The following is a 68,981-nucleotide window of genomic DNA, read 5'->3' as shown; positions in this document are numbered from 1 at the left end:
GTATCAGCTCTGAATAGATTTATTGCGGATCGTTATTCTTTGAGCCATTCTGTGTCAGAGTACCATGTCTACGAGTTCTTCAAGGTATTCCCTAAATCTATATCTGTCTGATCTATGCACGAAAGAACATGAGAAACTAAAGGCCATTAGTGCTCAATTTTTAATAGACTATGCTTTGATGTTGCTTGGGTTTTCGTTTCTAATGCTGGCCTCTATTTGTGTTACAGATATGGAATTGTTCTCGCGATGAAGGTTCTTAGTTCCACTGCTTTGGCTCATTTTGTTCAATAGGATAATTGTTTTCATGAACCCATATCTCAATTGACTTACAAGTAAAAGCTTTCCAATTACTGATTGACTGTTTAACATTTATTTTGTTGTTACAGCTGATATCCGCGTCCACGAATTCTTCAAAACCTCGTATTTTAAATCTGGGATCCACCCTATACCCGGCGCACATAAAGCTCTTCATAAACTGTCTAAATTTTGTAACCTCTCTGTTGTGACGTATGTACCTATCCGGGAATTCATACAGAAATTAGAAATGACAGAAATTGCAGTAATTAATTTGGGTCTTTCGGATGTGTTGTATAGGTCCCGCCAGAATGCCATCAAAGACCATACAATTGAATGGATTGAAAAATATTATCCTGGATTGTTTACGGAGATTCACTTTGGGAATCATTTTGCTCTCAACGGAGAATCACGGCCGAAGTCTGACATTTGCAGGTATGCTTAAGACCTGCTTTTTCAGTTTAGGTGTCTCATGGGTATTAAATAGTTATAACTTAGATCCTATGAATGAATTGAAAAGCTGCTGAAACGTTCAGTGACAAGTAATGATCAAGGAATTAGCTTCAGTGTCAGATCGCCTCTGACATGTTGGTCTTAACTACCTGCATCTCTCAGGTCTTTAGGAGCAAAAGTTTTGATTGATGATAACCCGAGATACGCGATCGAATGCGCAGACGCTGGAATGAGGGTTTTGCTGTTCGACTACGAGAATTCTTATCCGTGGTGCAAAACGGATTCTATCGATCAACACCCACTTGTGACTAAAGTCCATAACTGGGAAGAAGTGGAGCAACAATTGAACACATGGGTTTTGAATTAGTCTCTTCGGGCATTTACCATTTCCCTGCTCACTGCCCAGAAGCCTCTAATAGAAGATGTCGGATCAAGCTGAGCCTTTTTTATTGGCAACGACGCAACAAGGACAAGAACAGTATCGGCATTGGGACCTAGGTTTAAGAGAAGTTGTGAGAGCAAACTTGGTAATTGATATTTTTTTTTCCCGTACCGAAGATGAAATTTGACTCTATAAAGTTTGTTTAATTTGTTGCTTATGTTTCTTTGCTGCCGCTGATTCAATAAGCGGGGGTTTTGATTAAAGATACAATGTTGTTAAAGCTATCACAAGCTATTCATTAATAATTCCTAAATCCTGTAGCTCCGTTTTGTACATCATCCGAATTTTTTCATCAAAAGCTACGATTTAAACTGGTGTACATAAAATACAAAATCCAAACAGAAAACAAATTAGCATCTAGCAGCCACCTTCCAAGTTATGCCAAGTAGTGCGAGAAATGTTGCAATATAGTTTGGCAAATCGAAATAAATAAAAGTTATCGTAGTTTGTTACAAAGAGTAAGTAATTAAATTTAGAGAAGTAAAATTAATAAGTCTGTTGTCGCATATTTGTTGGCTTTTAGTGGGCAAAATAAATTATAAATATAACAGGTTGTAAAGGGCTTATTGGACATTTTTTTTAGGAAACTGTTTGAGACAACATGTGAGACGATTCCAACTAGGGGCCAACTAATAACATCTAATTCTATTCAAAGTTTGGACCTAGAGCTATATAAGGTGTCGAGATCTTAAAAGCTCATGCACGCATTTTTTTGTTGACAATTTTTTTTTTCATTGTTGCGAGTAAAGAATGGTTTATGTTGTTTACTATGTTGAGTGTGTATTGCTAGAAGAATTTTTGTTTTCTATACGTATGTTAGCGCGTATAAAAAGCGCATGGAATTTCTGATCTTTATGTGAGAATGAAACACATTTGTTATTAGAAGCAGGGTTTCTTCTATGAAATTTCTGATCTTGCTACAAATTAATTTAGATCAGATAATCAGTGAATAAATAATTTACTTACATTTATTAATTATTTTTCAGCGTCAGAGCATGGGATGCGTTAAGAAATTACACATAACAAAACACGAACACTTACTTACATATGCGTCTATAACTCTATATACATACAATATAACTATACAATATACGTGATTCGAACCATCCAGCCTCCAATAATTAGATTACTCCATCTTTTCCATCAACTTGAAACCGTATGCTTTCAAGATGTCTAGAGCTGCGAAACCAAACAAAGACACAAAAATAATTTGATAAATATCGATGTCATTTATTTAAAAATAGAAGACAAAAGCATCTAATAAGATAAACATAAAGAACTGACATGAGAGATTTTTTTAGTATTCAAATATATATTTCTTCGTTAGAAAAGCAAAACAAACAAAGCACATATATGTATTGAACTTACCATTAACATAGACTTCGGGTTCAATAGGCCTCAACACGCCTCTAGTCTTTATCTTGTTTTCAAGGATGAGCTGCAATAAGAAAAAAAAATGATCTCATTACTCAGCGCGCTGTGATTTTTTTTTTCTCTCTCAGATATAATGCACTTATTTAGCCTTCTACAATTTTATCATATTGTTATGTATTTGTTGCAACTTGATATAAAGATAATACTCCAAGCAAGATAATAAAAAAAATATTACTTTATATATTTAAAGTTTTCGATTACAGAAAGTACCAGAGCTCCAACGGCTACAGGGATTCCAACAGTGAGAGCCATGGCAGTTGTGGTCTTTCCGTTCTCAATCCTCCCGAATTCCAACAGAGTTCCCGTGTGTCTCTCTTTGCGTTGCTCATCGGGAAACTCCACCTCCAATTCATGATGCAAAAGAACCATATCCTACACATATATACAGTTGCATAATCTGTTTCACAACTTTGATAATGTATCAATGAAAATATACACACAGAAGAATTAACCTCATACGATGACAAGCTTTTCGGATTTCCTACTCTCACCAAAGGAAATACTCTCACCTCATGGGTCAGAGCCGGGCTTTTATTCTCAACTAACTAATTATTATAAATAGGGTTATTAAGTTATATAGCCACACGGATATAGTGGATTGAGATATAACCCATCTTTGATTAATTTTTTGTAAATAGCCAAGTAAACTTATTAACAAATTAATAAAAGCCTTATTTAACACAACCAAACATATATTTTAGGTAGTTAATAGGCTGCCACATATGCAAGTTGGCTATTTACAAATTATTTACCAAAGGTTGGCTAATTTACAACTCCTATAGTTTAGGTGGCTTACGTAGTCAATTTTTTGTTATAAATACCCCCGCCCCTAAAACAAAGTAAAAGCTTAAGATTGTTAAAGTGTTCAGGGATTCGCAGATGATGTTGGGATTCACCTGTTCTTCAGCGGAGTAAGCCAACCTCTCGATCATGCGGAGGCAAGAGACATCGAACGCGCTTCGGCACGAGACGGGAATTTCCGTGTTCTCATCAAGTCCCAAGAATCTGATCCAAAAATAAATAAATTAGGCGTTGCTTATTTTATATGCGAATTTTTTTAATACGCGGATCTTGAACATAGAGCACAAAGCAAGAGAAGAGACTCTACATGATAGTCTTGGCCGTCTTTAGTGCTGTTCCTCGGTCCTTACAATATCCAAGGTTCACAATCCCTTCGGCAATCTCTTCCTCTCTTTTCCGAGGAGGACCATCAATCTTGAGAAGTTCCATCAGGAGCTCTCTGAACGTGGGCCTCTTTTCATTCTCGAGAGCCGAATGAGCTTCCGAGTTGAAAAAACCAATCCTCGCAAGTGTCCCCATAATCTCACCGAACCCTGAGCAAAATAACCGTGACATGTCACATGAATGATCACAACAATAGTTTGAAAAAGAAGCAAATCTTGCCTCTGTATCTGAGGGTTCCACGGAAAATGGTCGATGCTTCGTGAGATATTCCATACAAATCTCCGTAAACTAAAGAGTCGCGATTCGGAAGGCATTCCAAGGCAAAAGCTGGAAGGTCGGGTATTTGCAGTCTAGCAGCCGAATCATAAAGATCATCCCCTGCAAATTACAAGAAGTAAAAAAATAACATTTATTTATTTCTGAATGTAGTACTAGTGCATCGATTTATAATTTTGTTTGGATTCAAAAGCTTACCGTTGACATGAACAGTCTCTCCGCTTAATCGATAGACGGCGGGGTTGCGTCCTGCTCTAATGGCCCCAGCCGGACTCCAACTGTAATTTTGAGCCCAAAACCATATTTTTATAGCTCAAATTAACTTCACTCGAATTTCCGACAAAGAAACCAAAGCTGATCATCAAAAGTACCTGAATTTGTACGCCAACGGATTGTTGGCAGCCTGGGGAGATGGGAGTCCGCCGCAGTATGAGTTAAAAGACGTTATTATTCCCTTTCGAGCTCGAGCGTCGTTTATCATTTTCATTGCCATCATGTGATCTACAACACCCGATATATACTTATTTTCCTTTAATTTTTATTAATATTATTTTATTTTAATGCCTAATAGTAGTAAGGATGGATATATATATATATATATATATATATATATATATATATATATATATATATATCATTGAGTGATTACCTATCCCAGGGTCCAAGCCCATCTCACCGAGAATAGTAATACCGGCATTCTTCGCCTTTTCGTGTAGCAGCGACATGGATTGATCGACATAGCTTGCAGTTACTAGATGTTTTTTTAGCTGCGTGAGATCAGAGAAAATCGCGTGCTTATCAAATTTTTTTTATACAACGAAATTCTCAAATTGTAAAGCTCCCAGAATATCTAGAACATTACCTCAATACATGCATTTGCTACGATGATGTGGCAACTCGGAGGCAACAGACTAATGACAACCTCAACCTGTAAAACACGAAGAACATGTTGCAGAGATCAGATCATTTTGAGATAAACATTCTCGATCATAGAAGGATAAGCTTTTTCTTACCTGTGATATATATTTACATAGACAAGCATAATCCTGCACATCAATCTGAACCGCCGTAGCATTAGGAACACCTTCGATGATCTGCGCTAATGATCAACCTCTTCGGTATCAGTGAATCACATTTCTTGTGCATATTAATTAATATGTGGGTTTGTGTGTGTGTATGTATACCTCTTCAGCGTCCTTTAGATAAAGAGATGCGACGATCACGTGAACATCGTTCAGCTCTTCGGAAGGCGATTCACGCCATTGGCGAGACGAGAAGCTTCCGATCGAGGCTAACAACTCAGCGGCCGGTCGACAGACCCGACCTGCACCGAGAATGAGAGCTCCGGTTTTCCCTTTTACATCGATCTTCTTCTCAACTGTGCCAACACTCACATCGAATTTGTTCGTTTCTATGTTTAGGATTGATCTCTTCGAGTCCGATTTAGCAATAGACATCAATGAATCTATGATCTGGTCCAGAACTGCTTTATCATCTGCACCAACCTGTTCAAAGGCACAAAAAGATTGTCAATTCCAAAAGCTGTATATACATAAATAAATTAATAATAAAAAAAAAGGCACCAGATTGTGAAGCGATTTCTTACTTCAAGTTCTGAGAATGAAATGGAACTTGAACTCTGACCAACATGACACGTGGCCAAGTGAAACGAGCCTCCCGCGGCTTCAATTATATCTAAGGCCTCGTTGATCAGAAACTGATCGAAGAGGTGACCACTCAGAGAGACCTATCCATGTAAATTTCCGAGTTCATTAATTTTTACCAGAGATAATATAATCCCAAGTATTGAAAATGATATCACACAGAAGTTTTATGAAATCGAAATTTACCAGTGTGTTGTACTTCTTCTTCTTATTGGACTGGCTACTCGCAGAATTTTCAACTATTTCTCTGGATTAAACAGAATCAAGGAAATAAAAATCTTATCTTGGTGTATAGAAGCTAATTTTATGGGCAAAATGGTACTTAAACTTCTAATTTTGAAATGATTTTCTATTATTTTAGTAATTTTCCACCAGATAAAAAGGAAATATAACTTATCTTATGATATCAACTACCCAAACAACATAAAAAAAAAAAAAAAAAAAAAAATTTTTTTTTTATTTTTATTTAGTACAATATGGATATTTCTGTCTTTTTCTAAAATTAACAAGGTATTTGGTGTGGCAAACATGTTTTAAACTTTTTAGGTGATACATTTTCAATGTAAAATTTATATTTTATTAAAGATGAGTCAAATAGAACAAAATCAATTTCGCCCAAAATTTTGTTGAAAGACAAAAATATCACCGACGCTTTATTTTAGAGCTATTTCTACTAAAAAAGAGTCTAGTAATAGTTTGAAGAAAAAAAGAAAAGAAAATAATCAATGGAAAGAGGATTTAAATAAATGCTTACTCGGACTCAGCATTTCTCATCCGCGGAATATATCCATACAAGGAGGTAATTGACCCTCCATGAGCTATGCAAGCTCTCCTCAAATGAGCTGGTAATCTTGTTATGTCTATTGTAGAAGCTAGATGTCCCACAAAATCAGATAATATGTCTCCGAAATGTTGAGAAGCCTTCCAAAAAAGTAAAATTCACATTAGATGAAAATCAAGGACATTGTCTCATCACGTAAATAGCCGAGAAAAAAACTACTTTGTCTACCTCTTTCGCGAATTCCGTGGGAAGTATGTCAATGGCAGAACATATCAAGCCATTTCCATCCATGTCATGATGATAAGAATTCTTTAAGGGATCGAATCTGCAAGACAATATATCGTCGTTAATTCAGAGTCATATTCACACACTAGATGAGTGAGATGTTAGAAGATTGATCACCTGAAGAAAGGCGAGTCGATAGAAGTTGTTTGATTGACAAACTCTAGCGAACCGCCGATATCGCACGTGATGTCGCAGAGTCCGACGATCGGGCTTGCTTTTTTCGTCAAGTCTCGAAGCTGCTCGTTGCTCAGGAGCCGAGGAAATCTTTGCTCCCAGTACATGCAATTCACTGCCCAAAGATATCAAATTATCTAACAATCTAAAACCGAGAGAGTTGAGGATGTATTGTCACCAACCGATAACTGAAGCATAGGGCGCGATTTTTTCGTGGAAAACAGGGTTGTAGTGCTCGGGGTGAGCGTAATAGTCGGCCTGAAATATGAATTAGTATCCAAAGAGTTTACACCGTTTGAAACAAGAAAATATTATAATAGGAACCCAAGAGTATACAAAATTATTAGGCGTACTTTGTCGAATGTTTTCGTCGGGTCTTTGTTTTCGACCATATCACGGGAAGTGACAACGCAGCCGTATACTTGAAAGCCCCTCTTTGATTTCCGAGCAGGTTGAGATTCGTTCTTGGCCTAAAAAACCAAATATTAGTTGTAGTGAAGCTTTCCAAATATTAGTGTGAGGAAAATATAACGAGGTTGAGATCTTGCCTTGTCATGGAGCTCGGAAAGTCTACTCGGATCGACAAAACAGTGAGGAAGAAGCTTGAATATCTCTTGCGCGCCAAGAGAAACTACATGAAGACGAAAAGGAAGAAGAATACACAAAGATTCAAATTGTTGTATGAAAGAAAAGCCTGCTCGAATTTCACGTGGGAGACTTGGTTTGCAAGAGCTTGAATTACCATTTCCTGAGCCGGTAAAAACAAATACAAGAGGGCAAATTCCTGCTGGCAAACCCTGAGTTGCTATCTCTTCGCCAACGGATATCACCGCAGATTTGGCAGCAGCCAAAGATGGGTACATATATGAAGCCCCCAAGGAAAGAAATGGTGTTGAATATCCAAGACTCAGATATCCTGATCAAACCAATAAAAAAAAAAAAAAAATCAGCCATATATGATCATCTAATCAGACGTGAAAATCTCCATTGAGACTTTTGAAAGAGAAAAAAAAAAACAAAAAAGCCTACTTAGTCCCAGGCCATGCAAGAAGTCAATTAGGCCAGCTCTGCCAGCAAACTTCCCAAACGCAAGTAATCTTTTTCCATGGTCACCAACTATGAGTTCATAATCATATAACGAAACCCTTTCTGCTAAAATCTTCATTTCCACACAAAAAAAAAAAAAAAAAAATCAGACAAGAACTTGAGAGGCAATATACACATCAAAGAATATACTAATGAATTTTACCTTGTCCAATAAAGGCATGTTTTCTTTCTGGGCCTTGTGAGTGTGCGAGAAAAAAGCATATGCTCTGTCAGGAAGAATCATCTCTAACTGTACGAATAAAATAAATTAAACATTTAGCTGATCGGTCAAACAAACCCAAATAAATAAGATTTGAATTGATTGTATGAATTATGACCTTGGGTTGCTTGATACCCAAAATGAGTCCGCATTGTGACAAGTCATCGGATAATTCACAGCCAACATCTTCGTACAGAGCATCGTGATGAACACGCTTGTTCGATGGCTGAACGACGATGCGCGAAATTCCCGTTCTGTCCTTGCCTCCGTGTAGCAATCTAGCGCAATGCGATGGGCTCAGAGGAGCTCTTCTTTCCCACTTGTTTGCGGTCTCGGAAAGAATCCCAACAATCCCATTTCCCAGCATCGCTGATCTTCTTCTTCTTCTTCTTCTTCTTCTTCCTTTCTTTAAACACTTTGTTGGCGATCGAAAACAAATGAAAAGAAAAAGAAAATAACTAAGACATGATATAAATTTCGGAGATCGTCGAACGCGATGTTTACCTGTATGTTTTGTCGCTATATATAGTATTACGACGTGTTGTAACTTGTAAGCTTTGTGTTGTCTGTAAGCGCTTCTTTGTCCTTTCGTCAATTGATTATGGTCATGAAGAACTAAATATTAATAGGAACGATAGAGTTTATTAGAATTCGCATGGGCTTGCGTATCGGATAATAATATCAAAGGCAACGAAAGTACACAGTCATCAAACCAATCACCATGTTTGGCATAAAATGGTTATTTATTTCGGTCACGACTCGTCACAAGCGTGGCATGCAAATCCGGACACTAAGCTCGTTATTATTATTATTATTATTATTATTTGATTTTTTTTTTTCACATTACGCATAAAAAGTAGACTTTTAAAGAAACTCAGCTTTCCGAGACATTTGTGTGGATTGTGATCGAAATATATATATATATATATATATATATATATATATATATATAAATAAAAGTCTGTAATTTTTTTCTTTTTAATTACTAGAGATGATTATATCTATTTAATTTAATTTAATTTAATTAATGAAAATGATGAAACATAGCATTTATTGATTATTAAACTTTCTTCCAAAATAATTTGACTATGCACACGTGTAGTAGTTATCGCTTATCACACTTTGGATTTCATTTAATAATGTGAAGAGTTCTAAAATTTGTGATTGTCACAACTGTGTAACAATATATATATATATATATATATATTATATTAGTTACGATTGAATGTGTTCATTATTAGGACGGTGTTAGGTTTTTTTTATTTTATTTATTATTGAAACCCGTTAGGTATTAGCAAAACTGAAAACGATAGTTTTGGACTTCATGGACAGATGTCAATCGTACAACGTCCACGAGTCGCCTTAAATTTGTTTATTTTATATGTTACTTTATGTCAGATGCTACACCATGTCATTGTATTTGTATAATTTTTATTTTTTATATAAAAAAAGCCCCACAGCTACATTCAAATAAAAAATGATAATCATCAGCGTACTAATAGCGATAGCGATGACGCTCTCATATAAGATGGGCTACATTTGTCATGTGGGTTCCAGAAGTGTGAGTACGGTGATTCCATCAGCACACTCACGCCCAGCAATACTCCATTCAAATAGTACGATTGCATCGGCTCGATTCGATTTTTTTGCAAAACTTTGAATCGAAATAAAATATTTTGTTTTTCAAAATTTGAAATTGAAAATTGTCCAATTTAAACAAAGATCGAATTTTGATTTAACAGTTTATCCGGTTCAATTTTTGTTTGAATCAGTTTAGTTTGATTATTGTCCAATTATTTGAAGTCCGCATAAGCTTATCAATAGAAAGATAGGGGAGGGATTCTCTAAGCTAAAAAATATTGTATTCATCCTCATTCTAGCACCACGTTCTCAATTTATCAATGTCCTACACTTTTCGAGTTTCGACCACCAATCATGAGCGAAGCTACCATCGCATTTTCATCGCGCCACTATTATTTTGTTGACCAGCTTGATTTAGAAAAAAACTAATGATCATCAAACACCCTCACTGAATCTTTACCCCAATCAAAAGCTCCAATGATTAATTTATCTGTATCCATGATATTCTTTTAACCTCTAGAGACACTCGAACTTTTGGTTGAACCTCGAGGAAATCTCACTTGAGCTTGGCCATTAAATCAACATTGACGTTTCAAATCTAATAAATTCCAAATCCTCTATAATTCTCGATTCCACTTGAGCCAAATGATTCACACTTCACTTTTACCAATCCACCTAAATTTCTAGGTAGTTCAACTACGTTTATGGGATCATTGGGTGTAGATTCTTACCGGTATGAGGAAACTTTGCAAAGACAGTGAAAAATAGAAAGAAGAAGAGATCATAGAGAATTTTTATTGATCGGAAAGTTATACACTCACTAGGACAAATTCGGTCATTAGCTTCGGACGAGCATTAGATGCGACTAGTCGCATCCTAAGGAGTCATCAAGAGTCACCAGAACTTAGGTCATTAGAGTTAGATTATTGAGCATTGTATGCGATTAGTCGCATCCAATAAGAGACCATGAGTTTTAAATGTGACTTAGTCTCATCCAATACTTATAATTTAAAGCGGGATAAAATTTATCCCTTTTATTTTTGTTCAATTAATGACGTGACATTTTTTTCCCAATTTATTTTTTATCACCTTCGGATGCGACAAGTCGTATCCATATGGCTTTCGGGTGCAACTGTGTCGCATCTAATTTCTAAGTTAATTCTATTTAAAATTCTTCCATGCCTCTTCCTCATTCCAAACCAGCAGACCACATACCCAATCTATCAAAATCTATGCCGCGCTACAAGACCACATGCTTCTTTTCCTCTGGGCTACTCAGACCTTGCTCTTTCACTCTTTTCAACCAAGGTCGCCGCTGCTTTCTCCGACCCTGCTCGCCGCTGCTCTCTCCGACCCTGCTCGCCGCTGCTTTCTCCGACCAAGGTTGCTGGTCCTCCAACGAAGCTCGTTGCTCCTCCCATGAAGCTCGTTGCTCCTCCGCGCTCAGACCACCACCACGAGACCACCACCATCGTCGCTCCTCCTCTCATACATTGCGAGACCGCCACCACCGGTGCGAGACCGCTCTCTGTCTCTCTAAGTATCTATCTATATGTCTCACTCCAATTTTCTCTCTATCTCATGTTCTCACTGACTCTACTCCATTGCTCGTCCACCACCATCCCTTCACTCCCTTTCTCTCCGGTCCTCTCTCCACCGACTTCTTAACGCGACCACCACCACAACCTCGTCGTGCTCTTAAGTACTCTCTCTCTCTCTCTGTATGTCTCTCTCCTCTAACTCTCTAACCTAACTCCGAATCGAAGAGACACCGCTGATCTGACTCCGAGGAGGCTGCTTTGTTGAAGGCCTCGCTAACCGCTGTCTTGCTCGCCGTCGTTGACCGTTTACCGCTGCTCGTGCCAGATTTGACGCGCACTGCTCTTGTCTCGTCCCTGCTCGTGCCTTAGTTTATAGGTTAGTTTACTTTTTTGTTGTTTATATATATATATATATATATATATTAGTTTAATTGCAAATGTTAGTGTTTAATTAGTTCTCTAATTAATTGTAAATATTAATTTAGTGCTTAATTAGTTTAGTAACATGTTTAAGTTATTTGATTTTGATTAATTTAGGTTATTTGATTTTGATTAGTTTAATTTAATTGTAATTGTAATCGAAATTGTCAAATTACCTTCATTGAGGAGTTCCGGGGACTAAGTTACGCTGAACAAAGTAGTAGTTGTTGTATGTGTGTGATTACTTGTGTTCTAAGCAATCGACGAAAATTTGAAATTTGGGAATCTAGTACTAACATGAATTATACGTATACACTCAAATAAAGTCTTTGCCACGTGGGTGTTAATTTAAGTACGCATAACACTGTTACGCATGTTTAGAATTAGTTGCCTATAACACAAAAAAGTAGAACCAAGTCCCTTTTTACACATAGAGATAGTAAAATTTATCTTTTGTAATACACTTAGCAACAAGCTTTTACTCTAATCCCACACACGTACATCATAATTAAAATCAGGTGTAAAAGAAGGGAAAGAAACAAAGTTGAAGAAAATACAACATGGTCTAAAACTAACTATGTAATACTTTGGTTTGGAAGACTAGTACTGATTTTTCTATAAAAAAGTCTCTTAATCGGTACTCTTCGCGGCTTCCACTAGTTTTTCTTGCCCGACCTTTTCATCTTAGATTTCATTTTTTTTTCCGCAAGAATGGAATATTGTCCTCTTTTCAAACGGAGTTATTACATGCTTTTACTTTTCAAACGAAATCAGATCTGAAGTGAATCCCTTGGTAATTTACACACAAATTGTGATAGTTCTGTTTGAACCTTCTTTTCCCGTAATGTCTTCTTCTAGTAGTTGTACCGGAAGAAACTTAACTCGTGCTTGAGACAAGTCTGAGTGCGAGTAAATTAAAATACATGGAGTCTAATGTTACCAGTAAAATCATGACAAGGTAATGGACATTGAATTCGAAATAGTAAGTTGCAATAAGAAGAGAACCAATTAGATATATGTTACGAGAATAAGATTGTTTAATTAGGGAAAAAACAAAGTCAAGGAGAATAATCGCAGGGATCGAAATAGTCCAAAGAGGCGCAGGGTTCAAAGGAGTAGAGGATGTCGAGCTGGCCTCGTTCGGTGATCTGTCCCATAACGATCATGGCTTTGTAAAACCGACCGTTTGGGGTCTCCAACACCAACCGATACTTCATCCCGCACACAATCGCACACAGTGCCTGGTGAATCTCCTTCAGCTCCAGATTCAATCCCTAAACCATTCTCATTCATTCATTTTGTACATTCTAGGCTCGAAAGTATGTTTAATTTAATTAGCATGCCAACTAAAATACCTCATACACGTCTATGCTATTTTGGCTATGAAGGTTCAAGTTAACATCAACCATTGTATTCACTTTTTTAGCCTAAATTCTTAAAGTTTTTCATATTACGATTTTTTTTTATTTCTACACCCCTAAATACTGATTGCTGACCTTGATTTTGTTGTGTTCCCTCAGTGCGGCTCTTGCGGCGCTGATGGTGTCTTCGTCCTCGTCGCCGACATCAAAATTGACGCCAAAGTAAGTATGACCTTCAACTCTAACCCCCTTTGAATGCCTCGGCTTGATCTCCACCTTCTCTCCGGCCAAAAGCCTTTCGTAAATCCTTCTATACTCAGCTTCTCTCAACCTTTTCTCTTCCAGCATCTTTTCCTTGAAAAGGTCGTCCAACTTCTTCTGCTCCAAAGCATCATTCACCTCTCTTTCTGGCTCTTCATCGTATTCGTCGTCACTCTGGGTAAACAAAGCCCACAAAATCAATTTCTATGTGTATATATGGATGGATAAATCAGAGAGAAGTCGTACATCGCTCTTTGTATCCTCTTGAAAAACCATGTAGCGATTCTTTAGCTGCAAACTCGGTACCTGACAGACAACAATGCAGAGAAGATCTTTCGGATCAATGCAGTCGAATTGCCCTAATATTTCATCAGAACAAACAATGCAAAAACGAAGAATAATTGTAGGAGAACAAATGTGAAGGGAACGATGAAAGATGCGGTTCGTTTACCCGAGATTGGGAGGGCATTTTGAAGCAGAGAGATCAAGGAACGTGAGAGATGAATTGAACGAAATGCCTTGCTATTGGGATTTCTTTTTATTTATAGGAATTTTTATATTTCCCGATAATGCCTTTAACAGTCCCTAAGCTTCTATGGTTTTATTATTTTAGTCACTAAATGTTTTTCTGGAACATTTTAGTCCCTTTCTTATTGTTTTAGTAGCTCTTTTGGTCCTTTTATAAAAAAAAAATATAATATTTAAAATAAAATAAACTCCTAAACTACTTAAAACATATTTACAAACTAAAATACATTATTAATTTTATAAAATAAACTAACTAGATCATATTTCAACCCTAAAAATATAGTAAAAGTCAAACAAGTTTGGATTTTGAAACATTATTTTATCCAAATTACACCTCTTTTAAATTTATATCTAAGTTATTTTAGTTTATATATGTGCTTTAATTTTTTTTTATGTGGAATATTATTTTAAAAAAAATATTTTTTCGATAAGAATCAAAAGTGCTACTAAACTAATAAGTTAGGGACCAAAATGCTCCAAATAAAATATATAAAGCCATTGTCCGACCTTCCGTGAGTGTGTATGATGGATTTAAATGAAATTGTGTAAATAATAGATAAGTGTGGAGGCTTAAGCCAAACTCGACAGAAGATGACAGACTTCCAAAAATATTTCAAGTCTTAGATACTTCTGTTTCTTTGGCATCGGTTTCCATATGAGAACAACACTAAAAATAAACATCAAACGTTTGAATATTTTGATTATTAATATATAAATATAAACATAAAATCATTATAAAGTTTGATTTATATATAATTGACGGAGATTGGGTGTGATTCACCATACTGTATTTGGGTGATTCACGTGGCGAATCACACCCAATCTCTGATAAAATATTTGCGGTAATCTTGCCCGGCCCATTTCGAAAATGTCCCCGGTACACCTCCGCATAACCGTCCCTCCCGAACTGATTTTTTGCGCCAAAAACAAAATTAAAATAAGGAAGATTTTCCTCCGATGAGACGTATAATTAAACAAACAGGTTGTGACCACTCTTGTAGTGCGGCTGAAATAGTTTGTCACGATCTCGAGTTCGTTCACCATTTGAACCTAGAAAATAATCCATAACAAAATATATACAAGAGAGATATAAGTCTTATAAAGATAATGATACGTGTGAATGAACGAACGAGGCGGTTACGGTGAGGAATGCGTTGGCGGCAAAGGGCAATGAAGAATAAATGAGGGCACATTTCTCCTACAACTTTCACACAATCAATTAACTTTGAACCTATCATATCGCGTGCATTTCAAGTTTTCAACTATTGAAAGGTTTTAGTATAGACTACTAAAAGAAGAGAAAATTCCTGTAAGATGTATGATTGTGCTATTTTGGTCTCTAACCTTTTATTTGAGCATTTTAGTCCCTAACTTATTGGTTTAGTAGCTCTTTTGATCCTTTTCAAAAAAATATTTTTTAAAAATAAATTTCGGCATCAAAACAACTTAAATCACATGTTTAAACTAAAGTAATAGATAATAATTTTAAAAGACGTGTAATTCGGAATAAACTAATATTTCAAAATCCAAATTTGTTTTATTTTTCTATGTTTTTAGGGTTAAAACATGACCGTGTCAGTTTATTTTATAAAATTAATAACGTATTTTAGATTAGTTTGTAGATATGTATTAAGTAATTTAGGAGTTGTTTTTTTAAAATATTAGATTTTTTTTTTATAAAAGGACCAAAAGAGCTACTAAAACAATTGGTAAGGGACTAAATTAACACTACCATAGAAGTTTAGGGACTATTTGCGCCCAAAAAAATCCTTGTTCAAATTGAAAAAGGCATGATTGGGAAATTTAAAAATTCCTATAAATAAAAGGAATCCAAATTCCTAGGCCTTTCGATCAATTCATCTCTTTCGTTCCTTGATCTCTATGCTTCAATTTTGCTCTCCTACAATTATTCTTCGTTTTTGTTTTGTTTGCTGATGAAATACTAGGGCAATTCGACTGTATTGATCCAAAAGATCTTCTCTGCATTGTTGTCTGTCATGTACGACTTGTCTCTGATTTATCCATCCATATATACACACATATAGATATAGAAATTGATTCTGTGGGCTCTGTTTACCCAGAGTGACGAGGAATACGATGAAGAGTTAGAAAGAAAGGTGAATGATGCTTTGGAGCAGAAGAAGCAAGTTGGACGACCTTTTCAAGGAAAAGATGTTGGAAGAGAAAAGGTTGAGAGAAGCCGAGTATACAAGGATTTACGAAAGGCTTTTGGCCGGAGAGAAGGTGGAGATCAAGCCGAGGCATTCAGAGGGGGTTCGAGAAAAAAAGGTGGTATTTACTTTGGCTCCAATTTTGATGTCGACGACGAGGACGAAACCACCATCTGCGCCGCAAGAGCCGCACTGAGGGAATACAACAAAATCAAGGTAAAAAAAAAAAAATCGTAATATGAAAAACTCTTTAAGAATTTAGGCTAAAAAAGTGAATACAATGGTTGATGTTAACTTGGCAAAACTAATGAATGAGAATGGTTTAGGGATTGAATCTGGAGCTGAAGGAGATTCATCAGGCACTGTGTGCGGGATGAAGTATCGGTTGGTGTTGGAGACCACAAACGGTCGGTTTTACAAAGTCATGATCGTTATGGGACAGATCACCGAACGAGGCCAGCTCGACATCCTCTACTCCTTTGAACCCTGCGCCTCTTTGGACTCTTTCGATCCCTGCGATTATTCTCCTTGACTTTGTTTTTTTCTCTAAACAATCGTATTCTCGTAACATATATCTAATTGGTTCTCTTCTTATTTCAACTTACTATTTCGAAATCGATATCCACCACCTTGTGATGATTTTACTGATAACATTAGATTCCATGTAATTTACTCACACTTAGACTTGTCTCGAGAACAAGTTAAGTTTCTTCCGGTACAACTCCTAGAAGAAGACAGTAAGGGAAAAGAAGGTACAAGTAGAAGTAATACAATTTGTGTGTAAATTACCAAGGGATTCACTTCAGATATGATTTCGTTTGTAAAGTAAAAGCATGTAATCTAACACTCCATTTGCTATTCAGTATCAAGGTCGACCGATCTGAAAAACATTGCGCACGGAGGACGATATTCCATTCTAGCGGAAAAAAAATGCAATTTAAGATGAAAAGCTCGGGCAAGAAAAACAAATGGATGCCGCGGAGAGAACCGATTAAGAGACTTTTTATAGGAAAATCAGTACTAGTCTATCATACCAAAGTATTTAGACCATGTTGTATTTTCTTCAACTTTGTTTCTTTCCCTTCCTTTTCACCTAATATTAATAATGATGTACGTGTCTGGGATTAGTGTAAAAGCTTGCTAAATGGATTACAGAAGAGAAATTTTACTCTCTCTATGTGTGAAAAGGGCCTTGGTTCTACTTTTATGTGTTATAGGCAACTAATTCTAAACATGCATAAATGTGTTATGTGTTAAAGACTAATATTGGAGCATCAGGAAAAGTATTTTCTGTTTGTTTTTCTTAGTTTTATTTTGCTGTCATTAAGACTTAGTCATGTCTTTTAGACTTAGTCGCTTATTTTCTCTTTCTGTGTATCGTTTATAGCTTTGAGTCTTGTATGAGTCGTTTGTTGGTTGTATGTAAAACGACTTGGCTATATAAGAATTGATTTCCTGTACACTTGAATAGAATCGAATAAAACATTTTCCTCTGATTCATTCAAGAACAGAAATTGTTTTTTCCCAATTCGATTTCATCTCTATCAAACCTAGAATTGTAATAACTAACGTACATAAATTAACACTCACGTGGCGAAGACTGTTTATTTTAGTATATACGTATATTCATATTAGGACTATATTCCCAAATTTCAAATTTTCGTCCATTGCTTAGAACACAAGTAATCGCACACACACAAGAACAACAAATTTGTTCAGACGTAGCCTAGCCCCCGGAACTCCTCAATGAAAGTAGTTTGAGTGTATAACTTTCCGATCAATCAAAGACTCTCTCTGATCTCTTCTTCTTCCTAGTTCTTCACCGTTTTTATAAAGTTTACTCGGAGGGGTAAGAATCTACATCCAATGATCCAAGAAACCTAGCTGAACTACCCAGATAAATATATAAATAAATAATTGTTCATAGCTTGAAAATAGTATATTTGCGATAAAAAAAAAAAAAAAAAAAAAAAATAGACACAGCGCTATTGCGATAAATTTAAAAACACAAACTAATAATATATTTTCCACTTCTTTATTTTTCAGGGAAACTGAGCTAATATTGGATATTCTTTTCTTTCTTCTAGTACAGTGATGGGCGTAAATTACTACTACTACATTCAAAACAAATGCTGAAACTTGTAATGTGTGGGGATAAGAATTTGAAGTACTAAATTTCAATGAATTCGCAACTTAATTAATGCAAGGTTTCCGGCCACGTACGTGGAGCCATTTTTGAAATGTGTATTCAATGTTATTCTTTTATTCAGAATATTACTAGTTTGTCGCGCCGAACATGAAATTATGATATATGTTGAGCCGTTGAATTTAAATCCAACGTTTCGTACTTAATTTAAAACGTATAGAAAATCTAGCTATAGAACCCTATATAGAACGCCTCCCGAGTATTATTAGACACTTCCAGTTCTACAGAATCGTAAGCCCATATACGAACAAGCCTAAATTAAACTGTGTATAACTAATTCCTATTAACTTGAAAAGAAAATCAACGACTTAACAATGCAACATATCCTGAATATTGTTGCTTGTTTATTCCACGTATCAATACTAATTGAATTAATCTAAAGCTTTGAGTTTAGAATTTTGCATTGGTTGGAATGTTGCCACGTAAGCTAAACGACCTTCTCTCAATAAATTAAAATGTTGACCATTTAGCAACTAATAACTTTGAGGTGCTTTAATTACTTATAATTTTTATTTTGCTAAAAAGCTATCTCGTTGTTTAATTTAAAACTGAAAACCTTTGGTTTATTCCTAATTAAAATAAATTTATAACGAGTATTTTGTCTAAATTGTTTCTAACGTGTTTGTTACTTGTCTCTCTACAGGTTTATTTTTTTAAAAAAAAAAAAAAAAAAAAAAAACTTTAATAACGTATTTTGTCGATCGACTTTAATGGCATTGGAACCTGAATTTCGGTCCGTTAGTTTTCAGTAATAGTTGTGTTTGTGCGTGTGGGCTCCAATGGCATTACTAATCCTTGACAAAAGAAAATAGACAATATCTCACGAAAAGAAGAACTAGAGATTTGCCAAACTACATAATATAATAATTTGAAATACCTAAACTTAGCTAGAATCTCGTGATTTGTATAATTAAAGATCGTCTGTACAAGGCTGGCAACGAAAGCTCCATGATTATTGGGCATATAAATACATAAATTAATAATTAAATAAAGGTCTCTTTTATGTTTATCCAATAACGCGATATCGAGCTTTGAAACATGGAGTGGATGGCCTTTGTTGCACATGCAAGCGATTACAAATAGAGTTCCCAAAAGCGTACACCTATCACAATTTTTAATTATTGAATTTTCCCAATAAGTGAAGGATGTTAATTAATTAATGATAACGAAATCTATTTCTCAAAGAACGAATAGTGTGAGAGACAAGTGTACTCTTGGGTGACCTAAAAATTAATGGCCAAAAGAAATGGTTGAAGTAGCAATAGATTTGGCCAATCGATGAATAAGGGAACAACCAAGCATTCGTATTTTGTATTCAATTTGTCAATTTTCTTTCTGGTTAGCAAAATAATGCTAATATTGATAAATAAAAAGGTTTTCAATGGGGTTTTTTTAATCGATATTCAATATTATCATTACAGTGCGAGAAGATTAGAGCTACGTGCCTAATTTATGCGATTCTTTCGGTATATTCTAATAATAAATTTTATTTTTAAAATATACGGAAATTACAAATATGTTTGGTTGTTCCTAGGTAGTAATGCTCAACTGTTAAATAAAAAAAATTGGCATACCCTGAAAAATAAAAATAAAAATAAAAAAAGCAATTGGCCTGGGTAGAATAATGATTTTATTTTATAAAAGACGATAGATTGTAAAGTGACACAAAGCTTAACATATATAATGTGTCCTGAAGATTTATGTAGATCGGAGATTATATCATGTATGAAAATTATGAGAACGGTTTCACCAAAGTTATTTGTTTATTCCGGGGACGTACAAATCTCACTCGAAAAAAAAGTCTTGTTATGATCAAAATTCCAGTGACATGAAAAGGATAATGGTCTCTTTTTTTTTGCCTCCGGGAAAGAAGGGTCGAATGATAAGAGAGTACACATAATTTAACTTAATTGGCTCTTTTAATCTTTTGTATTGGTCTCATTTGGAGAGCCACGGACTCGAGATTGTGAAGAGATGATCGGCAAAAGCCAAAAATAGATATGAGGAGACACATGATCAAATTTTTTTTATATACCAAAAAATAAGCATATTTGAAAAAAAAAATTACGCATAAAATAAAAGGCATGCAAAACCCTTACTGGCATTGGAAATCTGTTAGGCTCTGTTTGGAACCTAGAAAATATGAGGAAAAGAAAAATGAAATCTCTCTTATTTTTCTTTTGTTATTTGGACGGAGGGAAAATAAGATGGAAAGAATAATAAGAGGGAAAATAGGAGGAAAAATGAATAGTTAAAGTGAGGATTTCATTTTTCCTGAAAAATCGGATGGAAAATGAGAATCTCTTCAAATTTGTCTATCTATCTTCTTTATTTTCTCTCCTATTTTCTATGACTTCCAACCAAACACAACCTAAAATTTTGATTTACACTCTTATTTTCCTTCATATTTTCATTTTTCCTTGTATTTTCACTTTTCCTTTTATTTTCGGGGTTCTAAATGAAGCCTTAGAGATTGCAAATGTCATTTTAAAAATATTCTCTGTCAATTGAATGAAGCAAGCGTAGCGGATCGTGAGATCAATAAACTTGGGCAATGCTCGAATTTTAAGGAATACGAGTTTGCCCGGTCGCCCTCAACATTTGTCCACTCGAGGTTGACCTTTAAAGGGAAGTTATAATAAATTTGATTAAAGAGAATTTATTGATTCACATTTGATGGCTCGTTTTGTACAAAGTTTTTTAGCTGGATATTCACATGTGGAAACAGAAAATTTTGAATATATTCATATTCCTCGTTGTGAAAGTTATTAGATCGGTTAACTATTTACCAAAATTTGAGCTAAAATAAAGGAGATTAGATATGTTGTGAATGAGAGTGCACATGCAAAAGTTACACCCGGAAAAGTATATGTATAGTATGAAGATTTTATACGACTTAAAAAATATTTTCTTGAATAATGGTGTGGGTCCATAAGAGTGAGCTAGTTTTGTAGAGGGGTTAGTATAAACATAAGCCCATATTAACCGCCACTGACGAAGGTACAGCCTGTCTAGTGTGGGCTTAAATTTCCCCTCAAATTTTTTTGGTGCACTTTTTTCCCATTTTAAGAAATTTTTACATTTTTTTACTCTAAAAATTTATAAATTAGCCCCTTCTGAATTTTTTTTACATATTAGCCCCTTAAATCTAAATTTCTAGTTTCGTCTTTGTCTACAGCCACAGAGCGCGCCGCTATCCAGGTGGACAAATTGGTGGGGTTGGCTTGGGGTGAAGTCTAATTCTTTTGGGCTTACCCAAAGCCCAAAAAATTTCCTTCATAAATTTGTGTCCAAAATTTTAGGAACATTTCCTTAACTAGGACTAAATTAAGAGACATTTCCATTTTCCTATTTTTTTCAAAAATTTATCAAACTAGGACTAATAAAAAAAAAATCGTTTTTTCGATTGGATGAGCGGGAAAATAGAAAGAAAGAGAAAAAATAAGAGATTTTATTGGGGAAGATTGTAGGTTGGTAATTAGTATGATGGTATAATAGGTAGATTTTTGTGTATCTCTCATTTGACTTTTGTTTGACCGGTCCTAGTTTGGTAAATTTTTGAAAAAAATAGGAAAATGGAAATTTGCCTTAATTTAGTCCTACTTTTGGCAATTTTCCAAAATTATATTTTATGCAATTAAGGTTAGATGGATTTGTATAATCTGAGTGTGCAATCGCAGTTGTGCTACGGTTTAAAACGTTTGTAACTGATCGAGCCTTGAGAGTATGAACACTTGTGAGCATTAAGGTCAACTAATGAAGACGAATTACACATTGTAACCTAACTGATGGGTGTCTATAAAAGGCACCTCATATACTTCACATTTTAAACACCAAAATAGTCCTACAAAAACATTCCTTTCAATTATCTTGTAGTGGTGGACATTGTGGTGCATTGTTAATCTTATATCTGTTGCATCCTAGATAGCGGTTAGCGGTTGCTCATATTGTAGATCGATTTTAGTTTGATCCGGTTTAATTTTGTTTAATTTATTCAGTGTATATTAATTTTTCGTTTTAATATTTATTTAAATATATTCTTACAATTTATCTTTTATTCCTGCCGATTATTAATAAATAAGACTATCAAAGTTTATCTAGTAGAGATTAATTGGTTAGCATTCAGCTGAAGTATCTAACCTCTTTTAATGTGTATATATTTAGAGTGTCACATTATATCTATAGCTGATCTTCAGAAGAAGAAAAATCATATTCTTTCTGGTTATATATCTTTTTCTTTGTTCGTATTAAGCATTTAAAGCATCTCAAGCTGTAAAAACGCGTAAGACGACTCAGCTCTCTTCTCCTTTAATGCTTTGGAAAAGAAGTTTCCGAGTTTAATTAGATGCTTTTTTCTTTCTTCTTTTGAATGATATCTTATTCCTTTTCCTTTATCTTTCTTTCTATAAAGAAAACGACATCTTATATTCTTTCCTATATCTTTTTCAATTGATTCTTCTCCTTTGGCCACAATATTTTGACTGTGTGAGTAATGTAAATTGATGTTTTGCGACAAGGTTGAACTGTAGATGATTAATGATGTTGTTGACACACTTGTTACAAACATGAATCGATATGCTCTTATTAAAAATAAAATAAAAACCGAAAGTCAGATCTTTTTTTTTTTTTTTTGAGGAAAAAAAAAAGATCGACTTTCGGTCCACAGACACTTCAATTTATTATTATAATTTCAATGCTAACATGTATGTCACGAGCTTATAATATATGTCATCAAGATCGGAAAATATATTAAAAAAAAATGACCGCGATGGTATTAATTATAATTAAGTCCCTTTTTCTGATTGAAATATGAATTGTGCGCATGAAAGAAAAAAAAATACATGTTAATGGTTATACTTAGAGTGCATACCCTCAGTACTAAATAATTTCATTATGGGCTCAGGTTCCATTATAAATTCATTCCAACTTCTATTGACGTTTCAAGTCTTCATTTAATGCATGCTATAAGGGTCAGTTGATGTTTCTTATTATTATTAGCACTATTGTTACTCCTCTTATTATTGTCGAATTAAATCTTTAATTAAATCTCAAATTCCCTATGACCCAAGATCGAAGGAAGAAAGAAAGAAAAATGCCACTAAAGCATCAGTATGTGATTTGAAATGCTTTTGGGTGGGATATAATTCGCTTTGCTGGATATACATGCATGGCTACAATATACTCTAGCTAGAGGTAAAAAAAAAGAAAAAAAAAAAAAAAAAAAAAAAAAAAAAAAAAAAAAGAGAGAGAGAGGGATGACAGCGTGCATGGCCTTTGCCCATATTCTTTATTCTTTGAAAAGACAACCGACCACATAACCAACATACATGGATACGCAAACAAATCCACTAACCCAAATTCGGGAATCATTGATTCAATTACGACTTATTCAAATATACAAAGCTGGGCAAATCAATTGTGCATAACATTCTTATTTCTTCTTGCTAAGATATATTAAATTGGTATAATACACAAACAAATAGTTCATTCAACCGTGACATTAATTTATCGCCACTGTATCCTCATATTTATCGCCTCTAAATTCGTGTTAGTCGCGGCATTATCCGTAACAAAGGTCGCGACTACGCTATAGCCGTAACCTTAATTGTAAATATCTGGCAAATATATGTTTGACCTCATTTATCGGGAGACCTTCTCACCTTAATTATGACAAATTGCAACTAGTCCATGAAAAAGTATATCTCGTCCTTGTTGAAAAAAATGAATTTAAGACGGATGATTTAATGATCACATTCTTGCTAAGATATATTAAATTGGTAATACACAACAAATAGTTCATTCAACCGTGACATCAATATATCGCCACTGTATCCTCATATATATCGCCACTAAATTCGTGTTAGTCGCGGCATTATCCATAACAAAGGTCGCGACTATAGCCGTAACCTTAATTGTAGCTGTCTGGCAAATATATTTCACCTTATTTAACGGGAGACCTTCTCACCTTAAATATGATAAGTTCCGACTAGTTGGTGCTATATGTTTATTACTTATTTTACAATTACATCTAGTTAAATATAAAAAATGAAACTAATTTATTATGTAATTTGAAGTGTGGTTGTCAAAATTTGAAGTTGCTGTTTAAAAAAAAATTATTTTTTGGGATGACGATAGCTAATGGAATCACATCGGCCTAGCCAATGGCCTTCTAACTGATGAGTCAACCTCTTGACTTGTACGTAGCAATCCTTTATAACAATATACATATATTTAGAAGAAGGGAGAGATAGATGGTTATTTGGAGCATTAACGCGTTTAAAAAATTGCCGTCATTTTTTTTTTTACCATAAGTCTCCATAACAATCCACCGAGGTGGTGGGGCAATACGTTCATCACTCATCATATATCCTTAGCAATAAATTTTCTCTCTCTCTCTCTCTCTCTCTCTCTCTCTCTATCTCTCTCTCTCTCTCTCTCTCTCTCTCTCTCTCTCTCTCTCTCTCTCTCTCTCTCTCTCTCTCTCTCTCTCTCTCTTAAGTGGTACAAACTTGCATGTGGAATTGATATAGCATGCAATCAAACATCCACGGGATCACGACATCTGACCGCCGACACATGGACTTTGAAAATACATATATGTATGTGTAAAATACACACACAAATCTATAGCTATATATATAGATATAGACACCCCACAAGCCTCTTAAATTGATTCACCTGCCCAACCAATTTCGCCTATTCCCCTTAATCTCTCTCACAGGCCCTTTGGCCTTAAATACTCACCACTCTCATACTCCTTTGTACCTTTGCCTTCCCTCACTTTCCGATTCTTCCCTCTCTCTCTCTCTCATATAGCAAATGGCTCGTCAGTGCTGTTTGAGGAATGGGAATAAGCTCATCTTGGGAATACTGACAATAGCTTTGTTGTGTGCGTTTTCGAGGTCTCAGACCAGTGGTGGAGGAGAGGAGTCTTTGGGACTGGAGTGCTTGAAAGTGGGGAAATCGGAGTTCGTGAGCTCGATCACTGACGTCGTTGGTATCATAAGAGACGTCACTTCCACTCTCTCTGGAGTCTCTAGCTTCTTCGGTGACTTTCGCCTCTCCAATGCCGTCTCAGACTGCCTCGATCTTCTCGATTCCTCCACCGAGACCTTGGGCTGGACCGAGACTGCCACGCAGAACCCTAAAGGTACGTACCTACTACTCTCTTTGCTCAGAAAGCGAGAGAGAGAGTGAGAGAGAGGTTTTAGTTCATCAGAGATAGTTTTGGGTGGTCAACCAGACTTTCTTATTTCCGCTTAGTTCACCTTAATTACATACACCATTTTGTTACCCATGGCAAATATGTATTTTATTTCAATCAATTACAAATTTATTATTGCCATCAAATGCTTCAATACATATATAGAGTTATTCGGTGACCTGAAACTTGTGACACAAGTAATTTTCCGGGATTAGGTATTCAGGTTTAATTAGGACCGGTTCAATACATTGCCGATTATTTATTCATTTATATATTTATTTGTTCAGGGAAGAACAACGGCACGGGAAACCTGAGCTCGGATCTAAGAACATGGCTAAGCGCGGCTTTGATAAACCAAGAGACGTGCAGCGACGGGTTCGAAGGCACAAACAGCTTCGTGAAAGGACTGGTCACCGGTGGTCTCGGCCAAATCACGTCTCTGGTCAAAGACCTCTTGACCCAAGTGGAGCCCACCTCCGTGGGCCACAACAAGCCCAACACCAAGAAGGCCCAATTCCCCAGCTGGATGAAGCCCAGAGAGCGGAGGCTCTTGGACGGTAACGGCGCCGGAATCTCGGCCGACGTGGTTGTGGCCCAAGACGGCACCGGAAACTTCACGACCATCATGGACGCCGTGCTCTCGGCGCCGGAGTACAGCTTGAGCCGCTACGTCATTCACATCAAGAGAGGGGTTTACCGTGAGAACGTGGAGATCAAGAAGAAGAGGTGGAATCTCATGATGATCGGCGACGGAATGAACGTCACCGTTATTTCCGGTAACCGGAGCTTCGTCGACGGTTGGACCACTTTTCGGTCCGCCACTTTTGGTAAGTCACTGTCGAATTCAAGGCTTTACTATGCTTTATGACTTACAGTTTGACTCTTTCAAAATAGTAAATAAATAAAACAAACTTCATTATTGCACTCGTTTATTATCTTATCGAAATTTAGACACGAAAAAAAAAAAAAAAAAAAAAAACCCTCCCTTTCATTATTGCACTCGTTTATTATCTCATCGAAATTCATACATAGGACAGAAAATACTACCATTGTTGCGCTCGTTTGGTATCTCATCAAAAATTCATACACAAGAAAATGACAAATTTCCGGTTTAGATAGTGATATATTACTACATGAAAAAAACAACTTGTTGGGCGTGCCATAATGTTTTTGAAGTACGAAGTCATTTATAATTTTACCTGAATTGACGTGACGTTCGCCAAGTGGAGCCATTTTCAGATCTGTGGAAATTTATCGATGTGTCCTTATTCGCGAATATATAGCCAGCTTATAAAAAATAAAAATAAAAATAAAAAAGCCTTAATTGAAAGAAGTTAAATGAAATTCAGGAAAATATCTATTTCATATATTTGAGGTGACGGTGGCCAAGTGGCGTGATGGGTCACGTAAAAGTTTCTTTGGTTTGATTATAAGTTCTAACTTATTTATGACCCTATACAGTTGGCTCGTATGTTTTTGCCGGTCACGACATATTAAATGAGCTTCTCAACGAGTTTGCTTTAGTTTATCTTATCTTTATGTCCCAACTAAATGAGACCAAGCTGATTTATTACGTTTCTGTCGAGGAAAACCCAAATTTACACGAATCTATATAACATGATACAATTAATAGAAAATTAGCATAACATTTGTTGTTTATGATACTCTTATTATTGCTTCATATATTGATGATCTAACTCAAAAAAACTTGCAAAATTAAGTAGAGTAATTTATCCCAGCTATTTAGAAACTACGTAGGACATTTTGCTACCGACATATATATAATTAATGCGGTCGACTCTATTTTACTCCACCAGCCACCATTTATACAGTCAGAAAATAAATGCTTTAATTGATGAAACCAGAAACTCGATTTTTTACCACATTGTATATCAATTTTCAGATTGACCAGGTCTATCATGCCACCATGGATTTTGTTTGCACAGGGAGAGACAAAAAAAATAAATAAATAAACAGAAGAACATATATAGAAAGTAGAAGTGTATGTGTGTGTATATATATATATATATATATATATGTATATCATTTATACATATATTTGAAATACTAAATATTTATTTTATAATCAAATCAGCCTAACTATTATTTGTTACACCTTTAAATACTATTTTATGAATTTTTCATTTTAAAACTACTTATATTAATATTTTATTTAAATAAATAGTCATGAAATTTTACTAACAAAGTAAAAAAAAAAACATTAATAGTTGTAAATATTCATTAACTTCAAGAACATAAATAGACCACATCACTATAATCTATAATGATTATCTACTTTAAAATTGACAAAATATTGACTATTTAGAAAATTTTCCAATTTTAGTGGTTTAATTACTCAATTAATTGCTGGGGAAAAAAAAAAAAAAAAAACTTTGACGTGGAAGTTTGATTGGGTTGTGGCAGCGGTGAGCGGGCGAGGGTTCATAGCGCGGGACATAACGTTCGAGAACACGGCGGGCCCACAAAAGCACCAAGCCGTAGCACTCCGGTCCGACTCCGACCTGGCCGTGTTCTTCCGGTGCGAGATCCGCGCCTTCCAAGACTCGCTCTACACCCACACGATGAGGCAGTTCTTCCGCGACTGCCGGATCTCAGGCACGGTGGACTTCATCTTCGGCGACGCGGCGGCCGTGTTCCAGAGCTGCAACATCACGGCCCGCCTCGGCCTCCCCAACCAGAAGAACACCATCACCGCCCAGGGCCGCAAGGACCCCAACGAGCCCACCGGCTTCTCCCTCCAGTTCTGCCGCTTCGACGCCGAACCCGCCGCCGGAAACTCGACCGCCACTTTCCTCGGCCGCCCCTGGAAGCTCTACTCGCGCACCGTCATCATGCAGTCCTTCATCGGCGCCGCCGTCAGGCCTCAGGGCTGGCTCGAGTGGAATGGGGACTTCGCGCTCGACACGCTCTTCTACGGCGAGTATTTGAACTTCGGGCCGGGCTCGGGTCTGGGTCGACGTGTCGCTTGGCCCGGATACCACGCCTTCAATGATTCCAGCCAGGTTAATAATTATACGGTTTCTCAGTTCATTAAAGGGAATCTCTGGTTGCCTTCCACCGGGGTCAAATTCACTGCCGGTCTTTCCTCTTAACTCTTCTTTCTTTTTTTTTCGTAAGAGGAAACAGAATGCTTAGAGAGTCACACATTTTATGTTATATACATACATATAAATATGGCGTGGAAGTGTATACTACTAGTACTGAGTCTGATGGTGTTATTGGTTTTCGGGTGCATTTTTTTAAGAGGGCGTCACGTTGAGAATAAAAGATATATATATATATGGATTTTTTTTTTTCCGAGTGTTTAATTAGCTTTGGGAGTACTTTTGCGTGCCCACAAAACGATAGGGAAATATGATATAGCACTAAGTTTTTTTATTTATATATATTTTTAATATATTGGTAAAAGAAAAGAAACATAACCTAAACTTCTTCGATATTTAACTATTCATATAGAGTCGCTTACAAGACGAGCAGTAGTTAAAGAAGCTCTCTAAAAAAATGTACACAGTTAAAAAGCTGTACCTGTTCCTGATTAAGAAGAAATCATGGGACATGATCCTTTATTACTATGCTAATTTTTACGTCTCAGCTTCAGAGAAATCGAAACGAGGAAGAAGAAGATTCCAAAAGAAAAAGAACTGAATTGAATTAATTTGAAAAGTAAGTTACAGCAGTATATAAAGCATCGGTCAAAGACAAAAGACCAGACTGTCCTCACGTGAACAAAGTAAGTGAGGGTAAAAAGGTAAAACAATAAAAACAATGGAAACACTTAAAAACAAACCCGCTTATTAATTACTTAAACAACAAGTAATGAAAGCTGAGAATGCCAAAGTGAAAACCAAAGAACTAAAACATCTCTAATCCTATTTCTAGTCTCAATACTCCCCCTCAAGGTGGACGATAAACGTTCTTGAGGAACATCTTGGACATAATAGAATTCAGACTCGGAGCTGGCAGCGGTTTAGTAAAAACATCTGCCAACTGATGATGTGTTCGAACTGGGAGCAACTTCAAATCCCCGCGCTGCAAATGCTCGCGAACAAAATAGAGGTCAATCTCTATGTGTTTTGTCCGTTCATGGAAGGAGGGATTTGAGGCGATGTGAGAAGCTGCCTGGTTGTCACAAAACAACACAGTGGGACCCGTCAACACGACCTTCAGATCTTGCAAAAGCTGCGTGAGCCAGAGGAGCTCACTTGTCGTAGTGGCAAGGGCTCGATACTCTGACTCAGCTGATGACCGTGACACTGTAGTCTGTTCCTTGGACTTCCAAGAGATGAGAGCATCACCCAAGAAAACGCAATAGCCTGTCACAGACCTTCGTGTATCAGTGCACGTTGCCCAATCAGCATCTGAGAACCCTCTTAGCTGTGTAGAAGAAGCAGCAGGATAAAACAATCCCAATCCTGGAGTCCCTTTAATGTACCTGAGAAGATGATGAGCAGCCTGTAAGTGTAAGTCACTAGGGGCCTTTAGGAATTGGCTCAAGGCATTGACAGAATAAGTGATATCCGGACGAGAGATAGTCAAATAAAGCAGCCTGCCAATCAGACTCCTATAATGAGTAGGGTCAGATAAGAGGACACCATCAACAGAATTAAGGTTGTGTCTTGGATTCATGGGAGTAGAACTTGGCTTTGAATCCAGGAAGCCATAATCCTCAAGAAGCTGTAAGGAGTACTGTCTCTGATTAAGGACAATGCCCTGTGCAGAACGAGCAATCTCAATACCAAGAAAATATTTAAGAGGACCTAGATCCTTAAGCTTAAATTGAGATTGTAAAAAGGTTTTGACAGCAGTAATTAAAGAACTACTAGGACTGGCAAGAATAATGTCATCAACATAGAGAAGAACAACAATGAAAGAGGTGTCACTTCCTCGAGTAAAAAGTGAATAATCACTCTTGGATTGTGTAAAACCTGCAGAGACAATAGCATTAGTAAAAGTAATATTCCATTGTCTAGAGGCCTGTTTTAATCCATAAATGGATTTGTGTAACTTGCATACACGCTTGACTCCATCACTTGGTAACTCCCCCTGATTCATATAACCTGGAGGCAAGTCCATATAAACTTCCTCAAAGAGATCACCATTAAGGAAAGCGTTATTTATGTCTAACTGAGAGAGAAACCAAGAATGCGAGGCTGCTAAAGCTAAAAGGGTTTTAACAGTCACTAATTTTGCTACAGGTGAAAAAGTCTCAATGAAATCCACACCCTCCTTTTGAGTGTAACCTTTGGCAACCAAACGTGCCTTATGTCTAGCAAGCGTCCCATCAGATAGAAATTTATTGGTGTATATCCATCTACAGCCAATAGATTTCTTATCCGATGGCAAAGGTACTACAGTCCATGTTTTATTATCAGCCATGGCTGACAATTCCTCATTCATAGCTTGAACCCAGTTAGGGTGTTTACAAGCTTGATGAAAAAACTGAGGTTCATAATGATCAGATACTGATAAAACAAAGGCCTGAAAGTTGCTAGAGAGGTTATCATAAGTCAAAACATGTGAAAGAGAATGAGGGCTAGGAAGTTGTACACCTGTAGTGGATTTCAGGAGGTTGCAATGGTAGTCCCTAAGGCGAGTTGGAGGCATTCTTGGTCTAGTTGAACGTCTGACAGTTGCATCTGGAGAGGCTTGCGTGTGATGCAAGGCAGTCTCAGTAGATTCCAACTGTGAAGAAGAGGGAATGTTCTCCATATTTGGAACTGTGACAGTAGGAGACTGAGGTTGATTGTGAGTGTCTTCAAACTGATCTGAATGAGATAAGTTAGTATATGGTAACACGAGATCAGGAAAAGGATCAGCAATGTTAGAATCCGGATGAATATCATGAAAAGGGAAGAGGTTTTCATGAAACACAACATCCCGGGATATGAAAATCTCTCTGGTGACCAAATCTAAAAGTTTGTAACCCTTCACTCCAGGAGGATAACCAATAAAAACGCATCTGCGTGCTCGTGGTTGAAATTTGGTCCTGTGAGCTTTAAGAGTAGAAGCAAAGGTCAGACAGCCAAAGACACGCAAAAAATTGTAATCAACCTCTTTGTCAAACAGAATTTCATAAGGGCATTTGTGATATAGAAGAAGACTGGGGGTTCTATTAATCAGATGAACAGCAGTAAGAACACATTCAGTCCAATATGCAATAGGAATATGAGATTGGAAATAAAGAGATCGAGCAACATTAAGAAGATGCTGATGTTTTCTCTCCACAACAGAGTTTTGTTGTGGAGTTTCAACACAAGAGTATTGATGAACAATCCCTTGTTTTGAAAAAAAATCAGCAAACACGAGTTCTTTTGCATTATCAGAACGAAATTGTTTAATAGTTGCAGAAAACTGATTAGATATATAAGCACAAAAACGAGGCAAAATGACATGAACATCAGACTTGTTTCTCATTAAGTAGATCCAACAAAAACGACTGTGATCATCAACCAGGGTTAAGAAGAATCTGTATCCAGAATGAGAGATAACAGAATAAGGACCCCAAATGTCACAGTGAATAAGATCGAAAACATTGGAAGAAACATGGTTATTGGAGATAAAAGGAAGCCTACGTTGCTTAGCAAGAGGACAAACAGGGCAGGGTAAATTTTTATTACAAGACTGATATGCTAACTTGGTTTTCAGAGATTCTAGTCTCTTGAAAGAGAGATGTCCCAAGCGTTTGTGCCAATCATGAGCTGTGAGAGTGTTGACACTATGGTTGGTTTCATCTGTTAGAATGTACAGGTCTTGTTTCTTAGCACCCTTCCCAATCGTCTTCAAAGCCTTGGTGTCCTGTATGTAAAAACCATTATGTGAAAAAGATATCACAATAGAGGGATTTAGGGTCAGGTAATGGACTGAAATCAGATTGAATTTGAAACCAGGAACCAAGAGGACATCCTGGAGAATAAAACCATTCCCAAGATTGATATCACCATAAAAATAAACAGGTATTACCGTGTGATTTGGTAGGGTAACTGTGGAATTATGCAAGGATTTAAGACTTTGAAAAAGAAATTTATGTGCACAGATATGTCTGGTAGCACCTGAGTCTAAAATCCAAGTAGTTTGTGATCTAGAAAGAAAACCTGCACTGTTATTATAACAGCAAGAACCTGTGTTAAAGGTGGTCATGTTGACTTCACTTAATTTGTTGGATGGTATGGATGAGGTGAGCTGGTTGGAGAGCATGGCGATCAACTGGTGGATCTGGTCAGAAGATAGGTTGGCCTGGTTGAAGGAGCTTGAGTCTTGGTTACCATCAGGATGAGCAGTTGATCCTTCAGCCGTGTTTGCTTTGCCGGTGAACCTATTCTTATAGCCAGGTGGATACCCGTGCAACTTGTAACATTTGTCCACCGTATGACCAGCAATCTTGCAATGTGTGCAGATAGGTCGATCTTTCTTGTTCTTTCTTGGATCCTCTTTGACAGTCATCGCAAGAGAGTTTGATGAGTCTTGGCCTGCAACGGTCTCTGAACTGAGAGATCTTTGTTTCTCTTCTTGAGTCACCATAGAGAAGACCTTGTTGATCGGCGGTAGAGGATCCATCAGGAGCACTTGACCTCGAATGGCGGTGTAGCTGTCATTGAGTCCCATAAGAAACTTCATAGCATACTCGCTGTGAATGAATTCAATCAAATCCTTTGAGCCTCCACATGTGCAGGTACATGGAGGTTGAAAACTCTGTAGTTCTTCCCAAAGAGTCTTCAATTTAGTGTAGTAGATTCCTACTGATGACTGATCTTGAACGAGATTCATAATCTCACGCCTGATCTGGAAGATTCTTGGCGCATTACTCTGAGCGAATCTTTCCTCAAGATCATTCCAGATCTCCCTCGCCGTTTGAGTGTAGATGACGCTAGACGCGATTTCCTTGGTACAGGAATTAAGAATCCACGCCATCACTATGTTATTGTTTCTTTTCCAAGATGCGAGGCGATTTACATCGTCTCCAGTAGGTTTTTCAATCGATCCATCGACGAAACCCATTTTGTTCTTGACTTCAAGCGCAATTCTCATAGAATGACTCCAGGTAGCGTAATTGTCACCATTCATGAGTTGAGTGACCATAATCATACCAGTGGAGTCGGAATGGTGAAGATAGAAAGGATCTAGGGTTTCATCTGCAATGGATCTTCGCTGAGCAATCGCAGTGGCTGAAGCATCTTCTCCCGGATTTCCTTGGCTCGCCATTGAAGAAGATTAACGAGGAAGTAAGGATGAAAAGTAGGGAGAAAGATTCGCCGGAAAGGATGAAGATCAGGTGAGAAGCGAGATTTGCTCTGATACCATTTTACGTCTCAGCTTCAGAGAAATCGAAACGAGGAAGAAGAAGATTCCAAAAGAAAAAGAACTGAATTGAATTAATTTGAAAAGTAAGTTACAGCAGTATATAAAGCATCGGTCAAAGACAAAAGACCAGACTGTCCTCACGTGAACAAAGTAAGTGAGGGTAGAAAGGTAAAACAATAAAAACAATGGAAACACTTAAAAACAAACCCGCTTATTAATTACTTAAACAACAAGTAATGAAAGCTGAGAATGCCAAAGTGAAAACCAAAGAACTAAAACATCTCTAATCCTATTTCTAGTCTCAATACTAATTAACTATGGAAGCTTTAATAATGAACAATCTTGCTGTTCACCTTTGTGAGTTGACTCAACATTCCAAAAATAGGAAAAATCGATGAAAAGTGCTACCGGATAGTCAAGAGTGACTCACATGACTTACCCTGAACTATCACTAGAGTAATGGCGTCAAATTATAGTAATCAGAGCAGTTCTTCCGAAAGGAATTTCGGTGATAAGCAAGCTGTAATATCCAGATCCTAAATGCCAAATGCAATTTCAAAAGGCATTAAGAACAGACAAAAAACAGATCATGAATGACAAGAACAAATGTCGTTTTCACCTCTCTTTTGGTTACCATATAACAATCTACAGAGTATAAAAAGAATCACAGGGCTTAATATTACTTATTTATTTTGATTTGAGTCACTCCAAGACACAAGGAAATGTATTTATTGCATTGGCAATGCCCAAATTGCATCGAATGAATGGGAAAGGCATATATGACATTCAGACTTGAATTAGAGATTCATTATGAGAAGAAGATGATAGGGGTTTAGATTCTCCTATCTGCAGATGCTCGAGGAAGTCCATGACGATTGAATCCGTCCATGGGGCTCCAATTGGAGCTTCGTCACCAGCGACCCAACCCAGATGCCCTCCTTTCGGTGTCACGATCAACAAACAGTTTGGATTTTCCTGACAAAAATTGGCACACTCTATGAGTATTTTAATCACACCAAACAAGAAATATAGCAATTTTTGTTCATTACGTTGTCCATAATCATACACGCAAAAAAAATATAAAAGATATAAAGAATCCACGGACCTTGATATCTTCGCGGGGAATGGCCCTGCTTGGAGCAATGGGATCATTTTCTGCCTGCAAATCATAACCATAATCCATATGACAATTTCTGGTTCAAATTCTTGGTTCACAAAGAAGCATGAATGAAAATACGGGATAAAAGAAGAAAGAAAAAAAAATTTGGCAACATCTACATTATTAAGTTGTTTTCCCAAAACAAAAGAAGTATAATTAGTCCTCTCGCTACATAATAAGTTGCTTATGAGGAGACGGGTTAGAAATCCTGATCGCTCCACTCAGATCAAGGTTGAGATTTTTCTGTACCTCTTTCAGACTCTCAGTACAACAATGGAGAGGAAACAAATTTTGGTTCCAGGGTCTCAATCAATGTCTAGAATCAAGAAAATCAACAACGCATGAAGAAGAACTTTATGTGGAACATAAACCTGGATGCAAAGCAAAGGCCTGCGAACATCTTTAATGGAGTCCGAGCTACAAGATTTGGAGTAGTAGTCATCTACCGACTTGAAACCAAATGACACTGCAAATCATTACGAGGAACAGATCATCTAGACTGGTCAAGATTTCTGTCACTGCAAAATCAAAGAAAAAAAGAACAAAAAACTTGGTACCGCGAGTATTTACCTCGAGTGAGACCTTCATCGAATTCCCTCACAGTCTTGGCATTGGCAGCCAGTGAAATATTGTAATCCTCTCCAATGTCCTCAAAGAGTAGAGCGTGGCTGCCATAAATCATTAAACAACAAATTAAATCCATAAATTTTACCGAGCCAAGGTTTTTTACATAAACAAATATGAATAAAGAATACTTTTTGAAAATCTTGCAAAGGGATCTGGCGAGAGCCTTGTCATAAACATTGTTGAAACCCTTGTGGAAGTCCTCATCGGCAATCACCAAATTGAAGGGATTGCATAGCGAGACAGCACCAGAAAGGGGACAATAATCAGATTCCTGAGCGTAGAACAACACACCGATATGAACAAGCATTATAAACGAAAAAATAGAGTGGAAATCCAGTTCTAATCAGAGTAGTAACAGAGAAGAAATAAACGGAAGAAAGGCTGTTTGTATCGATAAAACGGGATACAAAGCGTAACCTGGCCTTTCGAGAAGACCAGTGCTCTCCAAGTGAGTAGTACAAAGTACAGACTAATTCATTCGATACCCTCCTAATCCCTCATTCTTTGCCTTATATAGCACAGCCTAAGGAAGAAGAATAACCCCTCGAAACTGACCTAACAACGATTACAAACCTAAAATTAATTTCGTACCTGACCCAAATAGCGCACGAGTATGTTGGCACCGAGAGACCAACCAGCGGCATAGAGATTAGCTTTCGGGTAGCGCGCAGAGACGTGTGCAATTACTTCACCAATGTCTCCTAAAAATGAAGCTGAATAGAACTGCGTATCATCACTAACTAACATGCTTAACCACATCAAAACTAACAGTAATAACCTCAATCTCAAGACTCTATGATCTCTATCAGTAAGTACTACATTTCCGAGAGTCACGAGTGTACCTGGGAAGTGGTGACGGGGCTGTGAGCACAGCCACGGCTATTGAAGACGACGACACGCCATCCTTTGGCATTGGCTCGCACCATCATATGCCTCACATACGAGTCATCACTCCCTCCGGTCAGACCTGGCTGCGATACACACACTCAATAACACCCTAACCAAACAAAAAAACACAGGGAATAGGAAATGAGATCAGATGATCGAACCAGAAGAATGAGAAGAGGAGACTCGGGGGCTAAGTTTCCTTTGTCGCCGGCGATCCAGTCCAGCGCCACGGAGCCGTCGTCTTTGGTGCGGAGGCACTCGCGGCGGAGCCTGACGTCGGGGACGGATCGGAAGAAGGCGGCGAAGATGGTCTCCACGTGGCGGTTCCAGGTGATGAGAGGGAATGGAGTGTAGGGCCGGGATAGGGCCGCCTTCAGCGCCGGCGACCACTGCGCTCCGCCGACGATCTCCGGGGAAGACTTGTGGTGGTCCGACATCGCCTTAGCGCCGTTGCTGACGTGGACGGCGGAGGAGAAGGAGAAGGCGCGATTGTGGGATTTGAGGAGTGGCACTGACCCAAAAGGGATTCTAGCCATCTATTCTATTGTTCCTCCAGTGACTTGTGTGTGAGGACTGGAATCTGGATATTAATTTCTAGCTTATTTTTATTTTTATTATTACTAGTTTTTACATTAAAAAAAATGATTAATTACGTCCTATAGGCAGATATTTCGATATTGTAATACACATATATATTTTTTATTAATAAATTATATAAAATACTTTGTTATTTCGATATTGAAGAATTAGCTCCTGAGTTTGACATTGTACATTTTTTTTAGCTTGTGGTATATAATCAATTTATAAAAGAATTTTTTTCGTTAGCGAACATTAATTTGACAATAAATTAGACCACGTTTACTTAATTTTAGAATTTAGTTGTCAATACAATTTCTCAAATAACATTTGCGAGATATGCGTTGCTTTAAAGTATTCGGGTTGCTTTTCCGATAGTCTTTATATTGATTAAACCTGGCTTGGTGGGAGATACCGCGACTCCCGCTCCCGCCAAGCCCGGACTCCCGTTACTTGACCAAACGGGAGTCCCGTCCCGTTAATGAACGGGACGGTAATGGGAGTCCCGCACAACGGGATTTGGACCCCGTTAGACGTAAAAAAAAATATATATTAAAAAAAATGATTTAAATGAATTTAAATATTTATATATAATGACTTAATTGAAAATATTTTAAAGTAAATGAGTAGAAAAGAATAATAAAGAAAAATGTGAAATTAAAAATGGGCCTATTAAAAAACCTCACCGACCCCTAAAAAGATGCGACGGCGAAGAAAAAGAGCACCCATTTCCTCGTTAATTATTTGAAAAATTATCCCGGACAAGGGCCGGGATATCTCTTAGTTATACAAGTTAGTTTAACCATTGATGTTTACATTTGCGAAATCAACTTCAAAATCGTCAAGAATATCGAAGCACATGAATGTTTCTTGTGCTCGATTTCTATGTTGAATCCAATCCTTACCACAAGTCAATGTTTCGACCATCTCCGGTTTCAAGCTACATCTTCTATCGTCGATGATGCGGCCCGCTCCTAGAAGCCGCTTCAGATGACACGGTTGAAACAGAGATGGTGAGGATGACAAGACCAGGAACTTCCTCGCATTCTGTAATAAATAAATAACTAGTTGCTCAAATCATGTAATTTATTTTCAAAATTGTCACATAAACATTTGATAACTTGACATAGTAAATAAATAAAAATATATAATACTTAAAATACTTAAAAAAATATATATAATACTTAAGTATTATATGTACACAGACTTGTGTGCGAGGACTGGAATCTGGATATTAATTTTTAGTTCTATTTCTATTTTTATTTTTATTATTACTTTTTTTTAGCCAATTTTTATTATTACTAGTTTTTACATTAAAAAAATAATTAATTACGTCAAATACTTTGATATTTCGATATTGTAGTAGACCTATATATTTTTTATCAATAATTGAAGAATTAGCGCTTGAGTTTGACTTTGTACATTTTTTAGCTTGTGATAAATAATCAGTTTATAAAAGAATTTGTTTCGTTAGCAAACATTAATTTGACAATAAATTAGACAACGTTTACTTAATTTTAGAATTTAGTTGTCGATACAATTTCTCAGGCAAAGCATATGCGTCGCTTTAAAGTATTGGGTTGCTTTTCTGATAGTCTTTAAAATTCATTATCTCAAGAGGATCTTCAACGACCGGAAGATCAGAGAGTTCCTATCTTCTCCGAAGATCGTCATAAAAGCAAATAATACAATCCATTCAACTAGTTGCTCAAATCATGTAATTTGTTTTCAAAATTGTCACATAAACATTTGATAACTTTACATAATAAATAAATAAAAATATATAATACTTTCTCATTGATATATATATATATATATATATATATATATATATATATTTATTTAAGCTTTTTTTTTTCAAAGTGGCATTATTAGTCAAGATTACATGATATATTAACAGTACAAAGCGCAGGTGACATTATTGACCAACATTACATAATTTAGAATTCTCATTGATATACATTAAAGCAAATATAAAAATTACAATATGAATTTATATATGATTTCATAAAGATTGTTATACCTTTATTAATTATTCTTGCTATATAGGCACACTTTGCAAGACCATGGACTCAGCGGTGAACCCCGGCCCAAAAGAGGCCATGAATCCCCAGTCGAAGCCGTCGCCGGTGGTCGACTTTCCCTCTGCGACTGACTTCCTCCTCACCTCCTCGAGAACGAAGAGCACCGTCGGACCCCACATGTTGCCGTACTCGGACAACACGTGCCTACTCGCCCGCAGCTTGTCCGACCCTAGCCCCAGCTTCCTCGAGATCTGGTCCATTATCGGTCCCACCCCGGGATGCATCGCATAGAAAAGAGAATTCCTATTGAAGATTTATGAATTACAAAAGAAAAAGAAAAAGAGAAAATCTGAATAAAACATAATAATAATCAGAGAATACAAAGTCCGGATATGTATAACCCTAATATAACAAAAAAAAAAAAAAGGAAAAAGACTAAAATAACTTTATAATAAATATAATAGTAGAGTTAATATATATGCTAATACCTATCTTTTCCGACGATCCCGGCCACGGGAGCAAGAGCCTCTTCCACGATCCTCTCGATGTTGGTCCGGACGTAGTGAGGTATCTTGAGTGACATCGAAGAAGCGACCCCCGAGTCCCCGAGGCTCCCAAGCATGGCTGCCTCGGAGTCCGGGACGACCGTCTGCGACGCGGACACCAGCCGGAACACCGGCCTCTCGGAGGCGACGGCGGATTTCCCGACGACCACGGCGGCGGCTCCGTCTCCGAAGGCGGCGTGGCCGACGAGCTTATCGAACGACGGGGACGGGGCGGAGAAGTTGACGGCCATGTTCTCGGAGCAGACGACCAAGACTCTGGCGGCGGAGGAAGAGTCTTCTGCCTCGGCGAGGGTCTTGGCGAGGCGGAGGGCGGCGGCGCCGCCGGCGCAGGCGTGGCCGAAGAGGAAGTGGCGGCGGACGGAGGGGCGGAGGCCGAGGAGGTTGGCGAGGCGGCAGTCGGCGGTGGGTATGGCGACGGCGGAGGTGGTGGCGAAGACGAGGTGGGTGATGTCGGAGACTGGCCGGCCCCACTCGTGGATGGCCTTCTCCGCCGCTTCCATGCCCAGAAGTGGGACCTCTCTCGCCGCCATTTCCATTTGGGTGCTCAACGGTAGTCCCAGTTTGTGGTTGGAAGAAGATATTTTGAGGTTGTCTTTTAGAATTTCTTCGGTCAAGTACATATGACGTTTTCTTACTCCCGACTTCTCGCCTGTGTGAATATGTGAGTTATTACAAGTATTGTAGTAAGATTTCTTAATTTTTGTTCCATTATAGGACAGTTAATCCCAGAATTTTAGCAGGATCGAATATAATCTCTATATTTGTAATTCTGTCTTCGTTACTCTTTATTTATTGTTGAGATGGTTTTTAATATTTTTATTTATTAATTGGTGATGATTTTGGTCCTATAATTTTCGTAATGGTTAGTTATATACTTATATATATAGTTCATAATATTTTTGTTAGAGAAACTCTTGTCCCTATGGTGGGTGCAAAGCAATGAACTACAAACCAAAATTAAGAACCAAATGCTCAGTAAATATAAAGGTTAAAAGTTCAATAACAAATCTTTTTTATCAGTTAGTGAATATAATAAAGTAAGGATCACATGATCACTTCATAAAATAAAATTATAAACTGTTTTATCAAGTGATCGTTTGATCGTTACTTAATCTATTTACTGATTAAAAAAAAAGAATCAAATGTGCTATTACCTACTGGATAAGTGATCATCAACTATATGCTGCTCCTAACCTAGCTCCTATAGTTTGATGGCCTAATTTCATGTGTTCCATTCCATTTCCATAGTTATATTTCTAAGTTTTGCATGTGTGGACCAGAATCGTTGGAAGCCACGAATATAAAAGAATATATGTTATATTTATCTCATTTATTATTAATTTAGAAAACGCTCTTTGTTTTCAAGTTTGCCGACTCTCTTTTTTTTCTTCTCTTTTAATCCTTCTATTTATTCGGTTGAATTTATATTTTTCAAAAATTTAATGCAATTAGCTTTTTTTTTAAGATTTTAGCTCAAATTTCATTTCATAAAAAGCTTAATCTGGATAAGTAAAAATTTGTACAAAGTATTCAAATCCAGCTAATTTGTCATGTTAAAAAGAGAACAAAAAACTAAAACAAAATGTGATCAAGGACATCATATAATTTTTTTGTGTTGAAATAAGACTAAAATTTTAAGATTAAATTTATCTACTCGATTCATTGTAAGTATAAACGCACTTATAAAAAATCATATATAAATGCGCGCGGGCATTGACATTTAGTATATTTTCTTGATTTTTTAAAATTTGTATTTAAAATCGCATTTTTATACATTTATTTTAAAATTAATTTCATCTCTGAAGTACCTGAACAAATAAATTCTTACACATCCCTAAATCATTTTGAAATTTATATTTTTATAATATATTTTGCGGAGTTCAAATTTTGGCTCCGCCACACTGTAACGTGTATGCATGTATTTATTTCAAGATTACGGTTCAATTACTAAAATACACAAAAGTAAAGGAATTGAATTTCTTACAGATACGCTTGAAACTTTGTTTCAGCTTTGTCATGTGATCGCTGTTAGTTACTCTGAAGTAGATGTCTGGATACTCAGATTGGCAGTGGAAATTGAGCGGAGTCGCAGTGGCCATAGCAAGAATACTTGCTGTCCCTACACAACCATGCATATCCAATGCCATTTTTATTATTATGATCTATTGCGATAATACTGTACCTGAATTATATATCTATCTATATGTTCTCTTATCAATTGTTCGTTTTATTTATAGAGAAAGAGAATCAGTGCTTTAAAAGTTCCCAGCTAATATTTTCGTTCTAGACCTTAATTCTCTTTGAAATACCGTTTGAAGTAATTTCCATATGTTATTTATTGAATTTATTGATGCCTTATCTTGTTTAAGCATATATAATCTCCTCAGCTCTTCGTTGTTGGCTGATGCCCAAAAATACAATGTAAACATACTATCTTTTTAATCACTCATTTATAGACATTAATATAACTGCTGAATTGTCAATTCGAAGGTGATTTGTAACGAGTACGAATTGTGATGCGCTATAGTATAGTCGGTCGAATCCAACCATTATTCAGTAATTATTTAATAGATTTTTTTTATGATGTCATTTTTTATTCAATAGATTTTTTTTATGATGTCATTTTTTAAGAACGGTATTATCGATTAAAATTGTATGATATATATTTGCAGTGTAAAAATGAGATATACCGATCAAGATTATATATATATATATATATATATATATATATATATATATATATATATATATCGGTTAAGATTACATGATAGTATATCGGTGTAAAATCGAAAGAGAAACTTCTACTTCTATAAAAATAAAAAATTAAGTAAACATTCAATTAAAATATTTGGAATTGTTATATAGCTAACGTTTCGTAAATTTTATGTAAATAATCATAAAAATAATATGGCCTAATAAATAAAAATTGCTATTTATTTAAGAATTGCTATATAGAAAAGCATGTATTTTTGCAATTTATGAAGATCGAACTCAAAACTTCACCGATAGAATTACTATTATAGGAACCACAATTTTTTTTATGATACCATTGTACACCGAAATGTTGATACACAAAAAAAATGATGCACCAATCTCAATTTATAATTATGATGTTATGCGTAACTAGCAAAGCACGGTAAATATTTTTATCTGTGTCTTATCTCTTATCCAATAAAGCAATCAAATAACCAATCTTATAACTTTATCCTAATGTCCTCAGCGCCAATAAGAAACACTCGTGACCTAACCTAATCCTAACTAATGTCTGTGATTTCTCAAAAAAAAAAAAAATGTCGATGAGAGAGAGAGAGAGAATTAAAAAAAAAGGAATATAGTGACATCAAGATGACTAAGATAACTACTGTATTGATAAATTTCTTGTATGTAACAAATGGTGAGAGCCACTTAAAAAATTAAAAAATAATAATAATAATTTGTGCGGACTATAGTGTTTATTGTGATATTAGTTACAGAAATCAGAATGAAACTTGTGCAAAAGTCAGTCAAGTTGGCGTATAATAAACCAGAAAAACAAAACACACCCAAAAGCAAATTCAAAAGCCACGTGAGAGAGCTTTGGCGCTGATTCCGCGGGCGGAATCATTACTGCCTCTAGTTTTTGCTCTCGTGAGTTTTTGTAAATGCAAATAACTCCATCTAATTTCTTTTTTTTTTCCTTTTTCATTAATTAAATGTAAAAAACGTCAAGTTGTTGCTATTATTATCACTATACGCGTATATAAAAAAAGAAAAATCACACAACTCGCAATCAACTTCAGCAGTGTTTTAGCAGCCCCTCCACTACGAGAGTAAAAACAATTCTCTTTAGATATATACGTTTGTACTGAAATCAATGTGTTGATCAATCAATCAATCAACAGATGCACTGAACACCGACCCGAACGAGTCCAAGAAACAAATATATATATATATATATATATATATTTTATTTGACTGTGTCTTATATATTTATATACGACACAAGGTGCGTCCGTCCATATACACAATAATGCTTCAGCTTTTGTTGGTCACAGACAAATATCACATTCCAAGGTTACATCTCTCCATTCTCCACTGTTGATCTTCCATATATCCGGACAAAACATCATACGTACTATAGTGATATAAATACATCCATGCAAAAGGGCTTTAACTAATATTCCAACATGGCTGCGTATTTCATCCCAAAACTAATCCTATTTTCCTCGTTGATTATTCTCTCCACTTCTTCTTCTTCTCTCGTCAATAACACACCATCGTCGTCTTCTTCCATCGGATCGCTCTGCAAATCAACTCCATACCCAGAGACATGCTTGGGAACACTCAAGCTCTCGATCTCCGTCACGATCGGCACACCGGCAATTCTCTCTCTCCTCCTCCATTCCCTCGAGGCAGCGATCTCCGAGGCCTCGAAGCTCTCTAGCCTCCTCTCCGCCGCCGGACTCAGAAACAACCTCATCGAAAACCGCCGCGGAGCGATCCAGGACTGCCGTGACCTCCACGTCATCACCGTCGACTCGCTGACCCGGTCGCTCTCCCGAGTCAAACACCCCGACGACCGACGCCAGAGCGCCGACGCGAGAGCCTACCTCAGCGCGGCTCTGACCAACAAGCGCACGTGCCTGGAAGGGCTCGAAACGGCCTCGGGCCCACTGAAGCCGAAGCTGCTGAGCTCGATCGCCGAGGCCTACGAGCACGTGAGCAACTCGCTGTCCATGCTGGCCAAGAACTCCGGCGCCGGCGCCGGAGACGGGCATCGGCGGAGGCGGCTGATGAGCTGGCTCGTGGGTCGGAGGGTTTTGTCCGGCGATGACGACGAGTACGATCCGAGCGAGGTGATCACGGTGGCGCAGGACGGGTCCGGGAACTTCACGGCAATCGCGGACGCGGTGAGTTTCGCTCCCAATAATAGTTTTGATAGAGTGATTATATACGTGAAGAGAGGGGTGTACTTGGAGAATGTCGAGATTCCGAGCTACAAGACCAACATCGTTCTCGTCGGAGACGGAAGTGACGTCACTTTTATTTCCGGGAGCAGAAGCGCCGGGGGTGGCTGGACCACTTTCAGATCTGCTACACTTGGTGAGATTCAATTCGAATTTTGAATTTACTCCATTGAATCTACAAAGAAATCATTTTCTCAACTTAAATCATATTCTCGATCTTTGGGCCATTGTATAATAAGAACTAAAATTATAAATAATTTACATGAAATCTATCAATAATTGATAATTAAATTACACGAAATCTGTCAATTTTGAGCATTTTAATCCATCAATTATAATTAAAAATAAAAAATTAGTCAATTCAATCAATGTAATTATAAGTGATAATAAGAATACAAATTAGTTAATAATTAAAGTATATTAGAGTGGCTAATTTTTTATTATTAATTAAACGTTTGGTAAAATATAATTTCAACGTTGTTATAAGTATATTACCCTAATAAAAAAATAATATATACTTTCCTAAATATATATATATATATATATATATATATATATATATATATATATATCACATGCTAGATTTAAGTTATCAAAATTTATTAATTCAAAAATTAAATTAAAATTTTGCTTCTAAATTGAAAATTAAGGACCTTGTATAATTCAGGCCCACACACACTTATCAATTTTTCCTCTTTTTATTTATTTTATTTATTCTGGCCATTTAATTGAAGAGAATACTTTTGTATGCACAGCCGTGTCCGGCGAAGGATTCCTTGCGCGGGACATGACGTTCGAGAACACGGCGGGGCCCGAAAACCACCAAGCCGTAGCTCTCCGAGTCAACGCTGACATGGCGGCTTTCTTCCGGTGCGCGGTGGCGAGCGACCAGGACAGCCTCTACGCGCACTCGTTCCGGCAATTCTACCGCGAGTGCGACATCTTCGGCACCGTCGACTTCATCTTCGGCAACGCCGCCGCGGTGTTCCAGAACTGCGACGTGGTCTCGAAGCTCCCGATGCCGGGGCAGTTCACGGTGGTGACGGCCCAGTCCCGCGAGACCTCCGACGAGGACACCGGGCTCTCCTTCCAGAACTGCTCGGTCCTCGCCACGGAGGAGCTCTTCGCCGCCGCCGGAAAAGTCAGGAGCTTCCTCGGGAGGCCGTGGAGGGAGTTCTCGAGGACGGTGTTTCTGGAGAGCTTCGTGGACGGGTTCGTGGACCCCGCCGGGTGGGCCCCGTGGAGCTCCTCCGGCGGCGGCGACCAGGGTTTGGACACGGTGTACTACGGCGAGTTCGATAATTACGGGCCGGGGTCGGGGACGGAGAAGCGGGTCGGGTGGCGGGGTTTCCACGTCATGGACTACGACGACGCTGCGAACTTCACGGTGTCCAAGTTCATCACTGGTTACGCTTGGTTGGAGTCTACTTCTTTCCCATATGATGATGGGATTTAGCCTCACATAATATGATATATGCATGGGCTACAACTATTATTATGTATTGGTATAATAACTAGTAACAATATCTTGAGATATTATTGGAAACGTGATGGCCAGAGAAATAGCTATTAACTCTGTGGCGTCACTTGAAGTTACGTAAATGAGAATAGAGTTTGGCAATAAAGTTAACAGCGATTTGGGAATACAGACTATTCTTTGATGGATGGGAAAGATACTAACGTAATATAGGGGGTAGAAATTGATGAATGATAGCAAATATCTTGGATTTTCAGCTCTCTTTATGTCAATAATTATATATTAGGAGAATAGAGGGCCGTATATGAAATAAGTTTAATAAAAAAAATTAAAATTAATTTGTACATATCTCCAGACGATTAAATTTGGATGTAGGGAAAACATGAGAAAATACATATTATTAAATTGACAGAAGAATATGTACGTGGGTGAAAAGAGGGTAAGAAGAAACCTACATAAAATAGTACAAATAAATATATTATATTTTTCATGGATTAATTAATTAATGGTTGGGAGAATCCAAATGGGAGGTTGCTTATTCCATTTGCGCAAATATTCGGAATTTAAACCGAAGTAATAGTCAAAGGTGCGAGTATGAAGACGGCTAACACCAACGTCAGTGATCCACATGCTTCCATCCATCAAAGCCATAAGATAGCCTTGAGTGAAATATATGAGATTGAGTGGACCATCGGAAGAAGCGACACAAATAGAGGAGCTCGTACCTAAGAAAAACGACAAGTGCCCAAATCGTCTATCTCGAGCCCCAAGTGTAAAAGACAAATGTTAGTGTGCCCACATCAGGAATGTTCCCTCGAAGGACCTGAAACAACTCTCTGAAACCACGAGATATCTTGAAGTGAAGGGGAGTTGTTCCGAAATTTTATAGTATTGGAGTCACGGGCGCCACCAATTCGAGGGCGGTTGGATCACACAAGCTCATAGATAGGACTGATTCACCAAGTAGAGTTTGTCGTCGTGATGTTGTATATCGTGTATATTCATGTAGTTGCCATTAGTACGTGGAATAATTCTAGTCTACTTTGCATCTTTCCATAGTCTCGCAATTCTTCGGCGGGAGTCGTATCATCGTCGAGCACATCAAGCACGCGTGTCCTCCGTACGTCTCTACGGAACGGAGGTAATACAGGAGGAAGCGAGATTGCAAAGCCGTCGTTGGAATAAGCTTTGTTAAGCTTTGAGAGTAGGCTAGGCCCACCAACTTCCTCTTTTATAAGCGCTTGAATTTGGAAAATGGTCTCAACTAGTAATAATTTTGATAATTTGGACTAAAATAGTATCAACTATATTTTTTGACACTTTTACTAGTAACTGTAGACATGAAAGTATACAGTTGTCATAAATCGTAGATTTACAAGTCTATAATTATCAACAATTGTAGATATATATAAATCTACATTTACTAGTAAAAATATCCAAAAACATAGTTACATCTATTTTTGTCCAAATTATCAAAATTGTTACGAAAAAATACAATATTTTTATTAGCCAACCAACCATCTGGAGAAGCGAATACAAGGGGTAATTCTAGTAAGATGTAAAAAGATGGACGTTTGTGATATATACACATAAAATTGTTTTGTGAGACATACATATTGAACGCTTCAAGTGAAATGAACATGGTCAGTGCATAGATTTCCCCTACATACTATAGGCTATAGCTACGGTTATTGTCATAATAATTCTTTATCTTCGAAAAGCTAATTGTGTTGTATTGTCGGTTCAAGACATGTCTTTTAAAACATTAACAGAAGCACGTGATATGGCTATATATTTATATTTGTATTTATGCGCAAAAATAAATTATATATCCTTGTCGGTGGGATATCGATCTCATTTTGCTAACCATTTTCATTCGAGGGATTTTATTTAGTTTATCTTTTCGCGTTCTCAACAACAAAGAGAATCACGGCTCTTAAAAAATAGGATTACTTGTAGCTATATTATTAATAGAATTATAACTTACTAAGAAGCAATAGTATTAATAGAATTGTAACTAACTAAGTCACGTTAAATTCGCCAGTTATAATGTATATTTTAGCGTACGTTAAATCAACAAATAATCATTCTGCTTGCATGGCATTATTTCCAATTGTTAAATGCAAGATTTTTTAGCCCATTGTTGAGAATGTTATTCTTACCACTTAAGGTTGGCAGTGAGTTATCAATGAGATCGCATCTCTTCCCGTAGTCGTGAAGAAACCACACCCATCTAATATTCTTTTGCACAAACTCTCCTTGCTCTCCCTTGAAGAAGCACGCGATGTCAAGAAAGATCAACTTCTTGGTTTCGTCGAGAGCTTCGTATCTTATTCACAGTATCTAGATGATATCACCATGGGAATACTGCTTGAGCTTGTCCAATTCCATTTCCCAATCGCCTCTTGGCGGATTCCAGAGAGAGAGCTAAGGTGCGACTCGAAAACCTTTATCAATGGGTTTCTTCTCACATTCTCCACCACGTCCTTGGACATATTTCGTAATTTCCAGATTAAAGACCACTAGGGCTTCCTCGGAACAAGATCTTGGCCTCGTATTTTTCGAAAGCCGCTCTGTTCCCTGGAGCACTCGTTTGTCTCTGGTTGTTAGGATAACCCGACTTCCGTTCCAAATGTGATCGCCAACTAAATATTCCAACTTTTTTTTTTTTTTTCACTTGGGTCATCCAACAGTATAATCACGATTCATTAGTTGGGTACTCGAACATAATCACTAGTTATTATCTATAAGCAATTACGTTTGCATGAGTATCTGTAATGGAAGCAGACCAAAAGAGCATATTCCCCAAAACTTTTCAGTTTTATTTTTTGTCCCCTAATTTATATTATTTTTTTACATTTTTAGCCTTAAATTTAAAATGGGTTTTTCATATATGCCCCTTTGAATAAGTATTTTTCTTATATTCCCCTAGAAATTTAAATTACGCCCCCCCTGACTGAAAACTTTAGCGCCGCCATGTCAGCATCTACCAAACTCTATCAATTAATAATATTAATCTGAGTAATACCTTAGTCTGGGGAAGCCTCTCTTTGGTGGGGTTCGATATGGGACTCGTAAGGTTTTCCTTTAGTAACTTAGAAATAAGTTCATCTCGCAAGTTCTCTAACCCCATGCTTCTCCAACGATTCTCTGACGTAAATAAGGAAGTGGTGGCTATCAAATTCGTGTCTGATCGGATATCACAACGCATCAGCAATGGTTGTCTTGCGCCTATGCCGCCCATTCCCTAAATTCCGATGAGTCTGTGTTGACATACAACAGAACAAAAATGAGAATTAGAATTCAACCGCTTGACATTAAAACATTTCAATCACAATCAGAAGCCATGAAAATTAGTATAACAAACATGGTGCAGCAAAGCCTAGAAAACAAAAACAAAATTCAGAAATCACATTTTCGTTCTTAGGTATGACCGTATGATGCAATTCCTCTTTTGTTCTAATTATAATTGGCTCTCCATTAATACCTAAATTTGTTAATTATATCAACCAATCTTATGACAAGCTGACAAAGACATCTGGCCACTATCGCTGCTGGGACGATAGTAAAACCCAATTGCTGTTGTAATTCCTATTTAGGTTGTTTCTGTATGATTGATTACAAGTGTCATGTAGAATCTATATATGATAAAAAAAAAATTGTGTGGTAGTTCTCACAACTTTGACCAATCTAAAAACTAAAATATTGAAATAAAGCTTGACGAAAAAAGGAAAAGTGTTGAATGCCATTTTAGCACTTAAATATTCAAAAAAAAAAAAAAAAAAAAAAAAACACACACACACACACACACCAGGGGGAAGTATATTGATCGCACAACTATATGTCAAACTGCAAAATAAGGGAAAGAAAATCCTAAAAGTGCAATGAACTCGAACGTCCAACCCAATTGCTTCTGGAAGAGACATTTAGATGGTAAGGAAAAAAGAAAAGAAAAAAAAAAAAGTCAGAGAATTATGAAAGTGAGCAAAAGAGTAGTTGTTCAAGGACCTTGTATCCAGTCGTTTCACATATTCAATCAATTCCCCATAGCATAGAATTCATTTGATAGATCCCTTTTAAGAATAAGTATCTTCTTATGCAAGCATGATTATAAGCTGCAGGAAAACATGGGCGAGATGAAATAGTTACAAATAAATCAAATGAAAAAACACAGCTGAGAATACATTAGTGACAAATTTAGTAAATACAACATGCGGTGACTAATAAAAAACAATGACTTGCCAAGAATACAAACCAATTAAGCATAATGAAAATCACCAATAGCGACACATATTTGCCAAGAACTGACTGAAGACATGATTCAAGTTTGAATCTTTAACACAAACGGCAAGAACATACAAACACATATAGAAGCCACAACCATTCATCATCGAGTTCATTGACCACTTTTAAAAATTAGTCGTTAATTAAGTCTGTGGTTATAAAAAATAAAATGCTTGGGCTTCAAGTCACTCACCCCAAACGTTATTTGACAAAATGCTTCGCATATACACATGGTGAATTAACTTTAGACCACAATCACTTAGGTAATTATTAAAACTCACCGTTTAATAAATTTGACAATAGGTAAAAAAAACATTCAAAAATTTACGCAACCAAAACTCACCGTTATGAATCCATTGCGCAATGTCATGTCATCCGATCTGCTTACATCCTTGAAATATTGCCGGAAAAAGCATCCCTGAAAAAAAATGTAAGCTTCACTGCCTTGTATCAACACGAAATTTATTTAGTTCTTTTTCTTTTTCCAACCAAAAAATATACAGCAAATTCCTTTTCCTAATCTTTTTCAAGAGCACGAATCAAAATGAAATCAGTTAAAAACTCTTACAATGTAGAAGAGAAAGACGGAAATTCTGGTCCAGAAACGTGTATGCGATATCACAAATGACGTCTCATGAGTAGCCCGGAATCTTGAAGGATCTATAGTGAAAAATATGTTTTTGTTAGTTTAAACAAGACTGCACTTTATTAAATTTATAAGGAAACGATAAGAATAAAAATAAAGTTGTATCACCATTGGATGACTCGCCATTTGTAAATTCACAATCCTGAGTAGAGGGGTTCATGTTCCCATTTCTTCAATCGATCTAATTAATGGAACAAACAAGTTAGAGCTAGGTATTAAACGAGACGCCTTAAATTTGAACAAAAAAACTTGTAAATGGATATATACACCTACTTTTTCAATGGCTTTTGGAGGCGCTGGGATGGTGGCCTGAACCTCATGGACAATGAAGACGCGTATCTGAATCCAACGCCACTCTCTGTCTTCCGGCACATGATGTTCAGATAGCAAGAAATGAAACTAAACAAGAAAAACATATAAAATCTCAACTACATAGAAAATCATATAAACCAAACAATCAAATTAAAATCAAAACCATACCTGAGCTATGCCAAGTTCAATTGTTGAAGCTTCTTCCTTACTCTCAGCAACGCTATGTCTAACCACTGCCAAATGCCCTAGGACTCCTTTCCAGTAAATGGATAAGACAGCTAGCTGGGGGATTTGGAATCAAAGGAATTGTGGTATTTATCAACTGAGGTCCTTTGGGTCAAAATTTTAAGAATTTTAAGGAAAAAGCATCCCTGGAAAAAATGCAAACTTCAGTGCCTTACATTATATTAACACGAAATTTATTTAGTAATTTTAGTACTTCTACTGTTTCAAACAAAAACTATGAAGTCACTGAACTGAGTAAAAAAAAAAAATTACAATGTAGAAGAAGACAGGAATTCTGATGCAACAACCCATTTACAGAAATAAGCGGGCTCAATTATATTCCTATCAGCAATAACAGGATTAGAGGTCTCATTTTCTAGCCAACCCGTGTGACACCAATGGCAAAATCATCATTATAATTGTTTTCAAGTCAGAGAGTAGACTGTAATAGGCAACAGTGAAGAAGCCAAATCGAGCCATTTAAGTTCACTAGATATTACATGTTCTTAACTTTTTATCATCAATCTCAGGAACGTGTTGGTTTCTTTTCCAATGAAATAGTAGATACTCACGGTTTTGAAATAAAGCATAGCAACCGAAAGCTAAAGTTCGGCGCTCGAACCACAAGAGTTTTCCCCCGTATTACCCTCGTCATTCGGTTTCGTTTCGTTGAAAGAACACGGAAGCATGGTCTCTGCAACTATAATGGGGATATACATTTTGAAAATGCAGGTCTAACTGAAAGTCAAGAGATGCGAAATGAAGCCCATGGAAACATCAGCTCCTGGAAATCACACTATCAGAATTCACATTACTCAATATCAGCCCTAAAAAAGAGAGCAGAACTCAGTAAAATCTACTTGCTTTGACATTCTCGAGAGCTTCACACAGACAACAATTTTATAAGCCTACAAGATTGTATCCTGTAACCTAAGACAGCAAAATGAGGTTAATTGAATCAGTCTTGCGCTTTATTTTCTTTTTTTTTTTTGGGAACATCAAAAAGTCAACTTTACTCTTCGTAAGAATATTAAACACACAACAAACAACCAAACATCCTTTCAAAACGGGCAAAAACATAGACCTAAACCCTAATCCCTTTCCAGCAACAGAAAGAAACACATCAAGCACTTACATCGTCGAGCTTGTGAAGGACGTTCTCCAAGACAATAATGGGGATAATGATTATGACGGCGCAAACACCGGTGACTGCTACGGTCAGTGTCTATTCGAGCTTCCTCAACTGACCCATCATCTCCCTCGCTACCGTGGCTTTCCGACCAAACTCCGAGCTCAGGAACATGTTGAGAGTTTCGAACTATGGCCAATTCAGGTGTGAATGAATGATTGCCATGAGGAGCTGCAACTGTGGATCAACAATATTAAATATGTCATAACCTTTTTTAGAGAGAATCAAATGAAATGTGAGAGAGAGGACCCTGATCATCAAAGTAGACAAATCCAAAATCGTCCTACTTTAAGGAACACACTTCCAGAACTTGATTGTCAATGAGAGGTCTCAAATTCGAATAATGAAGACAATGGTCGGATCAGTGAAACTACACCAGTGTGTTTAAATCCACCGCCACTGTCTGTCTTCCGGCCCATGAAACTAGAAAAAAAAAAAAACAAAAACAGAGAAAATTTTAAATACATAGAAAACATAAAAACCAAACAATCAAATCAGATCAAAGTCAAAACCAAACCTGAGCTATGCCAAGTTCACTTCTTGAAGTAACAAGGCTAGGTCATATATCATTTTCTGTGGTGGTAAATCCAGTACAAGGCTAGGACAGATTGCTGGGAGGTTTGGAATAAAAGTAACAAAGGTTTTTTGGGATAAATATTTCAGAAATATAGAGCTTTGACTCTCTAATCTCGTTTCAGCTTGTTAGATTTCATATGAGACTGGCCGAGTGCTATGTTTTTTTTTATCTATTTGAGCCATTCAAGTTCACCAGACATTACATGCATCAGTCTCTGTGAAATTGATATAACCAAAACCGCGCTATCAAACTTCACATACCTCAATATCAGCCCTGAAAACGAGAGCAGAACTCAGTAAAATCTACTTGCTTTGACATTCCCGAGAGCTTCACACAGACAACAATTTTATAAGCCTATAAGATTGTATCCTGTAACCTAAGACAGCAAAATGAGGTTAATTAAATCAGAGTCTTGTGATTTTTTTTCTTTTTTCTTTTTTATTGGTAACATAAAAAATTCAACTTTACTCTTCGTAAGAATATTAAACACACAACAAACAACCAAACATCCTTTCAAAACGGTCAAAAACATAGACCAAAACCCTAATCCCTTTCCAGCTACAGAAAGAAACACATCAAGCACTTACATCGTCGAGCTTGTGAAGGACGTTCTCCAAGACAATAATGGGGATAATGATTATGACGGCGCAAACGCCGGTGACTGCTACGGTCAGTGTCTATTCGAGCTTCCTCAACTGACCCATCATCTCCATCGCTACCGTGGCTTTCCGACCAAACTCCGAGCTCAGGAACATGTTGAGAGTTTCGAACTATGGCCAATTCAGGTGTGCATGAATGGTTGCCATGAGGAGTTGCAACTGTGGATCAACAATATAAAATATGTCATAACCTTTTTTAGAGAGAATAAAATAAAATGTGTGAGAAAGAGAGGGAGAGAGAGGACCCTGATCACCAAAGTAGACAAATCTAAAATCGTGCTACTTTAAGGAACACGCTTCCAGAACTTGATTGTCAATGAGAGGTCTCAAATTCGGACAATGAAGACAATTGTTGGGTCAGCGAACATGTTTAAATCCACCGCCACTGTTTGTCTTCCGGCCCATGATGTTCAAATACCAAGGAATGCAACTAGCAAAAACAAAAATAGAGAAAATTTCAAATACATAGAAAACATAAAAACCAAACAATCAAATCAAAATCAAAACCAAACCTGAGCTGTGCCAAGTTCACTTCTTGAAGCTTCATGAGCTATGACATATATCATTTTCCGTGGTGGCAAATCCAGTACAAGGCTAGGACAGATTGCTGGGAGGTTTGGAATAAAAGTAACAAAGGTTCTTGGTGATAAATATTTCAGAAATATAGAGCTTTGACTCTCTTATCTAGTTACAGCTTGTTAGATTTCATATGAGACTGGCCGAGTGCTGTGTATTTTTTATCTAATTGAGCCATTCAAGTTCACCAGACATTACATGTTCATCAGTCTCTGTGAAATTGAGATAACCAAAACCACACTATCAGACTTCACATACCTCAATATCAGCCCTGAAAACGGAGGAACAGAACTCAGTAAAGCTACCTGCTTTGACCTTCTTAAGAGCTTCATACAGACACCAATTTTATAAGCCAAACTTGTGAAGGACTTTCGCAGATAATGGGGATGGTGATTATGACAGTGCAAACTTCGGTGACTGCCTAGGTCAGCTTCTTATCGAGCTCCCTCAACTGTCCCATCACCTCCATCGCCACCGTGGCTTTCCAACCAAACTCAGACCTCTGCAACAAAGATGACATCGATATCACGCTGTTAAAAAAAATAGTTCATTAATGTCTGGTGAACTTGAATGTAGAAAAATCCAAAATCGTCCTAATTTTTTAAATCCATCAATGGATGATATTTAAAAAAAAATAAAAAATAATAACCTTCAATATATGAAGTTGGAAAACGGTTGGCTGCTTTTGAGTGTGTCGAACTATGGCCAATTCAGATTTGCATGAACGGTGGTTAAGAGGAGATGTAACTGTAGACCAACAATATGAAAAATGTTATAACTCTTTTTTAGAGAGAATGAAATGAAATGATAGAGAGAGGGAGAGAGGACCCTGATCATCAAAGTAGGCGAATCCTAAATCGTCTTTGATTAAAGGAACACACAAATTCAGAGCTTAGTTATCAACAAAAGGCCTCAAATTCTAATAATGAAGACAATGGTTGGGTCAGTGAAACTAACCTGCGTGTGTGAATCCACTGCACTGTCTGTCTTCTGGCCCCAATATGTTCAGATACTGAAGAATAAAGCTAAACAAAACAAAAACAGAAAAAATTTCAAATACATAGAAATTCAAATCAAAACAAAACCAAACCTGAGCTATGCCAAGTTCACTTCTTTAAGCTTCTTGGGCTATGACAGATATATATTCTGCGGTTCAAGGGCCAAGAAATATCTAGCAATTGCTAGGAGAGCTTGCTGTGGAATTTGGAATCAAAGTAACAAAAGTTCTTTGGCACAAAAATCAAGAAATATAGAACTTCGACTCTCTACTCTCTGGGAAATGATCTTTGGGTTTAAGAGGCTTGTGTTTTTCCATTTCCATATTTCTCATGCTTTTTATAATTAACTAAACCTGAGGGAGTTGTTCCATAGCAAGAATATGGAGGGCTCCTAAATGGGCCGTTTGTAAGAATTAAGATAACCTGTTGAATTTGACGCCATCTTCAGATAGTTTTCCACCGTGATGATCAGACGTGAAATATTGGAAAGAAAATATTATACAAAATTAGGGATTGTGATTCAAGCCGAGATCTTAGACACGGAAACTAAAATTGAAAAGCTAAAATAAACTAACCATCCACGAACCATTCTCCGTCAGATGAAATGTAGGCTCTCCTGATTACGAGGTTTAAATCCATCAGAGCCTGAACCGCTTCCAAAAACTTCGTCGCCTATTTGCTTGCACTGTCAACCTGAAACCAGTATAAAAAAAATATAAAATCAGTAAGAATAGATGATCTTGTTATTGAAAAAACAATAGAGAGAAGGGAAAAGCTTTGCTAGGTGTGGTTGTCTCTAGTCTCTCTTCTCCAGCCGCAATCTTGCCGGATCACCGCTAAGCCGCCGTGGTTATCTTAGCTTCACTTTCACCGATCCAAGCATAGGCTCTACGGACGGGTTTCTAACACCCAGGCTGCACTCGCGAGCTTCTGAGAGTGATGGGGCTGACGATCAGCCTCAAGATTCCAGCAACGGCGTCATGGCTTCCCGGCGAACAGAAACCCTAAGAACTGGAATAAGAGAGAGAATGTTGACTTTCTCACCGCTGGAGGCAAAGGAATCATTGGCAGAATGTCAACTGGAGAAGCGGCGAGGACCCACGTGGGGGCGATGATAAATATTGGGAAAAAGAAGACAACTCGTGTGCCTTTATTCTCACCGCATTTGCCATAAGCAGGGGTGTCAGATTTTCTCTGGCTCAAGAAAATGGAATAAAACCAAACCTGAGTTTCTTTATTTATAAAAAAAAAAAAAAAAAAATATAAAAACACAAAAGTTAGAAAGATGAAGATACCGGGTTGAAAGCCAACACTTACAATGTCATCGCAAGAATTCACAGCCTATCAGAAGCATCTCCTTGTAAAGCATCACTGCTTAGCTCACTTGGTTCTCCAACTGTGCATTGTCCCATGCCATCACGTCAGATTTGCTTTCAGCTTAAGCAAATGGGGAAAAAAATAAAAAAAAAATTAAAAATTAAAAAGTAAATAAAAAAAACTCATAAAGAGATAGTAAAGCTCAAAAGCTTTAAAACATATATTTGGAATGCAAAATCTTGGATGGACACCAAGAAAAGAGTTTCATATATGTATCCCAGCCACAGCCGGAGAACCAAAGTGCTGCTCTCCCACGATCCTGACCAGCGAGCTCATTCCTCCACTTTCCTTACAGTGGCTGAATCAAAATCGGTTACCACACATCTACAATAAAATTACCAAGGTGTTAAGAATCACAAAACAAAGACACCATCACGGAGTAGTCCAGAGGCAAAATCACCTCAGACTCACTTCCGGAGGAGTTAAAGATCCTCGTGGGAAGTCAGTGCCATTGAGGCAAAACCTGAGTAATTTTTATCTAACGAACACAGCCAAATAGAAGCTAGAAAGATTAAGAAGTTATAAAACATACCTGTTTTGGTGTTCTAATATATTTCCTTAAGGAAACCAAAGTGTTTTCGTCCATTGCAGATGCTGTGAGCTTTGCCCAATTGACAATAGTTGGCCAAAAACCTTGGGCGTGCAATTTAATATAGAGGAATCTTGTGCACCGAGCTCCTCCACTAACATGTGTTTTTCATAAGCTTCACTGACTGTGTAGAGCATCGAAGCTTTTACCAGAACACGACTAGTAGGATAATGTTATGTAAAAGAGAAGTTTTTGTTAGATGGGAAAAAGAAGATATGTACCTGAATGTGAATTTTGGAGATGATAACAGCTTTGGAATTAATTCAAAATCGTATATTGACCTGAAAATAGTGTGATAGTTTGAGCAAGAAAATCAAGCACACACGTAAATCGCATTTTAATTATAAAAATAAAAAATAAAAAAAAAACAAAAAAAAAAACAAGAGAACTCATGAGCGATCTACAACAAAAATTTCTTACAAAGGCAATGGAAGAATCATTCAATTTAGTGCAACTCCGTTTATTAGAAGCTGTTCGCCACTCTCTCCAAAAGATATTTATTCCATTTCTTCACTACCTCTTCTATACATACATAACTAATAACTAATATAGTAAAAAGAGCTTTAAATTCTAAATTCATTCCCTTAACTGTCAAGTCATTATTATAAGTTCATTTAACCCCGAGATCCTAACAGTTGCATACTTTGTACAAGTTCATTACATATGAAAAATATATATACAAATATTTGCCCATACATCACTGCTTGTACTGACATCAATCCAAGAATAGCTCCTCAGCTAGTATTGTTCGGCTTTCCTTGAAGCATTTAGTAGAGAAACTGCAAAACATTTTATGATAAGGTCACTTATAGAAATCAGTAAATCAAACAACAGATTGTTCACATATAACAGTGGTATTTTCACGACCAGACCTATCTTGTAAAGCTCATTGCTCTTCCTAGCCAAAGAACGAGCTGAATGAATCAAACATTTCTCGCAAAGCCTGTGTGAAGATATATTGGGTTAGATATAAATTCAAAACAGGGCAAAAAGAAAAGAGAAAGAAAAAAATATTACTTGACCAAAAAGAAGTCGTTGCCGAGGACATGGCACTTGACAAAATGAAGGAAGCCGAAGCCTTTCCGGTTAAAAAAAAAAAAAAAAAAAAGAGGGGTGAAATGAACATTGACAGAAAGCGTCTCCAACCTGAACATGAAATGAACAATAAAAGATGAGAGCCCACACCAAATTTCTTCCCATATAAATCGCGACCCGACTGACTTCGCCAAGAACTCAACTGAAGGAGCAGCGAGGACCCATGTGGCAACGCTGGTCATCATGATAAGGAAACTGTTGAGAAAGAGGCAGATAATTCGGAGATGAAGATATCGGGTTACAAGGGCAAAAACACATACACTAATTACAAGGACTTTCTTTGTTCGATAATGACGATTCAATCTCTCAGCCTTTCTCCTCGTCCTTTGAAAACCAATATTGAAAGGCTTAGTGGCTTTTATTCGGATTCAATGCCAGACCGATTTCACCAAACAGTCAACTGTGGAAACAGCAAGGGATAAAGAAGCTTTAGAAAAAGATTGTTAGGAAATGTGAAAATTAAAATATTTTAATTCATGTACAACAGCGAAGATCAAAACAGAAAAAAAAAATGTGAAAAAGAAGATACGCCAAAAGCAGACAAAATATTGTGAAAAAGAAGATAAGCCATACGCAGAGGCAGTCACATCAGATTTGCGTCAGCTCAAGCAAATATGAAGAAAAAAAAATCTAATGAACACAACCAAACAGAAGCTATAAGATTAAGAAGTTGAAAACCAAACCTGTTTTGGAATTCTAAAATCTCTCCTTTAGAGAACCAAAGAGTTTTCGGCCCTTTGAATGAAGGACGTTCCGCCCTTGCATATGCTGTGAGCTTTGCCCGGTCGGAAATAGTTGGACAAAAACCTTAGACATGCACTTTAATATAGATGAGTCTTGTGCACCGAGCTCCTCCACGAACATGAGTTTTGCGTAAGCGTCACCGATTCTGTAGACCATCGAAGCTTTTAGCAGATTAAGACCAGTAGAAGGAGGATATAAGAATGAAAAAAAAATGGCTTACCTTACCCAAAAGAAAAGACAATGATGGGATGATGTTATGTGAAAGATAATTTTTTTTTATCAAATAGGCAAGAGAAGATATGTACCAGAATGTAATTTTGGAGATGATAACAGGTTTCGAATAAATTCAAAATCAAATATTAATCTGAAAATAGAGTGATAATTAGAGTAAGAAAATCGAGCACACACTTATATAGCATTATGGTATACATCAAAAAATTGAAACAAGAGAAGTAATGAGCGGTCTACAACATAAATTTCTTACAAAGAATTTGTTGGGCAATGGAAGAATCATTAGATTCGGTGCAACTCCGTTTCTTACAGGCTTTTCGTCACCCTCTCCCAAAATGAATTATTCATTTTCTTCACCACCTCTCTCCTATACATATGTAACTAATATAATAATAAGAACTTCAAATTATTCTAAATTCATACCCTTAACAGTCAAGTCATTATTATAAGTCCATTAAACCCTGAGATCCTAACAATTGTATATTCTGTACAAGTCCAATACATATGAGAAATATATATACAAATATTTGCTCTTACATCACTGCTGGTACTTACATCAACCCAAGAAATAGCTTCTCAGCTAGTGTTGTTCGGTTTTCCTTGAAGCAGTTGGAAGAGAAACTGCAAAATAATTTTCGATAAGGCCACTTTTAGAAATCAGTATATAAAACAACAGATTGTTCACTTACAACGGTGGTATTTTCACGATCATACCTATCTAGCAAAGCTCATTGATCTCCCTCGCCAAAGAGCGAGCCAAATGAATGGAACCTTTCTCGCAAAGCCTGTGAGAAGATATATTGGGTTAGAAATAAATACAACACAGGAAAAAAAGAAAAGAAAGAGAAAAAGAGAGTAATCCCTATATGTTTACAGCTTCCTCTCATCACCGCGTGGTCGAGCCAAGGCAAATCCAATAAAAGGCTAGGACAGCTTGCTGGGAGATTTTGAATCAAAATAACAAAGGTTCTTTGGGATAAAAGAATCAGAAATATAAAGCTTTGACTCTCGAATCTAATTTCAGCTTGTAAGATTTCATATGAGACTGGTCGAGTCCTATCTAAACTGTATTTTGCTTCTGTCTAGCTGAATCGGGTTTTTTTGTAAGTCTTATGGAATTGATATATTTTTGTCCCAAATTTTTCGTGCTTTCTAGAATTAACCAACCCAAATGGAGGGTTCCATAGCAAGAACATCTTCAGATAGCGAGAACATGGAGGGTTCTCAAATGGGCCGTCTGAAATTACTAAGAGATGCTAAAAAGAGAATCCATTGAATTTGCGACATCATCTTCAGATAGTTTTCCACCATGTAGATCAGCGACGTGAAATATTGGAAAACAATATTATACAAAATTAGGGACTGAGATAAAAGCCAAGATCTTAAACACGAAACTAGAATTAAAAAATTGAAAAGCCAAACAAAACTAACCTTGCATATCAACCATTCTCTGTCAGATGAAATGTAGGCTCCCCTAATTATGAGGTTTAAATCTGTCAGCACTTGAACAGCTTTCAAAAACTTCTTCGCCTATTTGCTTCCATTGTCAACCTGAAATCAATATATCAAAAATATAAAATTAATACGAATAAATTATCTTGTTATTAAAAATTGAAAAAACATAGAAAGAAGGGAAAAGCTTCGCTGGGTGTGGTCGTCTCTAGTCTTTCTTCTCCAGAGGCGATCTCGCCCAATCACCGCTACGCCGTCATGGTTCTCTTGGCTTCACCGTCACCGATCCCAAACATAGGCTCTACGGACGGGTAACCAATACCCGACCCGCACTAGCATGAGCTTTTGAGAGGGACGGGGCTGACGATCGGCCATAGGATTCCGGCGAACAGAAACCCCAAAAAACGGAATCAGAAAGAGAATGTTGACTTTCTAGGGTTTATAACCGTTCTATGAGGGACGCGACGGGACTAGTTTCTTTCCGCAGAGAATCGCGCTCTCCACCCGCGCTTTTATCCCGACCACCGCCGCTCGGTTCTCAGGCGTCTCCGTCACCGGAGCCCCGGCAGAGGCTCTCCGATCAAGCAGCCGGAGGGGTTGAGCCCTGGAGGTGGCGGCGCGACTTGGCCTCACGGACATCGCCGCTGATCGACACCACCAAATCCAGGCTCCGCAGAAGATTGAAAAACCCCGTTTCCGGCGAACTTATTGCCGAGGTCGGCGACGAGGATCGGCCCTGCGACAGTGTTGGGGTTTGGCGACAAGGCAAAGAGGGACAGACTGGGAGCAAGTAGATACGGTGGCGTATAAACCCTAAATCGCCGTAAACTGAAGAGAGAGAATTGAAGAAGAAATGAAACGCGCTACAAGTCTCTCAGGTGACATTTTATAACAAGGTTAGACTTGGGGCTCAATTAACTTCATCGCTCGTCTTATCACTGTTGGATTGTTTACTGATCCAACGGCTGTGGTTGTTCAGTTGTACACATAGCTGATTACAACGGAAAGAAAATCTTGTTTCCTTTTTTTATCACTTTGTTTTATTTTTTTTTTAGCTTAGAAAACACGCACCGTAAAATTAAGGGATGTTTATAATAGTCAACGTGCTTAGGCTTGCTTATCTTATCACCGTTTGATTGTTTACTGATCCAACGGTTGTGGTTGTTCAGTTGTAAAAATAGCTGATTACAACGGAAAGAAAATCTTGTTTCTTTTTTTATCACTTTGTTTAAATTTTTTTAGCTTAGAAAACACGCACCGTAAAATTAAGGGATTTTTATAACAGTCAACGTGCTTGGTCTTGCTCATCTTATCACCGTTGGATTGTTTACTGATCTTGTTCAGTTGTATTTTTTTTTTGTATCGAAATCTTGTTCAGTTGTATTTTTTTTTTATCGAAATCTTGTTCAGTTGTACACATAGCTGATTACAACGGAAAGAAATCTTCTTGTTTCCTTTTTTTTTTTATCACTTTGTTTCATTTTTTTAGCTTAGAAAACACGCACCGTAAAATTAATGGATGTTTATAACAGTCAACGTGCTTGGGCTTCAAGTCACCCCAAATATCAATTAGCATGTGCACAATAATAACACTAAATTGAGTATGCTCAATCTGTTTATGGTTATTTTTTTATCAAGTTATTAAACTACAACGGAAAAAAAAATTTCTTGCATTTGTTATTGAACATTCTTTGTTATTGTTGTTTTTAACTAATTAAGATTGTCCCGCAATGCTTGATCTCTCCCCAAACTCTTTTATTAAAGAGTCGAATCGGGCCTAAAAATTGAATTTTAAACTCAACTCAAAATCTTAGCTCGGATTTAAAAAGGGCTTAAGTTGAACCTCAAAACACTCAAACTACAATAATATAAAAATAATATATGAGTATTTATTTAAAATAAAAAATACAATTTTAATCAAAACAATAAAAATGTTAGTAAAAGATATTTGTATCATTAATATAATAAATAAATTTATGTATTAAAAGTAATTTTATACATTAAAAACATAAATTTAAAAAATATATATTTTTTATTTAAAAAAGGGTTAGGCTTGAATCGATCCTAATTAGGGTCTGTGCCGACCGCGCCCGAATTGAACTTTTATGAAGGTCTGGGCCGGACTTGAAGACTATGCCCTAAGTCCTTAATGAAGTTTGGTTCAGCCCGACCATTTTTCATGATAGGCTATAAATTTTTTTAGGATTCTGCCTATGCACTTAATGTTGAAAAAAAAAATTTATAACACTGAATTTGCGTAAGTACAAGTGTTTAGAAATGACTTAATAAAAGTACAAATCAAAGAATGAGAACTTGAGAGAATTATATTGAAAATTCGAAAATACAAGTATGACTATTATCAAAATGAGTTGGGTCTATTCTTTGGACCCTTTTACATACATTTATACTAAAAGTATAACGTCAAAAACAAAATTAAATGTATAAAACGTTAATATCTACATTCATTCTCGGATATGTAATGTTTATTCTCATTTATTAATTGTTATGATATTTAAATCTAATATGGATCTTCTTTGTTCTGGCTGTGTCGTCGAGCTACGTCAAAGAGCTCGACATTGATCTGACGCTTGTCATTAATGCTTCATCGAGCTGATTGCTCATTTGGGCTCATCGTCAAGCCGATACTAAAAATGGTTGGGCTTGCTTTGTTTGCTCACATCTCTTCATTTGAGCCTTTTTATTCGGCCTTGAATCATTGAACTTTACAAGTGGACGAAGTCTACTAAAACGTGTATAATGCATAATAATAGGTTACAAAATTTTATACAATTTAAAGAACATTTAGGAAAAAAAAAGAAGCTTTTTTTTTTTTTTTGCTCAACGAAAGAAAAAGAAGCTCAATTACGTCGTTTTCGTCTTTTGACTTTATGAATTACCAAAGTTAGTTTCTTTCTTTTGACATCCTATAAGCTTTGTGAAGTTTTCTTTTATGGAAGATGAAAACTAATATCAGTTTCTCGAAAGAAGACCAGTATCTAAAGGTTGTCTTATATCTATAACATAGATAATAAAGAGGAACTCACTCCCCTCTTTCAATCTGGGGCCGCCACGTGGCGTCGCCAGGAGGCGACACATGACGACCTTTTTTTTTTCTTTGCCTTTGCCTTTGCCTTTTCCGGTTGTTGTTGTTTTTTTTTTTTTTTTTGCCTTTGCCTTTGCTTTTTTGGGGGTTTTTTTTTCCCAATCTATTTTGTAAAAAAAAAAAATTATGTATATTGTTTTTTTTTCTCCCTCTCTCATCAATATATTTTGTATAATTTTTTTTTATTTTATAATCATAATTACTGATGCTATATTATACTATATCAATAACATACATTATTTTAAGTGTATATTAGTTTTATATTTTCTTCCTTAGATTCTATTTCTTTTTCTCTTTGATATTTATTTCCATTCACCTTATATGTGTCTCCATATTTCATTGGTTAGTTTTTTTTTGTTTTTTTCTAATCTATTTTGTAATTTTTTTATATATATTGTTTTTTTCCTCCCTCCCTCATCAATATATTTTGTGTAATTTTTTTTATGTATTTTATGTTAGCAATATTGTAGTAATATTGACGTAAATAAAAGACAAATTGCATGCATGAAAAAATACACGTAAAATAGATTACAAAAAACCCGGTTACACCTTTATACTAAGAACCGGAAAACCGAATACTATCACCAAGACAAAGAAAAATTTCTGGGAACTAGAGAGAATCGGGAACAGTGGGGAATGTCTGGAATTTTCGAGTGCCACTGAATGAGAGCTTAGGACCTCTTATATAGGCCAAGACAGCGAATTTGAACCAGCCATCAAAACGCCCAGCCTTAAAAGAGTTTAATGCTCCTAATGATGCCATTAACGCTCGGTTACAAGCCAACGTTCGCTCCTAATGAGGCCATTAACGTCGTGCCTTCATGGCGCATTGATGCACGGTTTCATGTTTAATTTCATGAGGAATTAAATCAATAAGAAGTGAAATTTGTAGTAAAAAGAAAGCCCGAGACCGAGACCGAGACGAAACCCGAGCCCGAGCCCGAGCCCGGCCCGGCCCGGCCCGGCTCGGCTCGGCGACGGCGGCGGCGCGCGTGTGTGTGTGTGTGCGCGCGCGCGAGGGGTTAAGAGATAACCCACCCACACTCTCCTCTCTTGCACTTGCTTGACCACTAAAGAGAGACGATAGTATATAAACACTACCACAACACACATCCCCAACCAATGTGGGACTCTTGGTTTTCACTTCCACAACACAACAACAATTGTGTTTCTTTAGCCTACTTTGAGCATCAATTTCTCATTCATCTTAGGTCCGATTTTGGCAAACAAATATTCGATTTTATAGCCCTCGTTACGAGGAATCCGTATCACTTGGAATTATTCAATTCCGATGAGTGGAACCCACTCAACTTGTTGCCACAAATCAGCCATCCACAAGATAATAAATAAAATTTATTAACACATCCCAACAATCCCCCACATGAATGAAATTGAGACGACAATTATAAAGACACGACTCGATGTGGTGATAGATTCTACGGTCAATACCAGTATAGGATAGGTAGGCAAAGCCTTTGAACCTTCCCTCGGTAAGATATGCCATCTTTACTGACTACTCAGTAGACACGTTGTCCTTGAACTGTTAGCCGTTTTGCATAAACGATAAACATATCCCCCACTGATATCTCCCTGACATAGGTTCTGTTCTCATGGTTATGTTCATTTTGGCCCTGAACATCAGCCTGGTTCTGCAAGAGTTTCTAAAGAATTAAGCCCAATTAATTCTCCTTTGAAGCGGCCCCACTTCTCTCTCACATAGGTGATTCTTTTATTAAGAGTAATCCCGCATTACTCATTCGGAATCTCAACGATCCGATTTCACAGAATCATTAAAAGCTCTAAGCTTAACCTCGTACGGGAGTCACTGTTTAATATTTAGGAATAGGATTAGGGGTTTTCCCCCACAGTGACCTCACAAAGCCATTGACAATTAGGTTGTCCCTTTGAACCAAGATCTTGGGATCTCCAGTCATCATGGTTGGGTTTCCTTTGCCTTGGCTTTATTTGCCATGGGCTTTAGCCCCATTCCTTTGGTTGTCTTCTCTACTTGGTCCCTATTAAACCCTTTGGTTAGCGGATCCGCAATGTTCTCTTTGGACCTAATATAGTCAATACTAATGATTCCAGATGAGAGAAGTTGTCTAATGGTATTATGTCGTCGACGGATATGTCTAGACTTACCATTATACATCACACTATGTGCCCTACCAATAGCAGATTGGTTATCACAATATACACATATTGCAGGCATCGGTTTTGTCCAATTAGGAATATCCTCCACAAAGTTCCTTAGCCATTCGGCTTCTTCCCCACATTTATCCAATGCAACAAACTCAGATTCCATCGTGGATCTCGTTATCACAGTTTGTTTGGAGGATTTCCAAGATATGGCTGCACCTCCCAGAGTGAATACATAACCACTCGTGGCTTTTGAATCTTGAATATCAGATATCCAACTTGCATCAGTGTAACCTTCAATTACCTCGGGATATCTCGTATAGTGTAGATCATAATCACGAGTGAATCGTAGATATCTCAATACTCTTACGATTGCTTTCCAGTGTTCAGCACTTGGATTACTCGTATAACGAGCTAGTCTACTCACGGTGTAGGCTAAATCCGGTCTCGTGCAACTCATCAAGTACATGAGACTGCCTATCACTCTAGCATATTCAATTTGAGAGATGCTTTCACTTTTATTCTTAGACAAGTGTTGACTAATGTCTATGGGAGTTCTCGAGACTCCAGAATCGTTATTTCCAAACTTGTCTAGAATTTTATCAACGTAGTGTGTTTGATCCAGTACAATCCCATTGGGTGTTCGGGTAATTTTGATCCCCAGAATTACATCAGCAATTCCCAGATCTTTCATATCGAACCTTGAGTTCAATATATCTTTTGTGGATTGTACCATACGATCATTACTTCCCACTATGAGCATGTCATCTACATATAAACACAGAATCACATACCCATGTTCAGTGGTTTTAATGTACACACATTTGTCACACTCGTTGATCTTAAATCCATTTGACATCATGACGTTGTCAAATTTCTCATGCCATTGCTTTGGGGCTTGTTTAAGGCCATAAAGCGACTTGACAAGTTTACAGACTTTCTTTTCTTGTCCAGGTGCAATACAACCCTCAGGTTGATTCATATAGATCTCTTCTTCGAGATCCCCATTAAGAAAGACTGTTTTTACATCCATTTGATGAATTTCAAGATTGCGTAATGCAGCAACGGCAATTATCAATCTAATAGAAGTTATTCTCGTCACGGGAGAATAAGTATCAAAGTAATCAACACCCTCTTGTTGTTTATACCCTTTGATTACCAGTCGTGCTTTGTATTTATCAATTGAGCCATCGACTTTCATCTTCCTCGTAAAGATCCACCTAGATCCAAGTGTTTTACTTCCAGGAGGAAGGTCAACCAACTCCCAAGTGTGGTTTTGCATGATTGAGTCTATTTCACTTCTTATGGCTTCTTTCCATAAGTGACCCTCAACAGAATTCACGGCCTCTTTATAATTTAGAGGTGGACCCTCCAACATATAGGTGAAATAATCAGAACCAAATGATTTTTCGACCCTTGCTCGCTTACTTCGTCTAAGTCCCTCAGACTCTATCTCTTCTTCGGACTCTTCATCATTATCTTGAGTTATTTCCTCAATATCCTCAAGAGAATGGTTTGATGAACTTGGTTCATCTTCCTTAGACTTATAAGGAAATACATGTTCAAAGAACGAAGCATTTTTAGATTCCATAATCGAATCATTGTGTATATCGGGGTTTTTCGAGTCGTACACAAGGAATCTATATGCATTACTATGGTGTGCATACCCAATGAAGATACAATCTACAGTTTTTGGTCCTATCTTCATTTTCTTAGGAGTGGGAGCCATTACTTTGGCCAAGCACCCCCACATTCGCAAAATATTTATAGGAAGGTTTCTTTCCTATAAATAGCTCAGACGGAGACTTATCCTCCTTCTTTCGGGGTATCTTGTTCAGAAGATAATTTGCAGACAAGATCGCTTCCCCCCACATTTCTTGGGGTAACCCAGAACTTAACAACATCGCATTCATCATCTCCTTGAGAGTGCGATTCTTACGTTCGGCCACGCCGTTTGATTGAGGAGAATAAGGTGGAGTGACTTCGTGAATAATTCCATGTTGTGCACAAAAAGCACCAAATGGTTCAACATATTCACCTCCTCGGTCACTTCGCACTTTCTTAATCTTCTTATTAAGTTGATTCTCAACTTCCAATTTGTATAAAACAAATTTCTCAATTGCTTCATCTTTGCTTTTAAGCAAATATACGTAACAATATTTTGTACAATCATCAATAAAAGTCACAAAATATTTATTACCACCTCTCGTGGGCATGAACTTTAAATCACATATATCGGTATGGATTAAGTCGAGAGATTCATTACTTCTTTCAACACTATGAAAGGATGTTCTTGTAAGTTTTGCTTCAACACAAATTTCACATTTATGATTTGAGTCAATATTAAACTTTGGAATACAATCCAAATTAATCAACTTTCTCAGTGTGTCATAATTTACATGACCTAGTCTACCATGCCATAAATTAGACGACTCAATCATATAAGAGGAAGAAGAAGCTTTATTAATATCTTTTGCCTTGATGGCCATTACATTCATTTTGACCATGCCATTCTTGACATAGCCCTTGCCCACATACATACCATTCTTAGACAATACAAGCTTTTGAGACTCTAAAACCATCTTAAACCCATGGTTATCTAGCACAGTCCCATAAATCAGATTCTTCCTCATATC

At 37.0% G+C, this 68,981-nt stretch overlaps 8 protein-coding genes and 1 long non-coding RNA gene across 14 annotated transcripts in view; 3 read left to right on the top strand and 6 right to left on the bottom strand.

The window, feature by feature from the left end:
- Positions 1 to 1,487, top strand: part of LOC149400196 (Haloacid dehalogenase-like hydrolase (HAD) superfamily protein) — a 2,732-nt gene extending 1,245 nt beyond the window's left edge. The window contains exons 2-6 of the mRNA XM_089613712.1: positions 1 to 84; positions 228 to 252; positions 387 to 507; positions 595 to 729; positions 910 to 1,487. The exon at positions 1 to 84 is cut by the window's left edge and continues 14 nt beyond it. Of these exons, the coding sequence (XP_089469838.1) occupies positions 1 to 84; positions 228 to 252; positions 387 to 507; positions 595 to 729; positions 910 to 1,114 (570 nt within the window). The 3' untranslated portion in view covers positions 1,115 to 1,487. The remainder of the gene's footprint in view (positions 85 to 227; positions 253 to 386; positions 508 to 594; positions 730 to 909) is intronic.
- Positions 1,488 to 2,135: 648 nt separating this feature from the next.
- Positions 2,136 to 8,945, bottom strand: LOC149400195 (lysine-ketoglutarate reductase/saccharopine dehydrogenase bifunctional enzyme). Its single transcript, XM_089611850.1, has 25 exons — positions 8,799 to 8,945; positions 8,413 to 8,709; positions 8,238 to 8,324; positions 8,018 to 8,147; positions 7,731 to 7,904; positions 7,537 to 7,619; positions 7,342 to 7,458; positions 7,171 to 7,246; positions 6,932 to 7,103; positions 6,758 to 6,854; positions 6,503 to 6,669; positions 5,935 to 5,995; positions 5,691 to 5,831; positions 5,269 to 5,589; positions 5,098 to 5,178; positions 4,947 to 5,012; positions 4,734 to 4,851; positions 4,456 to 4,585; positions 4,283 to 4,362; positions 4,028 to 4,186; positions 3,732 to 3,957; positions 3,520 to 3,628; positions 2,834 to 2,995; positions 2,558 to 2,627; positions 2,136 to 2,368 (listed from the first exon to the last, which is right to left on the bottom strand). The coding sequence occupies exons 2-25, from the start codon at positions 8,659 to 8,661 to the stop codon at positions 2,316 to 2,318; spliced, it is 3,129 nt and encodes a 1,042-aa protein (XP_089467976.1). The 5' UTR covers positions 8,662 to 8,709; positions 8,799 to 8,945; the 3' UTR covers positions 2,136 to 2,315.
- A 3,688-nt stretch (positions 8,946 to 12,633) lies between these two features.
- LOC149400194 (uncharacterized) lies at positions 12,634 to 14,023 on the bottom strand. Of its 2 annotated transcripts, none has more exons than XM_089613404.1 (4): positions 13,910 to 14,023; positions 13,705 to 13,764; positions 13,333 to 13,662; positions 12,634 to 13,110 (listed from the first exon to the last, which is right to left on the bottom strand). In XM_089613404.1, the coding sequence occupies exons 1-4, from the start codon at positions 13,925 to 13,927 to the stop codon at positions 12,895 to 12,897; spliced, it is 624 nt and encodes a 207-aa protein (XP_089469530.1). In that variant the 5' UTR covers positions 13,928 to 14,023; the 3' UTR covers positions 12,634 to 12,894. The 2 variants fall into 2 exon arrangements, with proteins under 2 accessions (XP_089469530.1, XP_089469531.1); XM_089613405.1 differs by having other exon boundaries at positions 12,642 to 13,110; positions 13,333 to 13,632.
- A 10,842-nt stretch (positions 14,024 to 24,865) lies between these two features.
- On the top strand, positions 24,866 to 28,814 carry LOC149400193 (pectinesterase/pectinesterase inhibitor PPE8B-like). Its single transcript, XM_089611526.1, has 3 exons — positions 24,866 to 25,513; positions 25,855 to 26,394; positions 27,992 to 28,814. Exons 1-3 carry the CDS (start codon positions 25,183 to 25,185, stop codon positions 28,678 to 28,680), a joined length of 1,560 nt encoding a protein of 519 aa, XP_089467652.1. The 5' UTR covers positions 24,866 to 25,182; the 3' UTR covers positions 28,681 to 28,814.
- Positions 28,815 to 34,541: 5,727 nt separating this feature from the next.
- On the bottom strand, positions 34,542 to 37,129 carry LOC149400192 (esterase/lipase/thioesterase family protein). Its single transcript, XM_089610924.1, has 8 exons — positions 36,722 to 37,129; positions 36,515 to 36,643; positions 36,264 to 36,395; positions 35,801 to 35,943; positions 35,616 to 35,713; positions 35,417 to 35,511; positions 34,992 to 35,045; positions 34,542 to 34,861 (listed from the first exon to the last, which is right to left on the bottom strand). The coding sequence occupies exons 1-8, from the start codon at positions 37,094 to 37,096 to the stop codon at positions 34,673 to 34,675; spliced, it is 1,215 nt and encodes a 404-aa protein (XP_089467050.1). The 5' UTR covers positions 37,097 to 37,129; the 3' UTR covers positions 34,542 to 34,672.
- A 1,876-nt stretch (positions 37,130 to 39,005) lies between these two features.
- Positions 39,006 to 41,925, bottom strand: LOC149400191 (chalcone synthase 1-like). The gene is made up of 3 exons (XM_089612467.1): positions 41,711 to 41,925; positions 39,649 to 40,375; positions 39,006 to 39,463 (listed from the first exon to the last, which is right to left on the bottom strand). The coding sequence occupies exons 1-3, from the start codon at positions 41,871 to 41,873 to the stop codon at positions 39,178 to 39,180; spliced, it is 1,176 nt and encodes a 391-aa protein (XP_089468593.1). The 5' UTR covers positions 41,874 to 41,925; the 3' UTR covers positions 39,006 to 39,177.
- Positions 41,926 to 43,709: 1,784 nt separating this feature from the next.
- LOC149400190 (Plant invertase/pectin methylesterase inhibitor superfamily) lies at positions 43,710 to 46,358 on the top strand. Its single transcript, XM_089613896.1, has 2 exons — positions 43,710 to 44,808; positions 45,428 to 46,358. The coding sequence occupies exons 1-2, from the start codon at positions 43,893 to 43,895 to the stop codon at positions 46,126 to 46,128; spliced, it is 1,617 nt and encodes a 538-aa protein (XP_089470022.1). The 5' UTR covers positions 43,710 to 43,892; the 3' UTR covers positions 46,129 to 46,358.
- Positions 46,359 to 48,846: 2,488 nt separating this feature from the next.
- On the bottom strand, positions 48,847 to 58,689 carry LOC149400189 (MLO-like protein 12). 2 transcript variants are annotated; one of them, XM_089613898.1, is made up of 25 exons: positions 58,599 to 58,689; positions 58,454 to 58,524; positions 58,278 to 58,360; positions 57,393 to 57,862; positions 56,933 to 57,316; positions 56,191 to 56,809; positions 56,039 to 56,057; positions 55,575 to 55,642; positions 55,446 to 55,478; positions 55,267 to 55,364; positions 54,923 to 55,119; positions 54,554 to 54,829; positions 54,287 to 54,471; positions 53,970 to 54,200; positions 53,323 to 53,758; positions 53,055 to 53,228; positions 52,752 to 52,982; positions 52,189 to 52,412; positions 51,560 to 51,762; positions 51,353 to 51,478; positions 51,188 to 51,260; positions 51,002 to 51,093; positions 50,777 to 50,851; positions 50,158 to 50,264; positions 48,847 to 49,412 (listed from the first exon to the last, which is right to left on the bottom strand). In XM_089613898.1, exons 6-11 carry the CDS (start codon positions 56,252 to 56,254, stop codon positions 55,039 to 55,041), a joined length of 363 nt encoding a protein of 120 aa, XP_089470024.1. In that variant the 5' UTR covers positions 56,255 to 56,809; positions 56,933 to 57,316; positions 57,393 to 57,862; positions 58,278 to 58,360; positions 58,454 to 58,524; positions 58,599 to 58,689; the 3' UTR covers positions 48,847 to 49,412; positions 50,158 to 50,264; positions 50,777 to 50,851; positions 51,002 to 51,093; positions 51,188 to 51,260; positions 51,353 to 51,478; positions 51,560 to 51,762; positions 52,189 to 52,412; positions 52,752 to 52,982; positions 53,055 to 53,228; positions 53,323 to 53,758; positions 53,970 to 54,200; positions 54,287 to 54,471; positions 54,554 to 54,829; positions 54,923 to 55,038. The 2 variants fall into 2 exon arrangements, with proteins under 2 accessions (XP_089470024.1, XP_089470023.1); XM_089613897.1 differs by lacking the exon at positions 50,158 to 50,264 and having other exon boundaries at positions 48,933 to 49,412; positions 51,188 to 51,221; positions 51,560 to 51,673; ... (1 more) ...; positions 54,554 to 55,147; positions 55,575 to 56,057.
- A 267-nt stretch (positions 58,690 to 58,956) lies between these two features.
- LOC149400188 (uncharacterized) lies at positions 58,957 to 60,853 on the bottom strand. Of its 4 annotated transcripts, none has more exons than XR_016296834.1 (6): positions 60,341 to 60,853; positions 60,207 to 60,272; positions 59,905 to 60,018; positions 59,726 to 59,784; positions 59,360 to 59,565; positions 58,957 to 59,076 (listed from the first exon to the last, which is right to left on the bottom strand). It is a non-coding gene; the product is annotated as an uncharacterized LOC149400188 (long non-coding RNA). The 4 variants fall into 4 exon arrangements; XR_016296835.1 differs by having other exon boundaries at positions 60,366 to 60,853; XR_016296833.1 differs by having other exon boundaries at positions 59,905 to 60,272.
- Between the last annotated feature and the right edge of the window lie 8,128 nt (positions 60,854 to 68,981).

Source organism: Urtica dioica, chromosome 4 (assembly GCF_054948205.1).
Source record: "Urtica dioica subsp. dioica isolate 48M chromosome 4, U.dioica_male_clone48M_v1_H2, whole genome shotgun sequence".
Classification (NCBI taxonomy): domain Eukaryota; kingdom Viridiplantae; phylum Streptophyta; class Magnoliopsida; order Rosales; family Urticaceae; genus Urtica; species Urtica dioica.
The sequence above is the reverse complement of the archived record's forward strand: the minus strand, read 5'-3'. Positions and strand labels throughout refer to the sequence as shown.

Bases quoted from the DNA above. Each gene is read 5' to 3' on its own strand.
- LOC149400195 (XM_089611850.1), bottom strand. From the start codon at position 8,661: ATGCTGGGAAATGGGATTGTTGGGATTCTTTCCGAGACCGCAAACAAG. The intron at 7,620-7,730 runs GTAATTCAAGCT...GTCTTCATGTAG, and splicing joins TTTTACCGGCTCAGGAAATG to TTTCTCTTGGCGCGCAAGAG. The intron at 5,996-6,502 runs GTAAGCATTTAT...TGTTTAATCCAG, and splicing joins ATGAGAAATGCTGAGTCCGA to AGAAATAGTTGAAAATTCTG.
- LOC149400194 (XM_089613404.1), bottom strand. The intron at 13,663-13,704 runs GTACGACTTCTC...ATATACACATAG, and splicing joins AAGAGGATACAAAGAGCGAT to AAATTGATTTTGTGGGCTTT. The intron at 13,111-13,332 runs GTCAGCAATCAG...AGAATGGTTTAG, and splicing joins GGGAACACAACAAAATCAAG to GGATTGAATCTGGAGCTGAA.
- LOC149400193 (XM_089611526.1), top strand. From the start codon at position 25,183: ATGGCTCGTCAGTGCTGTTTGAGGAATGGGAATAAGCTCATCTTGGGA. The intron at 25,514-25,854 runs GTACGTACCTAC...TTATTTGTTCAG, and splicing joins TGCCACGCAGAACCCTAAAG to GGAAGAACAACGGCACGGGA. The intron at 26,395-27,991 runs GTAAGTCACTGT...GGGTTGTGGCAG, and splicing joins TTTTCGGTCCGCCACTTTTG to CGGTGAGCGGGCGAGGGTTC.
- LOC149400192 (XM_089610924.1), bottom strand. From the start codon at position 37,096: ATGGCTAGAATCCCTTTTGGGTCAGTGCCACTCCTCAAATCCCACAAT. The intron at 35,714-35,800 runs GTATTCTTTATT...GATTTATGGCAG, and splicing joins CTTTGCAAGATTTTCAAAAA to CCACGCTCTACTCTTTGAGG. The intron at 35,512-35,615 runs GTAAATACTCGC...AATGATTTGCAG, and splicing joins CGATGAAGGTCTCACTCGAG to TGTCATTTGGTTTCAAGTCG.
- LOC149400191 (XM_089612467.1), bottom strand. From the start codon at position 41,873: ATGGCATTGGATATGCATGGTTGTGTAGGGACAGCAAGTATTCTTGCT. The intron at 40,376-41,710 runs GTAAGAAATTCA...ATATTCACACAG, and splicing joins ACAAAGTTTCAAGCGTATCT to GCGAGAAGTCGGGAGTAAGA. The intron at 39,464-39,648 runs GTATTAGCATAT...AATCTTCAATAG, and splicing joins GGGATCGTCGGAAAAGATAG to GAATTCTCTTTTCTATGCGA.
- LOC149400190 (XM_089613896.1), top strand. From the start codon at position 43,893: ATGGCTGCGTATTTCATCCCAAAACTAATCCTATTTTCCTCGTTGATT. The intron at 44,809-45,427 runs GTGAGATTCAAT...TTGTATGCACAG, and splicing joins TTTCAGATCTGCTACACTTG to CCGTGTCCGGCGAAGGATTC.
- LOC149400189 (XM_089613897.1), bottom strand. The intron at 51,094-51,187 runs GTGATACAACTT...TTTTCACTATAG, and splicing joins AAATGGCGAGTCATCCAATG to ATCCTTCAAGATTCCGGGCT. The intron at 49,413-50,776 runs GTGAGTTTTGGT...ATGTCAACACAG, and splicing joins TGCGCAATGGATTCATAACG to ACTCATCGGAATTTAGGGAA.